General features: G+C 38.2%; 1 protein-coding gene across 4 annotated transcripts; it reads right to left on the bottom strand.

Moving 5' to 3' along the window:
• Window positions 1-17,330: 17,330 nt before the first annotated feature.
• Window positions 17,331-51,911, bottom strand: lmo1 (LIM domain only 1). Of its 4 annotated transcripts, none has more exons than XM_067400874.1 (4): window positions 51,787-51,911; window positions 27,759-27,972; window positions 19,320-19,445; window positions 17,331-17,436 (listed from the first exon to the last, which is right to left on the bottom strand). In XM_067400874.1, the coding sequence occupies exons 1-4, from the start codon at window positions 51,806-51,808 to the stop codon at window positions 17,331-17,333; spliced, it is 468 nt and encodes a 155-aa protein (XP_067256975.1). In that variant the 5' UTR covers window positions 51,809-51,911. The 4 variants fall into 4 exon arrangements, with proteins under 4 accessions (XP_067256975.1, XP_067256974.1, XP_067256976.1 ...); XM_067400873.1 differs by lacking the exon at window positions 51,787-51,911 and adding an exon at window positions 51,387-51,458; XM_067400875.1 differs by lacking the exon at window positions 51,787-51,911 and adding an exon at window positions 31,219-31,243.
• Between the last annotated feature and the right edge of the window lie 20,178 nt (window positions 51,912-72,089).

Raw genomic sequence — 72,089 nt, 5'->3', positions numbered from 1 at the left:
CATTTCACCCTTTTGTCAGTTTTTCACATTCTGTACAGTCTGCTAAACAACCCTCTTTCGAATATCATACAATATATTCATAGGGAACAATGTAACATGGAGTAGTTGAGCTTCAAAGTTGTGACTATAATGCAGGCTTCCTCTCAGTAGAGGAAATGAGGATAAAACAGGGCTTTTTTGGCCCATTATGTACAATGAATTACTATGTTCTTTTTTTAAGATGTCTGTTGCGGCTCTGGTGCTCTCTCAAAGAAATGTCCATACTCTGGCTGAGGTCATGATTGTAGTCTGAAGGCAAATAGAGCTATAAAAGGCAGTTTCATGCTCTCTGTGCTGGTTGGCTGACATTGGAACGTTCCACCAGTAATTTGCAATGCGAACTTAAGAATGTCTTGCCAAATGTATTGCTGGGACCAGTAAATTCCTGACTTCACCATGCCACAGTGTTCTGGCACATCCTTTGGGTTAATATTAGACCCTAGAAATGATGCCTTTAGGATGCACCAAGAATTAATTATGAGCCCACACTCTATATTAAATTGATTAAAGTATTAATTCAAACAGCTGGTATGTGTTAAATGTAATCAGTGGATGCTGGTGCAGAGATTCAGTTCTAAGGCCTTGTTAAATTAATATTCCAAATTCACTAGAATTAAGCTCAATCGATAGCATTTGTGGCATAATTTCGATTACCGCAAAATTTTGACAAAGGCACTTACAATATAAGTAAATGGGGCCAGTATTTGGAAGAAAATGTAAATCTTACAATTCTATAAAAACACATTAATTCTTCTGTTAAAACTTTATATTTATTTATTTCATTTTTATGGTTGTTTTAGGCATTGTAGCAATGAAGTGTCAACTTCATACAGAAAAGGTTAGTGAGGATTTTTTCTTTTTTTCACTAAAATTATGTTAACACACAGTTTCTGTCATGTGGCTAACCTACTTAATCTTTGAGTATTTTTAAGTCGCGGAATAGATCAATACACAGATCTTTGTGTATTGTAATGTGCCTGGTAGAGTATTTGCTCTTCTGCCAAAATAAAATTAAAAACATTCTGTGTTTGCTTTAAATCTTGAAATTATACAATCTAATTTAAATAAAAAACAACTGCTCATGCTACATGTGTGTAGCATCTTTATTTGTATCGTGATTAAAATGCAGTGGTTTCCTCTAATTTCAAATGGTTACAGATATTTTTGTTTAAGGCCAGTTATAGAGCAAATAAACAACAAATAAATTTGCTTAAGCAAAGAAAAAAAATCGTAATCGGCCATGAAATATCATGATTGGTGCATCGCTAAATGTGATCCAAACTTTATTTGGAATTGCTACACAATCGTTGCTCTGTCATTGCCTTGTAAGTATCAGGGAGGGGGAAGAAAGCAATACACTTGGATTTAGGGCTAACATTTCAATTATGGACTTCATCAAGAATGGTAGCTTATCCCTCATAATTAACATAAAATGGAATATATCATCACACAGTGATTCTATTTTAGAGCAATCAGGGCACAATTTCCATTCGATTATGAACGTGGTTTACGACTATACTGGGCGCCTATTGAAAGCTAATTAATTTGCAGTGAGGACAATTATCGTGGAGCTCATCATTTAGCACTCTACTGGAAGTTTTTTTTCCACTCCTTTATCCTAATTTCATTCACTCAATGTGGGGACTGAATGAGGATCATGTAAAGCCACTGAGTATCAGTGAACCATAGCAATGCAGAAGGAATAGAAGTGTTGGGCCAGAGCTATGCTTCCTCTTGGGGTTACTATTTCCCAAGCACAAGCCAACTTGTATGCCTGGCTGCCTTACAGCTTGAGCACTGCTGTATTGAATGGTCTACAGATTGCTCCATTATTTCAGGACAGCAGCAATGCAAGATGGACTAAAGAGCCATTATCTGAGTGAGTGAGACCATCGGAACTTATTACATATGTGACCTTTAAAAGCCTTTCCCCATTACAGATCTCAGGTGAGATTTTACTGGAATCAATTTTTTATACTCAGCCAGATGGAGGCCCCCGCACAAAAAAAAAAAGGAAATGAACGAACAAATGAGAGAGTGAGCAAGTGAACGAATGCATGAGCGAGTGAAAGAATAGCCCAGATCTTTGTGAAAAATGCTCTCATAAAAGGAATCCACCAGAGCCGATGGAGATGGGCAGGATTTTAAAGCATCTCTAATGCCTCTGTGCCCTTTCTTCACAAATTAAAGAGACTTTGAACTGGCTGAGGAAGATGCTGGAGTATTGTGCTTAATCAAGGTAGAAACACAAAGCCGGCACAGGTTCCCCAAAGGATCACATCAAAAGGTGCATCCCACTTTGTGCACTATTTAATCAGTTAAAACACAGATGGCAGCCTGCCTCGATTAATTAATCATATATGAAGCATCCGGTACCTGTGAGCGGAAAGTATGTCAATGCTACCGAGATCTAATTTGGATCTCGATGTACCTCACTATTTGTCTACAGAAAAAAGACCCGCAGTTAAAAAAAACTTCTTTCATTTGTGTGAAAAGTGCCAAGCGTAGTTAGTGCTTGGTAAACTGTATTGTAAAAGTTGCGGCAGCATGCAGCCTTTGAACCTCCTTATCCCCCTCTGACTGACAGCTTCTCATTTGACTTGGCTCTCATTGAATAACATTGCTGGTGCTTACCCTAGATGTATGGCTTGAATTTCATTTTAGGCCCGTTAGTCGTGTACCTGAGGGATATAAAAACAGAAGATATGCACATTATGTGCGCGTCGCTCTGTAAGAAAAAAAAATGAAAGGCATATCTGCTTCAAAGCAAACATTATTTTATAATTAGCCTGTAAAATTCACTGACGGCGAGAATATCAATGCAAAAGCGCCTGTCAACAGACTTTTCCGTATCTGGTTTGTTGAGCTTTTTGATGAACTGCATTTTTGAGGGAAAATAGGAAAATGTCAACTCCTTTTTAAAGATCTCACGAACCCTCCATATTAACCTTTTTTAAATCTAGAGACTTCTGGATAATGAGATGAAGTGAATCTACACTTTTCCACAGAAAATGCTTTGCATTTTAAGGGCTGCATGTGTTTTATTGCTTTGCAGACTTTGTTTTTGGTTGACTGAACTGGTTGGAAGCTGATGTGGAGGCATTGTTGCAGGTTGTCATATGGCGACAATGTTTCTACCATATTTTTGTCATCTTGCAACTCCTGTATATTGCTGTCCAGGTAATCAAACTACTTTGAAAAGTCTTGTCACCTTGTAAAAGTAATTAAATTTCCATGAAAGCACTATGAAGTATGTTTAAAGGATTATAAAAGTAAGGGTAATGAATGTGGACATGAGGCCTGGAGCAGGGAGAGAAATGGATATGTTGTAAAACAGCAGCTGTGTGGGCCTTTGAGTCTGGACTCGTTGCCCCACGCTAATGTCAGGGTGGCCCTGTCATTCCAAGCAAAGACTCCACTGGTGAAAAAAACATCTTAAAATAGGCTAAGTTGGTTTGTTGGTCTTAGTTGGTTTCCCAGCCTGGTCAGGGTGGTATATTGGCTGGTTTTAGTGGGGCTTTGGGCACTTTTCAGCTGGGAGACCAGCTAACACTAATTGGCCGAGCAACATGACCAGTTTAAACCAAACAGCTTAAGGCCCATTAAAACCAAGGACAATAACTATAATGATAAAGAAGTTTAAAAAAAATTAAAAATTGAAAAAGATAGCCAAAAATATACACAAAAACAACTATTATAATAGTAATGGCATAGAGTATCAATATCAATTGAAATCACTTTCAGAATTCTTTTTTTCCCCCAGCTGAACATTAAAGGTCCAGTCACAGTTACCATTGCTCTGTCTTTCCAATAGTTCCTCTGAGTCAGCAATGCTTCATACATCTTTACACTATTAACAATAGACAATGGACTGTTTTTTGCTCACACAATTTCACTGCAATTTCACTAATATGACACACCATAACAGCCAGTCAAAACCCACCCAACTTTAAAGCTTAAACATTTAAAGCAGCAGACATCAACACAACTGCAGTCTGTGCTTATAATAAACAGACCATTAATGTCCATCAGTATGGATGCTAATTTAATTATTATAGTTATCATGCTTTGGTGTGATTAACATTTGTGAGCAGGGTTATACAAATTTTAATTGTCAAAAAGTGTGCTCCTGTGGATAATGTGGCATGCACACAAATGCAAAAATATATTTTTTTCCCCCTAACTTTTTTCCCCCTTCACTCACACATACAGATGTAGTTTTTCCACCATTTTCTCTTTATTCAGATTGGCGATGAACTAAGTTTCTTTGTCTCATCTCCACAATTCCAGCAAAGCTCAATAAAAATAGGTTAATAGTTCAGGGCTGCCTAAGCTAAACCGTATGGAAATGACACCTATTCAACAGTAATGTATCTGATCCCTTGTAGTCATCTCCTGTGATCTATCCGCACTCTACCTTTACCCCTCCTGGAAGCAATGTGTACCCTGCAGATGGTGCTGTTTTAAAAAGGATGGTGGCGTGAAATGCAGTTCCTGTGCTCAATTCTGCTCTCTGTCTTACTGTTAGCACTTCTTAATAAGCCCTGTCTATGTCTGGCTGATACAGTTAGTCAAATGTCTACTCTTTTAGTTTGTGCCATACCAACAGGAGAGGTTTACAACTGTCGTTTTCTTATATCTTGAATATGTCCTCTTAAAGGTGCAGCTGTAGCACTTGTTCACGGTGTCTAAACATCAAAGGGAGCTTTTAGAACGTGTCAGTGGCTATTCTTTTTCATAGAAACAGATATTGACGAAAACATCAACAAACTAAAGACCCCAGAGGGTGGGAAGAGAGCAGAAGTGCTTGTGTTATTAAGGAGCTGCAGGACTGCAGTGATTGAGTACACTGTTTGTGCATTAGCAAAGTACAGCTGTGGTTAAATGAATGTTGCATTAAAGCTCACTCAATCAGCAGCAACACATGCAATTATAGCCGGCTCAGGAGCGAGGCACGCCATGACCCCAGTTCTGAGAAATAATTTACAAACAATTTACTGTAGAAAACACTAAAAATACCAGACCTGGAATCACTTTCATGAATGACAGTTTATTGACTATATATCTGTCTGTCTGTCGGTCTGTTCTTTGTTCTATATATCATCCTATCATTCATTCTTTCTGTTGTTCTATTTATCTGAAGTTGTATCTAAATTCTGTTGTTCTATCTGTAATTCTGTAGCTCTGTCATTCTATGGGGCTGTTTACACAAAACCATTTTCAACTAAAAGCTGAAAACTTTTTATGCGTTTTGGCTGTCCATTTACACGACAACAGCATTTTGGTGGCCTGAAAATGCAAACTTTAAACTTTAACTCAAACGATACCATTATCATCGCAGTGTAAACTGCAAAAGTGCAAATCTGTGAACACTGTGACATGCGTATTATGTGTTTAGTCTATCCACCTTATTTTTCACTTTGGAAATAAGGATTTTTTCTGTGAATGTGCGAGTCTTACGATGTATTATAGCCACTATAGGGAAATAACGAGAAGAATATCAAAATGCAGTAAACTGTAAAAATAAGGTGGATAGGCATGCATGTTTGGTGCGAGTGCTCTGTAAAAGAATGCGCATATGCGCAGGCACGTAGTCTTTCTTTACAAAGTGACATCGTCAACTTGTCTGGCATGTGTAATACAGTGTTTTTAGTCATTTGCACAGATCCGTGTGAACAGGGATAGTTTTGATAACACTATCTGTACAAAGATTTTTTTTTTTTTTCATTTGTAGTACATTGTTTTCGTGTAAACTTACCATTAATCTAATGTTCTCTATAAACTGATCAGTTACAACATTAAAACCATTGACAGGTGAAGTGAATAACATAGATTATATTGTTACAATGGCACCAGTTAAAGGATTAGTTCACTTTCAAATGAAAATTACCCCAAGCTTTACTCACCCTCAAGCCATCCTAGATGTATCTGACTTTCTTCTTTCTGATGAACACAATCGGAGAAATATTAATAAATATTCTGATGCATTACCAAACGAGTATGAGCTGAAGAAAGTGTCTCCACACGGCTCTGAGGGGTGAATAAAGGCCTTCTGAAGCGAAGCGAAAAAAAATCCATATTTAACAAGTTATGAAGTAAAATATCTAGCTTCCGCCAGACCGCTTTGAAAAAAGTGTAAAACTCTCACAGTTCAAAAAGCTTACGCTACGTCCTACGCCTTCCCTATTCAACTTACGGAAATAATTTAACTGACGTGATGACAGCTTACACTTTCTTCTTAACTTGAATACGGAAGGCGGTCTGGCGGAAGCTAGATATTTTAACCAGGGGTGCATATGTGAGTGAGGAGAGTTTGGGCAAGGCGGTGTCTTATTTCTTTGAGATCTTCTCTCCAGATGAGTTTTATTGCTTTATTGAAGGGTGCTTGATCTCAGCTTTTGTCTTAGCAGGAAAATCAAGTCTTACAATATAATATAATTATATTGATATTATTCTACTGTATCTACAGTATTATAAGTCTCTGTCATTTTATCGTTTCATCAGTCTGTCGTTCTGTCTATATCTATTGTTATATCATTCTGTCTATTGTTCTATCTGTCTGTGGTTCGATCTGTCATTTTATCTAGTTATATTGTTCTATATCTATTGCTCTATCATTCTACTGTTCTATCTGTCTTCTATTTTTATATCTAATGTTCTATATCTATCATATATCGTTTTATGTTTCTGTCTTTAATCGTTCTTATCTATCATTGTATCGTTGTATCTGTCATTGTATTGTTCTGTCGTATTATCTATTTTATAATTCTATCATTCTTTCAATCTATCATTCGTTCTATGTTCTTTCTATTGTTCTATCTATTATTCTATTCTTTTGTTATCTACCTATAGTTCTCTGTCCATAAGCCCACTACACCCATGGCCAAGTTAAAGTCTTTATTAAAATTAAAAACTTTCGAACAAAGCTTTGTCAAGTCAACATTCAAAGTTTGTCTCGAAAAACTTTTCCCATTAAAATTATATGCACAGTTATATAAATTTCAATTTATTCTAATTCGAATTGCAATTCGGTATCTTGTTTGCTACATCAGTTAAAATTCACATATTTAACTGGAATCTAAATGCCATTCTCGGTTCGGTTCTGGTGCACAATGCAGGCACTGACGTTAAGCGAGGAGTCTTTCGCTGGATTAGTGGATGAAATATCTGACTGTAGCTGCCCAAGCTCACATTGCACTCTGGCTCGTATCAGTACTTAGAGCAATAGAGGACCACGTCAGCCTGGAGAGAAACTTAATCAACAGTAATATATACAGTGCTCCCCAAATCCATTCTCTATATCCAACAAGGTGATTTTCTCTCTCTCTTCCTTTCTTTACGAGAAAGAGAAAATTGCACATCTAATGAAATCCAATTTTATATTTCATTCTGAGGAGCACAATAAACAGAGAACAAGCAGTAAATAAGCTTTTCAGAAAGCTGATTACCAAAGCAATTTATTGCCAAGTCCAAAACCATAGCAGAGCAGAGATGTGTTGGGGGGGTGAACAGGGGGGGTTTCTTTTCTCTCTTTTACCTTTTTGCCTGCCACGTTGTTATTGGCCAGGTGTGAGCGAGTATGCGTAGGTCTCCATGTGTAAGTATATTTATTTATCCATATGCGCTCAACTTTTCTGGGATTTCTTTGTCTTCTGATGAAAATAAAAAAGGGGTTTGTGATTGGGGTCAGCCCTTCATCCATTAGAGCAGCAAATGAAGTGGAATTCAAGGCTCCTTCATTACCGAGGCCTTCTCTTATTGTTCCCGACTGCTTTCCATACAGCAGAGTCCCTCTCTAACCCAAGGCTGATTGCAATAATGATATTTTCCCACCACAACAGTCCCAACGTTTCCCTGATTGGAATACATAGCCAGTGTGCTCCAATAAATAGGCCTCACCTGTCCCCTGCCCCCTCTGAACAAAAGGTCCTAGCCTGTGCTTTGAGACAAATTGTCTCCCAGTTACAGCTGTATCATATTATTCTGTTGAGCTCATTTACTGGAATAGAAAAATGATAATTTCATTGTATTGTTTGTGTAGTGGGTCCACTGATACGGTCCTGCTATTCATGAGCTTTTCATTATTGGATTTGGATTCTAGACGTCTGGTTGAGCAGATCTTTGTCCTACAGGATTGAAAATGTATTGTCTCTGTACAGCCTCATCAAAGCGACTATGCACCGTCTATGTCTTGACTTTAGATACATGTTCATTTTTTATTTTTTTTGCCATGCATTTTGCCTAAATGTGTCATCACCAGCATTCAAAATAGTGCCCATCCAGCTCAAATAGGAGACGGACTGAGGATGTCTGAAAGGGGGAGGGTGGCTAATGTTAGAAGAAATAAATTGAGCCGGCATATGGAGCAGGAAAAGTGCACCGTGCAGATTATTCACAGTTATATAATGTACTGGGAGAGAAACAGGCGCTTCTCATTTTGGTCACTTATCCCTCATTGTAGAGAGGCTGTATATTGCATTGCTGCTGCAGCAGCTTAGAGGATACATTTCAAAGCAGCAAATAAAAATTGGCTAAACTTCCAAAATTAGCACTTCAAAGTCAAACATGATTTGCAGCGAGGGAGAGGGGGGAGAGAGACGAGGGAATGTGACTGAAATTTCTTCTGTGTGTGTGCAGGGGCTAGAGTACAAAACACTTTGTGTAGACCCTAAAACCAATTTCTAGGCAAATTGGTTTAATTTAAGAATGAGATCATAGAATAAGCAAAATGCTGCGGGGGCAAGTGTATGTATTTCTGCATTTATTTTGGCTCTTATGCAGTCTGTCCATTTGGAAGTGTGTAACAGGAATAATTTCACCCAGGGGTGCACAAGCAGGTCAACTTGCTATACAGCGTATGTTATCAAGCTAACATATTGTACAATGAAGTACGAAGTATCAGTCTGACCACTTTTAATAACTTATGTCTTTGATGTAGAACGCCTTCCTCATTTTTTGATAACTTTGCTTAAAACTTGATATAACTGAGCATATCAGGAACTAATGTGTAGTTTGGAGGGAAATAATTCTTTATTTTATAGATATTATATGTCGATGAAGAGACAACATTTGATGCCAACACCCAAATCAATAATAGAAAATAGAATCTGTTCTATTTCTGGGTATACAGTGCACAGCATAAATAAGTACAACCCCTCTGAAACTTCTGAAAGTCAGCAATTACTCAATTTCTTAGAAGACATATTAGGGTTCTTTAGAGATATAATGTTCCAGCAAGTCTGCTTAATCAATTACCAAAGAAGCATGTCAAAATTATTCAGGAAAATAATATTTTCTTATCAAGGTGATAAAATGTTGTGTAGCAAAAATGAGTACACCCTCCTAAAAGTTACTAAATAAAAAAAATTCTGATGTAAGTTTAAGGCAATGTTTGATCAACAGGTATGTTGAACCAAAACATGTAAAGAGAAGTAATTTCTTGACAATTAAAAGTGTTATATAGCCCACTGAATCATTCTCAGACTTGATGCTGACAACAATGGAACCAGTTGGGAGAGAACAGTCAGGAGACTTATTTCTTAGCAAAAAGAGGACAGTGGTACAAGAGGATTACCAAATCATTGTTTAAAGTGTGAAGATATAGTAAAAGTAACACAGAAATTTAAAAACAATGGACAAGGACCTTCAAATAATCAGGCCTTCATTTTAAGCTTTCATTTAGTGATGAGGGATTTTTTTGCTAGACAAAGAGCAGGAGAAATACCAAGCGAGTGTCTCAGAGCCAGCAAATGCTATGAAAAGAGTGACTGTTTATCTCACAGAGTAAGATGCAGCCTGCAAAAATGACATGCATGGTTGTTGTTCTCACTAGAACTACCTACTGTAGCCAAAGCACAATAAAGTCAGTGAGCCATTTCCAAAGCCCATATTTACAAAATATAGATTCTGGGAATCAATACTCTGGTCTCATGAGAGCAAACAAAATTGGCTAATTTACTTATTTTATGGCTTTTAATGACATATATTTCTCAGCTTTTATTATGTATATGTTTAATACAAACCCGATTCCAAAAAAGTTGGGACACTGTACAAATTGTGAATAAAAAAGGAATGCAATAATTTACAAATCTCATAAACTTATATTTTATTCACAATAGAATATAGATAACATACCAAATGTTGAAAGTGAGACATTTTGAAATGTCATGCCAAATATTGGCTCCTTTTGGATTTCATGAGAGCTACACATTCCAAAAAAGTTGGGACAGGTAGCAATAAGAGGCCGGAAAAGTTAAATGTACATATAAGGGACAGCTGGAGGACCAAGTTGCAACTTATTAGGTCAATTGGCAACATGATTGGGTATAAAAAGAGCCTATCAGAGTGGAAGTGCCTCTCAGAAGTCAAGATGGGCAGAGGATCACCAATTCCCCCAATGCTGCGGTGAAAAATAGTGGAGCAAGATCAGAAAGGAGTTTCTCAGAGAAAAAATGCAAAGAGTTTGAAGTTATCATCATCTACATTGCATAATATCATCCAAAGATTCAGAGAATCTGGAACAATCTCTGTGTGTAAGGGTCAAGGCCGGAAAACCATACTGGATGCCCGTGATCTTCGGGCACTTAGATGGCACTACATCACATACAGGAATGCTGCTGTAATGGAAATCACAACATGGGCTCAGGAATACTTCCAGAAAACATTGTCAGTGAACACAATCCACCGTGCCATTCGCCGTTGCCGGCTAAAACTCTATAGGTCAAAAAAGAAGCCATATCTCTTTCAGGGAAGACCTTGCATTTTCCAGCATGACAATGCCAGACCACATAATGCATCAATTACAACATCATGGATGTGTAGAAGAAGGATCCGGGTACTGAAATGGCCAGCCTGCAGTCCAGAATTTTTACCCATAAAACATTTGGTGCATCATAAAGAGGAAGATGCGACAAAGAAGACCTAAGACAGTTGAGCAACTAGAAGCCTGTATTAGACAAGAATGGGACATTCCTATTCCTAAACTTGAGCAACTTGTCTCCTCAGTCCCCAAACATTTACAGACTCTTATAAAAAGAAGAGGGGATGCCACACAGTGGTAAACATGGCCTTGTCCCAACTTTTTTGAGATGTGTTGATGCCATGAAATTTAAAATCAACTTATTTTTCCCTTAAAATTGTATTTTTTCTCAGTTTAAACATTTGATATGTCATCTATGTTGTATTCTGAATAAAATATTGAAATTTGAAACTTCCACATCATTGCATTCGGTTTTTATTCATAATTTTTACAGTGTCCCAACTTTTTTGGAATCAGGTTTGTACATTTCAGTTTTGCCATCTTTCCATGAATTGCTTTTCATTAATTTTTTTTATTTAGTTTTTTTTTTTAAGAGTTCCTTTCACTGGAACTAAGGGTCCAAGCCCAACCCCTGAAAAACAACCCCACACCATAATCCCCCCTAAATTTACACTTGGCACAATGCAGTCAGGCAAGTTCCGTTCTCCTGGCAACCGTCAAACCCAGACTTGTCCATCGGATTGCCAGACAGAGAAGCGTGATTCGTCACTCCAGAGAACACGTCTCCACTGCTCTAGAGTCCAGTGGTGGCGTGCTTTACATCACTGCATTCGATGCTTTGCATTGTACTAGGTAATGTAAGACTTGGATGCAGCTGCTCGGCCATGGAAACCCATTCCATGAAGCTCTCTACGCACTGTTCTTGAGCTAATCTGAAGGCCAGAGGAAGTTTGGAGGTCTGTTGCTATTGACTCTGCGGAAAGTTGCGACTTCTGCGCACTGTGCGCCTCAGCATGCGCTGACCCCGCTCTGTGATTTTACGTGGCCTACCACTTCGTGGCTGAGTTGCTGTTTTTCCAGTTGCTTCCACTTTGTTATGATACCACTAACAGTTGACCGTGGAATTTATTAGTGAGAAAATTTCACGAAAGGTTGGCACCTGTGCAATAAGTCCAATCACTGTACCACGCTTGAATTCACTGAGCTCCTGAGAGCAACCCATTTTATCACAAATGTTTGTAGAAGCAGTCTGCATGCCTAGGTGCTTGATTTTATACTTCTGTGGCCATGGAAGTGATTTGAACACCTGAATTCATTCATTTGGAGGGGTGTCCCAATACTTTTGGCAATATAGTGTGTGTGTGTGTGTATATACACACACACTATATTGCCAAAAGTATATATATATATATAATATATAATATATAATATATATATATAATATATCATATATATAATATATATATATATATCCTAAAAAGTTGTATCATCATAGTTTATGGTGAAAATCTGTATTTTATTTCACAAGACAATACATGCACTTTTAAAGCATTGCTTGTAAAAAAAAATATTTTTTTCTTTATAATATATGGTGAAAAACTGTGAAAGGACATTCCCTGTAGTCCCTTTGTAGAGCATCACATTTGATTATGTTTGAATTTTTTTACTTCTTGAGTTTGTTTTATGTATGTGTTTTTTTTTTCTGTTATGTTTTGTAGTTTAATGATTTTTTTTTTATTTTTGTGTTGTCTGGAAAGGCCACTTATCTCTCTGCTCTGTTTTACAATTTTTATTATGATTGTGATTAGTATATAGATACAAAGCAGATTTTAGTAGTTGTGTATAGTTATAGTGTATAGTAGTTTCTAAAATAATATCAGATAATGATACTCAAAAATAAAAGCACCATATTTTAGTACAGTGAAATTTCTGACATCCACATCTGCCCCTTTTTTTTTACCATATATTTTACAGTATTTTTTTTTTTTTTTTTTCAAGGATATGGTTATGTGCACCATGAAAGCTTTATACTAGACCAGTATGATTTCCCTTGCTGGGTTATACTAGTTGGTTTGGACCACCATTCAAAATGCAGTCTATGTTTTTTTCCTGCCCAGGGAAATGCACTGTAGCACAGACAAGGCACCTGTAGTTTTAATTACACAAACCTCACCTTTAAATCACCAGTAAGTACATGTGCAGTCGTGTGTGTGCCTGAGCGTGTGAGGTAATGCTGCAGCTGGGGATGATACGTGTGTGTGTGTGTGTCTGTGAGGTTGTGTATGTGGTCTTTTCCCTCATTATTTTTCTAGAAAATGAGCAATCAGGCATCTTGCACAGAGCCTGATTGTCTCCCTCTGTAAATCAATCCAGGAGCTGCAATTAAAAGGTACTCTTATGTGGTGTAATTGCTGTCTCGCTAATCCTTTATTTGCACACCTGCCGGTAAGTCTGAATTTTTAATGAATTTCTAATTAATGCACATTGTATACTTGATTTATTTGTAAGCAAATGATGTAGCTGGTCTGCTTTCACTACTGGAGCAGTGTTTTCATGAAAGTCTTCCGTCATCCACAGTATGGGTACTTTCTCCACATTTTAAATGAAAATGTGCACATGAACGTCTGGCCTAAAGGTCAAAACCCATATGTTGTCCATGTGTGGTTATAAACGTCTCGCCGATACAGGTGGGGAGAAACGTTAAAAGTTTATGGTGATTTTGCAATTGTTTGGGCGTCTTTATTCCTTGACTTGATGGCCTGTTATATTCACATGCACTCAGTGTGTGTGTGCACCTGTGAAAACGAGCAGTTTTATCACTGTTACACTGATTACAGATATGAGTCTCTTTTTGTTTAGCTTGGTGTTTGTGTTTGTATAATTTTGGGCTTTGTGGTAGCATTGTTTGAAATTACCTTATGGGCTTATGGCATGTTTACACCTGGAATTATTAAGATGTGTTTTGGTCAATCGGATCACAAGTGTACGAAGGAGTAAATGAGGTCTAATATGTTTTGAACTTGTCCACTTTCAACCACATCCAGAGGTAGTCGGAAACGCATTCGACCGGATTGCTTTTGTAGTGTAGATGCTCATGTGGTCGAATGTGTTCAAACAGCCACAAAAGACCACGTACACTCCGCCTACTGACCTAATGCATAAACATTATGGGCAGTATGCTAGCCAGACGGGATTTAAACTTTGTCAGCTGAAAAGAAAAAACGTACCAAGCACTATGTTCTCTCTGTTCTAACACACACTCTCAGGGTTCAGCGTGGTCTTGCGGCTATCAGAGCAGAAACAAAAGCTGGGGCTTTCCGTATGTTTTTCCATATCTCCGGGCACAGTAAATTGCGCGAGCTTATTTTGTACATTAGATCGAAAGATATGAAAAAAAAATTGTCTACTTGTGATAAAATTGACCTAAACACATATTAATACCAGGTGAAAACAGGGCCTGTGTGGCTAAACTGTGGCCCCGTTTACACATGGTATTAAAGGGTTAGTTCACCCAAAAATGAAAATTGTCATTTATTACTCACCCGCATATCATTCTACACCCGTAAGACATTCGTTATTCTTTGGAACACAAATTAAGGTATTTTTGATGAAATCCGATGGCTCAGTGAGGCCTCTATTGCCAGCAGGATCATTTCCTTTTTCAGTGCCCAGAAAGATATTAAAGATATATTTAAAACAATTCATGCGAGTACAGTGGTTCAACCTTAATATTATCTTAATTTGTGTACCGAAGATGAACGAAGGTCTTACAGGTGTAGAACGATATGACTAATAAATGACATAATTTTCATTTTTGGGTGAACTAAACTAACACTTACAATACTAATTGGTGATCGGATCACAAGTAGACGAGGGAGACACATACCCGTTTACACCTGGTGTTTTAATCCACCTGTTTTGTCCACTTTCAACCACTTGGCCTGATTTCTTCGAGTGGAGGGTCTATGGTTGGGTAAATGTATGGATTTTTTTAAGTTTGTTCGATCTAATGGACAAAATAAGCTTGCACAATTTACACATGAACACATCCAGAGAGCAGCAGCTTTCGTTTCTGCTCTGATAGCCGCAAGACCTCACCAAACGTGGTGAGTGCGAGTTAGAAATCAGGAATGGTGAGAGAACAATGTTCTTGGTAAGTTTTTTTTTTTTTTTTCATCTTCCAACCAAACTTGGGTATTCAGCCGACAAAGTTTAAATCCTATCTGGCTAGCGTGCTTCCCATAATGTTTACACAGTAGGTCAGTCGGCGAAGAGTAGCTAGTCTTTTGTGACTGTTCGAACACATCCGACCACATGAGCGTTTACACTATGAAAGCAATCCGGTCAAATGTGTTTTCGACTACCTCTGGAAGTGGTCGAAAGTGGACGAGAGAGAACTTTTTGTGCACCAAAAAAACAAAATAACGAATTTTCATCGATATCTATGAATCTTTTGTTTCGAATCAGTGATTCAGATTGCGTGTCAAAATGCCATACTGAAATCACGTGACTTTGGCGCTCCGAATGACTGATTTGAAACAAAAGATTCGAAGCAGTATTTTGAAATCAGCCATCACTAGATATCGTTGAAAAGTCATTAGTTTTCTCATCGCTTTATAATATTAAGATTGAACCATTGAACTCGCATGGACTGTTTTAAATATGTTTTGAGTACCCTTCTGGATTTTGAGAAGTTCAATGACATTGCTGTCTATAGAAGTCTCACTGAGCCATCGGATTTAATCAAAAATAACTTAATTTGTATTCCGAAGATGAACGAAGGCCTTACAGGTGTAGAACAACATGAGGGTGAATAATTAATTACATTATTTTCATTTTTGGGTGAACTAACCCTTTAATATCAGGTGTAAACAGGGCCACCAATATACACATTTTTGAAAAAGAAAAAAAATCTGTAGTTTGAGCGTGTATATGTGTGTGTGAAGCAATTAAGAATATAATAAGAAACTATATAATTAAGTCTTTGCAGGTATTATACATGCACCTTAAAAACTGACATTTTGTAGTTCACATTTTTTCCCCCCTACATTAGACAGCCTTTATAACAAACAATTTAGTTTTAAGTTCATGTTTGTACTTTTTTAATTACTTTGTGCTCTTTTAAGTCTGAAGTTTTCAAAGCACTCTGGGAAACTGGGCGAAGTAGTCCGTATGAATAGCATGAAAGGCTCCATTTAGGAAAATTATAACGGGGAGTCTGCTTTAAGTATTGAACATCTGTAAATGAAATTTCAATATGCTGTAAGACCCCAACTGATACCCTTCCCATTTCTTACCCACAATGAATGAAACTAATTGCTTTAAATGGCAGATCCTCGGTGAAGCAGCTCTCCTGTGGTTCAGAGCTCATAGAAACAAGAATTACCACCAACAGATGAAAATCAAAAGTAATGGGACAGAAGATTGTGTCACCTCAGTCGCAATCCTTTAATTGCACTTCTTTTGTTCATGAAAGCCTTTCGGAAATGCAGCGCTTTTGAGAGAGCAGTTTAACGCTCACAATGCCTCAAAAACCCACGGTGGCACGACAAATTACGTTGTATGTTTTGCGTACAAATACCATGCTGTTATATTTCTCCAGACAACAGTTCATTATGAGGCCTTGAGATATTTTGATAGAGTTGTAACATGAACTCAAAAGGTAATTTGATGAAGACTTGAGTCACCAATGCTAAGTGTAGGAATTCATTTAATAAGTGAGTGTTAGAATCAGACACTTATCATGACCAGACTTGACCGATCAGTTGTGGTACTAGAGGTTATGTTATAACGACGACGACAACAACAAGTTTTTGAATTCATTTGCTTTATTCGAAATAAGACCGTATTTAATTCATGTGAAAACAACTTGTCTTAGTCCATCAGCAATTAAAATATGCTGTTATGCCATTCTGTATATAAAATTGTCATAATTTATTTCTTTGTAGTAGTCTGATAAATGTTTTTGAAGCTTTAGCCATTTTAAGAGAGTTCAATAATTACATTTGTTGATACATGGGCCAGCCTCTTCAAACTTTGGCTTTGGGATCAGAAAACAAACTCAACTATGAACATTTAAGAATCTGTTTAATTCACACTGGTAATAAAATTGCATTACAGTTTCATAAAATAAATGTTCCAGTTTATATATACAGAAAACCGACTGTACATACCCTCAGAGAAGCATTAGAAGAACAAGAGAATGAGAAATAGAAAGAGAGAGAGAGTGAGAGAAAGAGTTGGAGACCAAAACAGAAAAACATCACAAAAACCATACAGGCATTACAGTGCTCAGCTAAGCAGGCACAACTGTACATCAAAACGTGTAACTGCTCAGTGTTGGGGACAGGAAGGGCCAAAAAGTAGTACATTTACAATAGAGTCCTCAGGGACCAATAGGGCTTTTACTGTAAAAAGTATTGCAGGCAAGCAGACAGATGCTCTTCTCTCTGAGTGCAGCAGAACATCCGTCGCACAGAAGCGCGTGTTTGTGTGTGGGGACCGAGAGCTGCTGCTGCCATCGTTTGATTGGCTATTGAACTTGTGTCTCAAAGCTCCCGTTGAGCTGCCCCTCCTCATAGTCCATCTGACACAGAATCATGTTGTTTTTTAGGAAAAACTTGTCGCCCACACAAAACCTAAAGAAAAAAATAAAACAAAAATAAGTTAACATACAGATTTATATGGCTTATTCACATCAAGTCCACAACAGATGCAGCAACAGATTTTAAAATCAACTCCTTTACACCAAGTCTGAAATACTGTACTATGATGAACTTTTGTTTTTATTCTGCAGCTAGGTTGTTCTTGTCATTTCCTTTATAACCGGGATAAAATTCACAATAAAAATTCACAAAACTATTGAGTCTGATGCTGAATCATCAATATTTCCTGAGATATCTGAATGATAATTATTCAGATATCTCAGGAAATATTGATGATTCAGCATCAGACTCAATAGTTTTGTGAATTTTTTTGGTCAGACTTGAACAGACCTCGACTCTGAAAGACTACGGTTTAGTTGGACAACATTCAGAATCAAAGAATTGTCAGGAAGTGGAATTTACTGATTTGTATTTCAAAGAAAATCAGCATTTTGGTAATAGTTTCTGGGAAATGAAGCTTAGCTTTTATTTAAATGTTAATCTTAAGTGTTTTATTTTTAATTGAACTTTATTTTTTATGCTTTTTTTTTTGGTATAGGGAATAACGCATCAGTGTAAATGAACATGCAGTGGACCATCTTTGTCAATGGCATCAAGAATGTTACGGTTTCTGTGACAGCCTCAAAGTCTCCTGTGATGTAGCAATAAGGTGCAGCTTTAACTAAATGTTTTTAAAACCAGCAGCTTTTTTCAAAGCAGGACAGGACTGGCATCCAATGAAAGTACTGCCACCATTTCTTTTCATTGGCAGGAAAAAAACAAAAAACAACAACAACCTTGCACCAGTTTCCAAGGAAACCCCACTGCTGAGCCTTGCCCACCCCCCATGTTGGGGATGCTTGCCAAAGTATAAATTGTTAGCCTCTAAAAACTTCCCATGAAATTTCATGCCAATTAAAGAGAAAATCATTCCATGTGTGCACTGCATTTTTACATTAACAAGTTTGCATATGAAAGCCATGAATGTTGTATGGACAATAGAGCGGCCATGATGACAGCGTTGCCAATGATGTTTTCTCTTATCAATCAGTGCCACACCAATGTTTTGCGATGCCAAAGGAATAGAGCAGGGGAATAGAACTGTGATCCTTGTATGCCATACTTCAGCGTTGAGGCTTCACTCACCAAACTTTACTACACACCTGGTTCTCACCAAATATGCCACTTGCCTTTTTATTCCTTATTCCTACTAGATGCTTTATTTTGTTTAAAGCATTCAACATCTAGATCTTTTAGAGGAGGCATAGTCAGTTACAACTGAAAAATATTGTATATGTGTCATCAGTTCTGAAATTAAGTTTGAGCTTGTTTGTATTTACTGTAGTATTTAACGAGTGCAGCTTTTGGGAATGACACAAAAGTCTTTTTTAAAAGTAGGTCACACACTAGAGCATTTAAGACACTGTCACACTCCTTTGCTCCCCAGGAATGTTTGGAGGGATGATCCTTGAAAAGTTCATTCGTCCGGCTGCTTAATTCCCTCGGCGAGACACATAGTGGTGACGTGCTCAGCTTGGCTGTGTATTGAGTAAGAGCTTTCTTTCTGACTGTGTTCAATAAGGCGTTCACAGTTTGATCAGGCTTGGTATTGGTCTGCCAACGGTATCTCCACTGAAGCGCTGGTTAATTTCACTCAACTCGAGCTTATAATCCCGCTTCTGGTCACAAATACAAACCAGGACCAAAAAAAACGTAGGTTTGAGATGAAAACGCAGGGCTACAGGCCAATTGGAGTGTGTAAAGTCACAATGCTAGAAGTCATTAAATTATTTTTGTGTGAGCTAATAGGTTCTTCTGCATTTCTAGATAGAAAGAAAGACAATCTTGCTGGCTTGTTGTGATCTTTCTCTCCTTACCTCTGGTTACAAAGCTGACAGGCAAAACAGTCCAAATGGTAAACATTATCTCTGGCCCTCATAACCATTTCAAAGGCTGGGATCAGTTTACTGCAGGCTGCACAGTTCCCCGTTGTACCAAAGAGCCTGTGAGAGAAAACACAAAAAGCAGATTTACTCACTTATACCTTTCCTTAGCCTTTACGAAATCGTGCAACAAACCAAAAAAGGCAAGAAAACAACTGAAGAAGTGGGAGAGAGGAAAAAAAACAAAAAAACATTGGACATCTAATGCGATACGTGAATACAGCTTGGCACACATTAGGTATTTTTTGTTAATGAGGGTACAAACCTAGATGTTAATTCTTAGCTAATGATCTAATTAAAATGATCACATGGTTCTAATCCCCTTCTTCAAAGAGTTTTTGCCTAGCTCACTGCAAAAGCAATGAAAACAGGTCTGAGGCAAGCAATTGAACTGCTCAGTTTTTTTTTTTTTTTTTTTTTTTCCTCTTTTAAATCCGGAGTAACTAATGAGACTTTGCTCAGACCAAAGCCAGCTGGATTTTACACAAGAGGCTAAATACTATAATGTAGTCAAAAGTTCAAAAGATTCCCCTCATAAGGATACTGCCTCTATCCTCCGTACCTCTCCTCTCATTCTCCCCATTTCTCTGTGACCTGCTAAAAAGAGATGTAGTGAGAGATGAGTGAGATGTAGAGAGAGTGTTGGTGTGGTGCGGAACCTTGGAGAGGTAAGTAGATGCTCGCTGGAGCACAGAAAGGGACACAAAACTCACATTTCTCTGCTGTTTGTTTAAGCTTATTAGATGGGATGCAAACCACCAAGGTCACAAACAGAACAAGGCATCGAGGCAGATCGCTTTCTTCCACTATATCCGCCGTTGGATTTACATTTTCATTTTCAAAGCCCTCGCTCCAATGTTTAATTTGGAGATTCGGAGTCAGAGATAGAGATGTACATTCTGCAGAACAGGGATGCTATGCACACACAAAGAACAAATGGAGAAGAACAGGGGAAGGAAAAGGGGAAAAATTAGACGGGATCAGGATGAGGCAGTATGCTAAACACTCCTCTAATGTTAAGGACTTGGTTGGAAAAGGAAGGAAACAGAACAAAGTTGCTGCGAGTCCATATTAGTCTCTCTCGACTGCTTGCCCTACGTCAGCGCTAGCATCTATCCAGCAGACCCTGCTGTTAATTAGAGCAACAGACCCGAGCAGAGAGGAGTCTTGTGGTGGGAGAGGGCATGTTGTTATATCAGATAGGCGAGGTGTTAAAAAGAGCCATTGTTAGATCGGGTTACTGCTCCAGTAAAATGTGTTTATGTGGAACTCTGACACTCTGAGGAGGCCATGCAACCCCAGCGAGGTTTTGCCTCACAAAAGAGTTCAGCTTATTAAAATAATGGTTCAACTGCAGCTCTGTTCCAAGGTCAGCGCAGAATATGTAAGAAACTAACTAATAATTGGGATGCATTAAATCAATCAAAAGTGGCAGTTAAGACATTTATAATGTTACAAAAGATTAGATTTCAGATAAACACTGTTCTTTTGAACTTTCTATTCATCAAATAATCCTGAAAAAAAAAATATTGTACACATATTTTGTGCAATTGTACACATTAAATGTTTCTTGAGCAGCAGATCAGCATATTAGAATGATTTCTGAAGACTGGAGTAATGATGCTGAAAATTCAGCTTTGCATCACAGGAATAAATTACTTTGTGAAATAATATTCAAATAGAAAACAGTTATTTTAAATTGTAATAATATTTCACAATATTACTGTTTTTACTGTATTTTTAAATAAAATAAAAAGCCTTGGTGAGCAGACGAAACTTTTTAAAAACATTAAAAATCTTAGTGGTTCCAAACTTTTGGACTGTACTGTAATATATATATATATATATATATATATATATATATATATATATATATATATATATATGTGCAAGAAGCGAGCAATTGTTTATAAAGATAAATGCCATGTCACAATATTTAAAATAATTCCATTTTAAACCATGAAGGTGAGCAAGTGGATATCACCCAAGCATGTTCAATCTTTGCGTGACAGTTATGCCGGTGAAGAAGTCTCAAACGCTAGTTAATTATTCACTACAAAAACTGAAAGTAAAAACGGGCCGAGCTTTCGGCATCTGATGTTGTATACACGGGCCTTAAATGCTCCAAATGGTAGCGGAGCTGATGGAACACATCGGGAAACTCCATAACTCCAATAAATAGTAGTGCCCCATGTCGCCCATGCCAGTCATGCTGTACTTTTTTGATTCAGTGAAAGAACTGGCTCATTAGAGTAATTTGTTCATGAATTAGGCTATATGAATTGAACTACACTGGTCATGTTGCATGTTTGTTTTTGTGTGCAGCCAATAAGGACATCTCAATAGAAAGTCTTTCCTTGCACATGAACGCACATTACTCAGCTGAAATATTTCTTTTGCTGTGGTGCTGAAGATTCATTATTAAAAATTAAGAATGTGATTAATTGGAAATTGAAAATATCACCTTTTTGACAAAGATAGAGCTGTCCAAGAACTGCCTTTTCATGAGGGCCTTTGGCAGCATATTAAAGAGACTATGCCAAATCATTTGCCACAACATTTGACAGGACAACCCTTAATGGTGAGAATGCCAGATGTAGTTGGCTGACATCTACCACTCATTCTTCAATCTTGGCAAGTTCTCAGATGGTGGGCCACATAATCCTAATGTTTGCAGACACACATACATGGTCAGAGGCAGAGGGAAGGATTAAGGTATCTGTCTGAAGGGCCGTGTTCTCTAAAAGGGAATAGAACACAGATTGTGGTCGAACACATTTCAAATGTCACACCTTAATGCTGGAGCAAGTAACTGGAGTTGGGAGTTCAATGTTGTGTTATCCTGGCTTGGTACTGAAAAGGTGGTCCCTGAGGACCCTAAACAATTTCTTATGGCTAATGTCCATCATGTTGCACAGTAGAGAGGGTGTTACAGATCACATCACAAGACCCATTTTCCCTTCTTTTCTAAATCAGGTCACAGAAAGCACATGGATGCCAGTTTGAGAGGGTTGTCACTGACTTGTGAAAATTCAGGGACCTCTTGATGGTTTAAGAGCACAGCAGTCTTCTTAAAAGAGAAGGGACTCCTCTCTCTCTCTCTCTCTCTCTCCCTCTTACACACACACACACACACACACACACACACACACACACACACACACACACACACACACACACACACACACACACACACACACACACACACACACACACACACACACACACACACACACACACACACACACACACACACACACACACACACAGAGTGACAGATAACCAGGGTTCTGCAAAGAAATCTGCGGTGGTTTAATTGCAGGTTTTTGCAGCACTATGATGGCCCGGCTCAAAATGGAGACTTTACTGGTGGTTAATTTAAGTGGATTAGGAGGTTACAGAAACTCATTTGGAAGGTCACCAGCAAACTTTGAATACAATGGCTTGGATTTTCAGGCAATATAATTCAAGATAAAGTGAAACCATTTTATCAGCAAGGCCATTTAATCTGTTATTCCAAGCAAAATGTACTCAAGAACTTCCAGGCCTAAAACGTCCATTATGCATAATGTTTGCTATATGAATTGCCATTTGTAACCAAACTTTTTAATTGTTTCTTCGAAAACAAAGCAGTCAATTCAATAACAGATAGTGGCGATAAGATTAAGGAGCACTTAACTCAATGTAGCATTTCTTTAATGTAATCATAGCCTCAAAAAACTATGAATCTTACAGTCCCCAGCATGCCAAATCCACTGAATAGGGGGAAAAATTCATAAGACAATAAAGGAAAGGAGAACAGAGCTTTTCTCTTTATAATCTTGTTTGTGTTTAACTAAACTTTAGTATTAAAGCTGAAAGCCTTTGCTCATTGTTCTCTTATGATTCCCTGTGGCTCTGTGTAGACAGGTGTTTCTTTTCTGGTGTTTCTTCATAACTCTTCTGAAGCCGGCATCAGCTTCCTTCCCTTTAATGTCTCTCTGTGATTAGACTTAATCTGTTCTAGTCCTTTACTTGCATTCAAGGAGACTGTGGTTCAATACTGTACGTGCACAAGTATTTGCACAAGTTCTGAATACAGTGGGGTTCAAAAGTGTGAGACCACAATAAAGATCTAAGAATTTTCACTTTATAAAAAATCTGAATCTATATACACAAATATACAGACAAAAGCATTTTTATATAAAAGAATGACAAATAACTGAAATTGTTTATATTACAGTAACCATTCTCTTAAATTGTAATGCTGATAATTAGGGATGTCCAGATCCGATTCCGATTTCCGATCACGGTTCTGATCGGGTGTTGATACAGGTGAGACCTGAACAGCACACGTTGCTGTCTGTGTTTAAACTATCTTATTTAAGCCTTGCTGATTTAAACCTTCAAGAACAAGACGCGAAAGAGAGCTCACGGGCTGTGAGAAGATTTGTGTGCGCTCATCCGAAGCGCGCACACGTTTATTTCAGTCAGCACGCAAATACTGAGTTCTCTTTCAAGTCTTGCGCTTCAGCGGACAAATTCATAAAAAAATTGTCAACATGCCCGTCTTAGCGAGTATCCTAGCAAACATAGTCGGTTATGTCTTAAGTGAACGTATATTAGTCAAGAAAGACAGCGCATGTGTAAGAGTATATGTACTGGATCGTGCATGTCTTATAGGGAAAAAAAAATATTCCTGCTGCCTGTTTTTAATGTTAAATCAAACAACAAATAACAAAGAAATCACTCACTGCTCTTGACTGAATAGTTTTTGTAACTATATAATTTTGTAACTAACTAAATAATGATTAATCTTTATTTATTTTATACAGTAAAGATAATATGAAGTGATATTTTATATTTGATTACTTTATCCATTTTCTGTACGTGAAAACGACTGTTAGATACCTGAAAAACCTGAAAAGCACTGTTCCTGGATTCTGGATCTGTTTTTTCGCTCTTCTTTATTCTTTTTCATGTATTATACAAGTATCGGATCGGGACTCTGTATCGGTAGATGCTCAAAATCAAATGACTCTGACTCGGACTAGAGGGCAAAAAAATGTGATCGGGACATCCCTACTGATAATATCATTTGTGATTGAAACCGATGCATTTTCACTACTGATATCAGACTTTTGGACCCCACTGTAGGTTTTTTTTCCACAGACAGGGGTCTTTAAAGTGAGATATGGTTGACATCGGGATTGTGTTTCCACTCAAACAATAAGACCGATGTTTCTTTTTACCTCTGGAATAGCCGTGCTTGCTCAGTAGACTATTTTAACATCAAAATGCACTGAATGATTGCTGAGACTTATCTCTGCCCTTTAATCATACTCTCATGCTGTGCCATCATTAGGAGGGGGTGTAATCTACTTTATATTTCAATTAAAAGCACCCTTCTTTGATTAGTAAATGACTGATGTGTCCCCTGTAATATAATGCAATAGTTCAGATATAAAAATAATTTCAGGTCTGGGGGTGAGCACAGTCAAACACAGAGGCACTCTTGCTCTCTGGTCATGAGGTCAGAGGATTCTTGACCCAAGCAAAATAGATTAATCTATTTCTGTGCGCTGTAATGAAAGAGTATGGCCTGAAAGCTTAAAAATCTCACATTTCCTTCATGTGTAAGTAGACAGTCAAATGCAATACAGTAGCTTGAGCTACTTTGTGCAGTGGTGGGGCTGTGTGTTTTCATAGGGTGGGGGTTCATTATGGCTCTACAGTACTCCTGAAGGACAAAACGCAGAAGGAGCACAGCTCATAATTAATGTGCGCATGGCACGGCTCCAAAAAACCCAACCGAAAATAAAAGAAATGCGTTTGATCTATCCGCCTGTCTTTAATGAAGTGCCTCCCTGTATGGGAGGCTAATTCTGGGTGAGATTTCAGCTTCATTACTGAAGGCAAGCGGGCTGATTCTCCAGCAGTGCACTGGAGGTGAAGTTTAGGTGGGACGCCCTGTGTGGAGTCTGAATCACTCGCATTCAAAGCGAATGTACCACTGCTGCCTCACTCTGTCTGCACGGAGAGGGATACTACTTAATTTGTTCCTTAATAGAATTCATATCCAGCATCTCCAGGCATTAAGTAGCACACATTTGTCAGAGGCTGAAGAGCAGATGAGTGGGCTAGATTTCATTAGGACATCAGAGCCAGTACAGTGGCAAAAGGAAGCTTGTTTTTGCACTTTCTCCCTCCTCTACAAACTTTTTTCCTCTGGTGGAAAAAAAAAAAAAAATCTAATTTTATGGAAAATTAATTATTTTTTCCACAGTATTTTTCAGTAATTTTAAATTATGCTTAAAACTACGTAAAATTACAAACAATATCTGTAAATTTAAAACAATGACTTATTTTACGGATTATATCATTAATGACAAATTAATTCTAATGTTTTAATATGGTAAAATTACTGTATTTATACAGTATTTTTTCTGTTTGGTTTTTTTAAATTACATACAAATTCATGTAAAAATTGCATGAATAATCTTAAACATGTAGCTCACTTTATTAATGGGGGATATCCATACTAACAATTTAGCGTTCTTTGTCATTTAAAAGTAAATCTTATTGGTTTTAGATTTAGCTGTATTTTTAAACTCTGTATAGCAAACTAAATATCAAACAATGCATAGTCTGTTTTTAAAGTGTACAAAGCTGCACTGCTCTCTAGGTTTAAACTTTCAGACCTTTGCCCACAAACAAGTTGATCCAAATTATGTATAGAGGTGAGAAAAGCATACTTTTATTCTACCAAACAAAAGCATAATTGCCAAAATTTTGGTATTTAGATTTTTATACCATTCATTTCATTACCTCACATGCTCAAGTGTACCTATTGGGTACTTTGTCAGGCTGCTCTTACAGTATTGTAACAGTTGTGACTGGATGTGAAAATTGAGTAATGGCCAATGTTGTTTTTTTTTTTGTTTTTGTTTTTTTTTTTTTTTTACACGTTTTTTTGTTTTATTCATAGTTTTTGTACTTTGATTAAAATTTCTTTCAAACTTAGTCAATATTTTGTCTTATTTCATTTACTTGACAAAATACATTGCATTTAGTTTTCACTTTGATTGCATTTAGTTTCTAATTTTAGTCTAAAATAATATTTTAGTTGACGAGTGAAATATGAATCCAAATATTCAAAGATTTTATACATTATATTCAATTAAAGGTCATTTAACAAAATCGTGTTTGTGAAGTAACATACATACAGTATGTGTACAATATTGTGAATTTGTTTATGCTTCATTTATTGTCCGTTTTATGTGTTTTTGACATTTTTCTGGTGCATTACAGAAAAGCATTCACAAAACAAGTTACATGCTGGTCAGAATTTGTAAGTTATACAAATTCACTTATAAAATTCACTTGTGTATTCATTACATTTTGTGCATTTTGAGTATATCTGATTAATATGTACATGTGTTTGGGTACCAGCATTCATTCACTGTTCAGCTTCAGCTCACGCTGCTCAAGTGGCTCAATCATTATTCTACATTAGTCTTTCTAAATTTTCTGTTTAAAAAAATATTGTTAGTGGATTTTTTCATGCTTTGATTGGTTTGACACTGTTGACGTTCTTTGAAAGGCAAAATATCTTTTGTATTCAACAAAACGGTTTGGAACTACATGAGTGTGTGTAAATGATTAAATTTTAAAATTCTTGGATGAACTATTCCTTTAACACTGGTAATGACGACAATGCTGAACTGCATGTCTTAGTAAGAAGGGCCCAACCAGTGGGGGCTCTTTGGGGAGAGCAGCTTGGGGATAAATGACTAGATCTGGTAGGGAGACCCCAGGGACTGGGATTTAACGCCCAGGAAATAATCATGTTTAATTTAGCAAGCAGATGGCTCAGAGATAGGAGGCAAAACAGATCCTTAGACCTGCGGTTATGCCACTCAGCTGCCTGGGGTGAGCTGAAAGTCCATACATGCACTCATATGCAGCAGTTTATCACTTAACTTAGAAAATGGACGACACATCACATTCATGTAAACATGCAAAACCTCACCCAGCTAAACAAACAGTTGCTACAAGATGCCACTCTAAGCTATTTGCTCACTTGCACAACTGGGATTTAATTGGAACACACAGAGTCTGGGTCGGTACACTGCGATGAAGAAAGAAGCACTTAATCTTCTGTAACAGGCTCAAAGAAAACATAATTTACAAGCTAAAAAAAATATCTTCTAACCCCACAAGTTAGCAGATAAATGCAACAGGAGAGAGAGAGAGGACAGGGCCAGAAATGAGACAGGCAGGGTGGCAATCATCGGCTGTTAGATGAGGGTGTACTTTTCTGAATGTCATGTAGCCTGAGGTGTAACAAGCCCTTTCTGCTTTGGCAGCACTTTGACTGGAGCGTGTTCTTACCTCAGGTAGTCCCTGCGACAGAGGATGAGATTGGCTTTGGTGTAGAGGGTGGAGCCCACCTCCCCCAGGCGGCAGTCGCAGCAGGCACATTTCAGGCAGTCTTCGTGCCAGTATTTGTCCAGTGCCTTGAGCAGGTAGCGGTCTTTAATCTTGCGGTTGCAGCCGGCGCATCCCTTCTGTTTTCCTTTGGGCTGGACGGAGAGCATAGGCACACCTGTGGCGATAGGGAGACAAACACAGAGTGTGTTGTGATTTACTGTCTGGCTAAACCGGTGACTTTTCATGTTCCGCGCTCTTTGATAAGGGTGGCGACACCACTGAAGCTCGGACCGATGTTTTATATGCATTAGACAAGGATTGCTCTTCTGTGCAGGTAGGCGCATGGGTCACTTTGGACTGCATTCATCCGTCACTGCCCCCGCTCAAAAGAACAGATGTTATTTTTGGCAAGTGACATACACCATTTAATTGGGGCTTGAATGCTTCTCTATGTTGGGATGCCCCAGGACCATCTCTATTTAGATAGCTGACAGAGGTATTTATGTTGTTTGGAAGATTAGCTGTGGCCCTATTTCATCAGTATGAGAACTGTTGGCCATGCTAAAAGCCTCCCGTGGGCTTTGTTTGGTATAGATCAACATTAACCTTTTAGAGCACTGTTGACCGCAAGAAGGCTGCTCTCAGCTTCCAGTGAGAGATGGTATGGCCTAAGTGCCTTCCAATCACGCGCACACACACGCGCAACAGCCCAATCTCCTTTTACACTCACGACCAGTGAAGAGTAACCAAACAGGCTAAATCGCCCCGCTGTCATGTAGCCTCCTCCTTTAAGCATGCCTTTTAGCCTCCTAAAGGACAAATAAAGTCCATTTAATAACTGCACTAAACACTAATAGTCTATCTGCGGTCTGACATTTGTGTGTGGACTAAAAGCCGCCCCCGGGCCAGAGCTGGTAACACTGGCACTCGGCACCCCTCTGCCAGCACTAACAGGTCTGCCACAGCTGAAAGCGCAGGACAACAGCTCTTAAGACACTCTCTCCCACACTGAGCTATTGATCCGTCTAATAGAACGCACAGCTAAACCGGCACTCTCCCTCTCTCTATACCTCTCTTTTGCTCTCTGCTTTCAAAACACATTTCTCTCAGAAAGCCCTGTGTGATGCCCTCTTTGACACCCCCACCCCACCCCACACACACACACACCTTCACATCTCCTCCGCTGTCATTTGACAGTGTATTGGGCCCCGGTTGGTCAAACCATTAGAAGCCCCCAATCATGTACGGAGACGGACCCATCAAAATTCTGTCATTTACTCACCCTCATGTCGTTTCAAGCCTGTATGACTGTTTCTTCTGTGGCACACAAAAGATATTTTGACAAATGTGTTTTTTTGGCCATATCATAAAAAGTCAGTGTTGTTTTGGTCCCATTTTATTTTAATTGCTATAGACAACAACTTTTGCGTTCCACAGAAAATGAGCGTAAATGACAGAATTGATTTTGTTGTTGTTTGGACTATCCCTTTAAATTAATATTTTCCAAGTATCACCATGTTTATATAATGCTTGTGCTTAGCTGATTGTTAGTACATTGTAGATATCCGTTAAGAGTATCCTGATGGCAGAGGTCACAGGCTGCAGCTTTTGTTCAGCTTTAATGTCCAGTAATGGCTCTACTGTACATGATCAACAAATGTACGCCAGTGGGCATGGACTCCATTATCCGTTACCCCGCATTCAACTATCAGCATATTAATGTTTTTTTTTTTGTTTTGGTGTATCCTCCTCTAACTGGACTAACCTTGCACTGTACTTTCAAGGGAGGTTTAGATTAGTACACTGCAGGGTTGGACAAATTTCTGAATCTTTCCAAACTTTCAGACAAGGCTTTGTAAAGCCAAAGTTTTTTTTTTTTTTTTTTTGTCTTGTAATTCTAGTTAAAAATTACACATTCATTTGATTGTACTTTACATTTAAATTTGCATTGCAATTATGCACCCTGTTTGGTACCTCAATTCAAATTCAGGGACTAAATTGGAATTTAAACTGCATTCTTAATTCAATTCTGAAAAGCCACAACTCTAGTACCTGCTCATTCTCACACTTTCCTTCTGTGATGCACATGTTCATTTATTGGATTCAGATTTGTTCAATGATTCTGGACTGTCCACACATCAGTGGTGCTATGAATATAATATAATTAGCATTTCCTTGGTTATAAAATGAGGTAAAAATGTGAGAGCACTCAGCAAAGACTGAAAGGGAGAGAGGGCAGGAGAGCGAGGGCTTGTTAGTTAAATTTATGACTTGGATGTGAATAAGAGCTCTGGTGGTATTCAACCATCTTATTTCTTTATCAGAACTGGAAAAAGAGGGAAGCTAATTGGTCTAGCACCACTGATGGGAGCCATCAATTAGCGATGTGCTTCTCCCTCCAGCTTCCTCCCCCATCCCTCCTCCGGCCCCAATACGGGCCCCTTGAAGCCGCCGCATTAGGATCACAAAACTCGCTATAAATACCAATGTTCAGTATAAATGAAGGTAAAAAGCCTTTAAATTGAAGCCACACTAGCTGAGGGCGGTCGTTTTCTACCTGCATTTCATGGCTTGTTAGAGGTGCACTCTGCAGGTATGCCAACAGTGCTCTCCTGTCAGCCTTCTACGGAACTAGAAACAGTCTTAATGAGGAGAGAGAGAGCTCGTCTGTGAGGAAAAAGTGTGTCTGTGTTTGTACGCGAGTGTGCGTACGAGACAGAAACGAGCTTGGGAATCAGGCTCCTTCAGTTCCCCAAGGGATGGCACAAAAATCTTTAATTTGCCTTTTATGACAGCTAATTAGTTATTCTATTCAAAATCTTTGCTTTAAATAAGAGAACTAATTATACACAAAGGTCGTTTCCCCCACCTCAGGAGAACCACACATAATTGGTTTTGGCCACCCCCCCCCCCCCCCCCCCCCCCCTCCCACTTTCCACCCACCTTTTAACAACACACACGTTGGTTGAGGAAAAAGTTACCGTAAAGAGCTTAACCCTTTCTGTAGTAAACCAAATACGAGAAACCTTGGAGCATTCCCGTTCTGTAATTACTTGGATGAATTCAGGTTTGTGAGTGACTGAATGACACGTCACATTGTGACAGGTTTCCTAACCCAGATTTAAGCCGGCTAACGCTTCCTGTCTCACCAGGCTAGAGCAATCTCCAGGATGAGTTAGTTGATGTGAGGAGCGCTGTGTTTTGTCTGAGCTAATCATCTTGTTTCTGCCATCTCTGAGAAACCTCTGTTGTTTTCCAAAAAAAAAAAAAAAAAGAGCCAGCTGAGACATGCTTTTAGAAGCCCTATATAGCCTCAGCACATTTTAAACCTGAAATGACAGTAAATGTCTGAATAAAAGTACATAATGTTGACTCTGACATCAGCAAACTGGTATTTTGGGGTTTATACAGTAGAGTGCACCTATCATCATTCTTTGAACAGCTTGGAATCTCAGTAGTAGCCCCTTCCCCCATTTCTGTCCTGCAGAACAAAAAAGGGGAACATTATAAATGGAGACAAACTGAGGCAAACTGAGGAGGCAGCTCCCACTTAATCCAATCCATTTAACAGATACAAGTGTTTCTGACCTTCCTGTGTCATTCCATGTCACAAAAAAGCATATCCTGCTATCTGCCACTTGATTCATATCCTAACCGTAGATGCATTTTTTTTCTTCAAGAGGCAGCGTTTGCCTTGTCAAACATTTCTCCCAAACAAATAAAAGGGAGGGAAGAAAATCATTCACTATTAGTAATTGGTGTGCGCCCTGTCATCTGCCTCTCTTCCACTCATCCACCCTTTAAAGACCTTATCTCGGTAGAGTCTGTACGGATGCGTTTTTGCATTTGAAACTGTCAGACCATGTACTTTCCATTATAAAGATACGATCCGGTTTCTATGTAGGCCTTCATTTCAAGTTCCATTTTTGTGAATTATATATATATATATATATATATATATATATAAAAAAAAAATCAAATCAGTGTGGTACCCTTTTGATGTATTTAAGGTTTAGAGCAAAAGGGAAAAAAGTCAAGGAATCATTTTAAAGCATTACATCACAACTTAGGAGAAAAGGATTTGTTTGTCTTTGTAGTCTTTTTCCTTTATTGTGTCTTCTAATGAGCACACAGTGGAAGCCAGTAATGATATAAAGTTTACTGTATGCAGGGCCACTGTTAATAGATCTGATCAATTAGTTGGACACCTCAGTGTGAGGCCGTGCTTTTCAGATCTGTATTGCCTTTCTAAAAGGCATGCTTTAATATACTCTTAAAGAGATATTTCACCAAAAAAAAAAAAAAGTCATCATTTACTCGCTATAAACTTATGAAGACACTTCAAACATTGTTTTCCGTGCACTTATAGATGGGGACTGAAACTTTCAAGCTTCAAAGCGGACAAAAAAAGAGCCATAAGTATCATGAAGATGGTCCATATGACTTCTGAAGACATGTTTTATGTGAGGAACAGATTTAAGATTAAGGGCAAGATTTACTAAAAGGTTGCGTCAGCGCAAACCCTCTTTTGGTGTTAAAAAAAAACTACTGTCAGGATTTACTAAAGAAGCATTGCAAAATTAGCAAGATTTAGTAGAGAGTATTTAAGTGAACTTCTAATATATATATATATATATATATATATATATATATATATATATATATATATATTACACACACACACACACACACACACACACACACACACCAGTTCTGTCTGGTTCTCGAATCTGATTGGCTGATAGCTGTGCGATATTTCAGTGATACCTTTTCACCGTTTGTATCACTCCGCTTGAAGTAACCATCATGGCGGACGAGCAAATCCACCGTAACTTTTGAGAATACTACTTGTTGTACCACGAACTGAGACGAGAATGTAGTTGTTTAGACCTGAAATATGTGATTCATATTTAATAATAGCGCCTATTTTACAATTTGTTTTGACGTTTTTCAGAGATGCGAGCTCCAGGCCGTCAGCGGCCGTTCAGGGGTCATGTACGCGCCGAGAACTGCTTAATCTCGGCCAGTGCTTCGGGGATTTACCGCTGGCACTTATAGTGGTTAAACATGAGACATAATTCAATTTGAGTACATAAAAACGGGCAATCTTTGGTCTTATTAATCTATTATTTGTTCCAGAGCAAGTCTAATTGTGCTATGTTAAATTTGATAATAATTAATGTTACCTTACATCCTTATATATCCAATGGAGTTACGAGGTTTTGTCACAATCTCTTTAAAGTCCTCTTCATTCGTTAAATACTTGTAAAAACCCACATACAAGCGTAAAGGGTGACCTATAGTTTTTTTTTTTTTTTTTTATAAATAACTAGTGCTTTATGCTTGACTGAACTGTACAATTGTGTTTATTTGTTGTTCAATAAATATTTAATATAAATATGTTCATTAGTGCGTAATATGGATTGAGTGAAAGAGTTATAGATGGTGGCAACACTTTACAGGAGAATGAGTCTGCCAGTCACTAGAGACTTTTAAATTGAAAGGAACCTTTGCAAAGGAAGTTGTTTTTGCGCTGTGGTGTTATGGATGTTTTGGAAAATTCTGATAGCTGTAAAAAAAAAAAAAAAAAAAAAAAAAGGACAAATACAAGATCGCTTTCCTCAGCGGACATTCAAACGGACTTTTATAATGGATATAATATTATGGAGACCGACTTGAAGAATTAATGTAATGCAATATATCAGACAGGTAATACTCTCTCAGGCGATCTCTCTCTCTCTCTCACATATACTGTACAAAATTCAATGAGTTTCAACAAAGTCCCTTTAAGACAAGTCATTTCACTCGGCGGCCATCTTTGAAACACCTCTCGGGCATCCTGCAGCTCCTATCTCTTTGAATGGGGAAACATCAGATTCTCCAAAACGGTTTGTCAACCTTACGATTAAATTTGATATTTGAAATCACCAATGAAATCTAACAACAACAACAACTGACTCATAAATTTAGTTTCTAAATGCTCGAATCATGACAAAAAAAATTCAGGCTGGATCAAGCTAATGCACATGCGCAGACCTAAATGCGCCTCTCTTTGGAGGCGCGCATCTGACTGTTTCTATAGAAACCGGTGATTCTAACGGCCGCTGAAGTGACGCGATGACTTTACCAGTCGGTGATTGGCTCTTGGCTTTAGAAGGCGGGACTTATTCCGCCATATTGCGCATTACACTTTCTCCCATTCAAAACAATACGAGTGACACGTCTTGTGTTATTCTATAGTCTTTGGTTTCAATGAAGCGACTGAACATTCCTTCGTTACTAGTTCTAAAGTGATGTTTTAGAATTAGTAACGGAGGCTTGGTCCAACTGTCAACTTGAGATTTGAATCCGTGGCGGAAGGAAGTAGTACTGCAATTTAAAAGAGGGTTTTAAAGACACTCCGTTGTTGTTTTTATTTGTTTACACACTCGTGCTGTCGAACTGTTGTATAAACGCAATATCACACGAGTAGCCGTGCGATATGGTTGTATATCAGCATGCTGTGATATATATAATATATCGGTATAAATGTTAACGATGCGATGCATCGATTTAAAAAAATTGTGCATCGGATACAAGTTGGCATTTGTATCGCGATGCATCGGTTCTAACATATTTGTATCGGTAAAAAAACTATTAATATATAATTATTAGTAGATGCACAATACTTTTTATTTAGAAAGTTACCAATAATTTGTGACAATTATTTTTAAATATAGATTGATTTGTTCTCTCTAAACTGTTTTCCAAGTGCGTTCTCATCACTACTACTGCTATGTGAATATGATATAATCGCAACACTACGGAGACCGAGGCGTGTCAAGAGTCATAGAATATAACGTTAGATTAATATGGCAATTCAGAAGGCATTAAGTTAATTTATGATTTGCTGTGTCTGAACCAAAGAAATAAAAGCGATCTGTACCCATATTCAGAGCCCTATGATTTCCGCGATGCAGAAAACATGGATGGAATTGCGGAATCCATTCATATAAACAGAGTTTACTGAACGACGCAGAATGTAATGGAATTTGTCAAATTTTGGATTAATAAATCAAAAGTAGGGGGGTACACTTACATCAAATTGCGATATGGACTAGTTTCTGTGAATATTAAACCGCAAGACGACAAAATTAATATGCAATCCTGCATGTTCTGCGTGTCTCTGGCACAGACCGGTGAATAGGCCTAAGTTTACTATACATCCTAAAGAAGCACGCGTGACACACGCTGTGTTTTTTCCAGCATCTGTCATCTTACTATATGACAACATCGACATGAACACAAACTTCACCTCCAGAACTGCTCTGAGAGTCAATTTGTGAGCATTTTACCATTTAATTTGAGAAAAAACTATTGTCATATCACATACACACAGAATCGTAGGGCCCTATTAATGTAAATGAATTAATAAAGTTGCTTTTTATTAATTCAATTAATTAGATCAGTTTTAATGATTTAATCAAAAACATAATTTAAACAGAAAACAGAATTTGGTAAAAAAAAAAAAAAAAAAAGTATTTCATAGAGTCCTACATTGAATCGCATAGCATCATATTTTTTTCCTTTGCATCGTATTGCATTGCATTGAATCGAGTCTAAATCAGACCGCATCGTAATAGGGGTGAATCATATCACATCGCATCGGTAGCTGCTTCACATGTATCTTTAATGTACCGTAGGCTATGCATCGGCCTCAATTATGGAGATGCACATATATATAGATAGGTGTGTGTGTTTGTCAGATTACATGTAACAACACCTGTGTCGACCCGCACCTGATGTGCATCAGCTCTGCTTATTTGCGACCCAACGCTAATTTTCACTGCTCTTTGTAGATTGTGTTGGTCATTATGTAAATGATTTGACTGCGTCTGTGTTCTTTAATTTGTGCATCAGCAGTAGATCACACGCAAAACTTACCACTCCCAACTGCGCATTTGTGGAATTGCGCTCACATTAATTTCCCCCGTTTAGCCCTTAGAGGTGAAATATGTAAGGTTTTCTGTCCGCTAGAGTTCGCCAGAGGCCCATTTGAAAGGTGTAGCTTGATGACAAGTTTGAGCATAGAATCTTGGGACATGTGTCACCTCACAGCCTGTGGAAAATAACTGGAAGAAATCATGTTCATGGATACGATTATTAACGTTACTGTAGTATGAAGCAGAGCAGGACCAAGTGTTGTGGGAGCTGAACGAGGCTGCTGGAGCGATTGCGCAACACGCCTCATGAGCAGCAGAACTTTTATTATGACACAGTTGCCGGCGCCGCTTCCGCTTTTCCGGTCATGAGTATGAGGTAACGGCTCTGTTTAACATATTAAGATACATTTGAGTGCATGTTGAAAATTATGTTATAACGTTACTCTGTGCGTTTGCTCAGCGGCTGCTGTGAGACTCTTGTTGCACACTGCAGTAAGCTAGATTGATTTTAGAATATATTAAATGCTGGATGGCTTGTGTTGACAAATGGCATGCAATTAATTTTAAAACGTATTGTATGATGGAGAAAATGCTGTATTACTGTTACTAAAAACAAAACTGCATTTGATTATGCTGTTAGCTACTTCACAAAATAGTGTTTTTCTCGGAGGCATGGTAAAACCATGGTACTCGTAAAAAAAAAAAAAAAAAAAATCAAGAAAATTATTTAAACAAGACTAAGGCTACAGCCACACGAAGCCAGAGCTTACTTTTTCCCCCCCCTTGTCTCAAGGCATATCTATGTACACACAAAACCACTGAAACGAATAAAAAACAATGTAGTATACATGCCAGATCAGTATGTGGCGCTGTAATTCTGCAATAGAAATACACTAAAAACAAAGAATAAGACTTGGAGCATGCGCATAAACCTTGCGCACTGTATACAAACTTTAGTAAAGGTTCGAAATAAAGCTTTATTTTAATAAAGCTTTAGGCTCAGTAGCTTCTGCAGCACAAACACAAGCATGTAGTATGCTATTACTGTTGTTGCTGGGGTTTTTTTTTTATTGTTGCCATGCTGTTAGCGGTGTCTGAGTAGGGTTGACACGTGGGGTTTCGTTTCACAAAATATACGGATGGGCTGTACACACGAAAACGCATAGGGCGTCATTTTCAGATTTATCCACTCTAGGACCCGGTTTCAAAATAGTGGTTTCACCTTCTGAAAACGCCAGATCAATCTGGATGAAACGCCTATATGATACAAAATTTTTGCGTTTGCGGCTAAACTTGTCTCCGTGTGGATGGGGCCTAAACGTGTTGAGCTATAGAACAATAATTCATTTTCGGTCTATAAATATGTAAACAGTTGTTCCCTTTTCTATTAAAACATGTAATATAGTCTTTAGTGTTTCCATGGTTTCTATAAAATAAAACTGGAAACCGAGGGTAACGCGGGTATGACAAGCGACGACTCACACGGATATTGTAAGTACTCAAGTGAACAAAATAAATAACATTGGCCTAGTGGTTTTTGGATATTTTACTGCAAAATTCTTCAGTCACAAGTCACTTTTTATTAGATTTTCTTAATTCTGATTATGAATTATACAGGTTTGGAATGACATTGGCAAATAATGAATTTCTTAATTTTTGGGAAGATGTCCATTGCCACATCAAACTCAGTCACACCAATAATTATAATATGTATGAATTTCAGATAAAAGCCACGCTTACTAAAATATGAACATGGCTTTGTGCTTTATGAGGGTCTGCATATGGATCCCACAATGCCCTTAAATGAACCTCAACGGCATAAACCATGGCCATGACCTCAAAACATCTGAGAAAGGGACCAATTTAGAGGGACAAAGTGCTGGAGACTTGAACTACAGATGTATGAGGGATTAGAGGCAGTCATCTGTCGCAAAGCTGTTGGCATGATTTTTCATGTATGACAGCAGTAATGCATGTATGGAGCAGAAGGGTTCTCCAAAATATTAAACACTAGAAGTGAATGAAAAGTGTCTGGACTGTTTTCAATGACAGGAGAGTTTGCTGGAACAGTACAAAGAGTTTTAATTAAAAGATGCAACAAATTGTTTAATTATGCAGCTCTAATTTAAACTAATCATTAAAAGATTGCAATCTTGATTCAAACACACACACACACACACACAATCTTATTACTAAATTACAACGATTCTCATATGTCTATTAACCCTTTGACAAAATCACACCGGAACATTCAGGTCTGCGTTAGCGCTGCCGCTGAGCCAGAGGGAGTAGTTGTCAGGTACAAGTATGAAACAGCTTCACAAACAGCTTTTCAACCACACAGTATTACAGTATGTGTTACAAATATTCAAAATACCATAGAAGTACTGGGATAAAAGTTTATTGTTCAGATATAAACACAGACACAGAAGCTATCAAAATAGAGTAAATCACCATTTGAAAGAAACTTGCGCTTCAAATAAAGACTGAATCAAAAAAAAAAAAAAGTAGTGATTTCCAATTTCATCCAGAATCATGGCACTCTAGTTTAAATACAGGTCTGATTCCAAAAGCGACGTAAGATTAGAGATGCTCATAAATTTAAGGTAGTACTCTGAAAAGAGACAGGAGAGCATGTTGGAGAGAAATGTACGGTGGTTGAGACAGATTGGACCAGAAGGCCACAGTGTGACAAATGAAAGCTGATCAAGCCATGGGAGGTTGTGGTCTTTGATTGAGCTGAACCATTTGCCAGAAGGGAGTCTTGGTGGTGACAGGGATGGGAGAGGTCTGTGATGATATTAACTGCATGTCTCCAAGGCATGTGATGAAGATGATCTCTGTGGACTTGATAAGCACTTGCAGCTTACCCGAGAGTGGGCAGATGCAGTCCTGAATTATACGTTTCTTATTGAGTGGATGGTGTTGATATTTTGGTTGAGGTTTTGGGAATGAAATGGTACCCAGTAGGGATGGGCAAAAATACTTTTAGGCAATGGCTTACTTACTAACTATTTAAATATTATATTTGGACCTCTTATTTAAAGGTGGATGCATTTTAAATGTCATTGTTCTAAAATTCGTGAAAAGTATTCAAAGTTAACAAACTACATAAAAACTACTAGCAACTGAGTCAGACTTTATCGTAAACCAAAGCTTTGTGCTAGCTCCAAGAGCTGGTTCTGTCAGCGTGTACGCTCTGTAAATGCTGCAGCCATGGCAATGTGTACTAGAATTTGTCAGCCAGCCACCGTGGAGGTTAATGGGGAACTAAGGCAGATGTCCTGCCATTGTCTGTGTGAATAAGTTCTTTTCAATCAGTCCACATCATTACTGTAATTGAGCCTGTAGACACTCATTCTCCTTCACTGCCAAGACAAAATACATCTGGTAATAATGTCAGGTAGAATATGCCAGCTGAAACACAGACAAATGAATAAAGAGCTTGATACTAGTTGATAAGCCCAGAATGATCTGGAACATATTGATTCATGTATTGGTTGACTTGATGCAGCACATAATAGAATAGAATATGCTCAGTTGTAGCTTGTGAGCAAATTAAGGTAAAGTAGTTGAGGATCCAATTACATCTTTTTAAGACAGCTCTGTGCATGAAATCATTTGTTTGCTATGATTATGATATAATTAACACCAGAAAAGTTTGGATAGGGAGAAAATTTTACAAAGAAAGACGAAGGAAGAAAGAAGAAAAAAGCGAGAGATCAGGGCTGGCACGATCAGTGCGGTTGGACGAGAGTACAATTTGTTAATATGATGCACTTTTGCAAACTTTAGCAGCATACTGCCGCTAATAAGCCCCGGTGAAACGGAGCAGCGCTGCTCCCTCGCAGTGACCCTGGCACTGCCCGGGATAAGGGAGGGTTTTGTCTCCGGGAATAATTGCTCTTTTCACATGTTACAAGTGTCCTGACCCCTGTGGTCGGCAGCCACTTTCCCCGAGCATAATTACTTCTGATCCGGCCCAAATGAGGCAGCCGCATTAGGCCTGCAATAACACTGGCCTGGCTTTAAGCACAGCAGCATGGGGAGTCTTGGTAGAGCAGGGCCGGGAAACAGGGGGTTTCTTTTCTCCAAGCCCTGGCGGTCATTTCCATCACGTCAGAGGTGCATTTATTACTCTTACAGCTCTCTCTCTCTCTCTCTCTCTCTCTCTCTCTCTCTCTCTCTCTCTCTCTCTCTCTTTCTTTTTCTCTTTTTCTCTAGGATGAGGAGATTGAGAGGCTTACTAAACACATTGTTAGCTCCTGGTGCCCTGCTAAAGCTTTGGCTAACAGATGCGATTCCAATTAACGGATAACTTCATTAGCTTGTGTGTGTGTGTTATTTATTTTTTGCTCTACACTTTTCTTTCTCCTATTAATTTTAATTTATTCACATGGGGTTAATTAAAAGAAATGTATCAGAGAGATATGCAACAGCTATCTAATTAAATTCATTACTGCTTATTTTGGAGACGTGCGAAAACTGGCAGTGTTATTGCAAGAGGCAAGTCGTTCCAACACTTTGGTGCTCGCTTGCTAGCATGGTGAGAAAACGGCACTGGAAGGTGAGTTGTCGACAGACCAGAATCTGAAAAGCCTGTGCAAAAGGAGAGGGAGAACACATCCAACTCAGGGTTTAGAAGAGTTTCAGAGGAACAATCAGACGCTTGATAGAGAAAGAATAGGGAGGTGTGTGACCTCACATTTAGCCAATCAAGCGTCACCCGTCTGGAAGTTGTTCTCTGCAGTAGGCCTGGAGTGTGCGTTTGTTTTGGGTCTTCATTTAGACGGAGCTCGGAGATGGCAGCCTACCCATTTACTCCACCAGAAGGCATAAACTGTCAATATCCCCCGCTGATGAATGACTCTTCATATATATATGAACTCAATTCATTTTTTCCCCCTCTTTTTCCACAGATTGCATTTGCATCTGAATAAAAGAATAAATCCATCTATTCTCCCTCCAGATCTTTTCAGTCTTTGAGGAAAAAAAAAAAAAAAGAGGACAATCTTATCTGCTACTTCATGACTGCTGGCAAGAATGTAACCATTAGCACCATCGAAGCTTCTTTCCGCCATCCATTGCACAATGATGCCCCAACATTTTTTAGCCAACATGAAAAATGCATTTGGCTAGGCATAAATGTAGGCCTTCTTAAGTTTGTCACTCCCAAGGTTAGGGAGTGATATATGAAATTCCCCTTTCCCGGCAATTACTACACATTTAGCGTTTCAAAAGATATGCCAGGAGACAGGTGTGCCATTCAGAACCATGCTGCAAGGTTGAAAATGGAGGAAACTGCATGCAGCACAACTCCATTTGGGCCCCGTTTAGAGCTGAATAATGCAAATCCACCACGGGGGGTATTTGCTTTGTGTGTGGGGCCTCTGTCACTCACACACGGTCTCAGATGCCCATTTCCTTATGGGGTAAATAATGAAGGAGGGTTTTGATTGCAACAGTTACATTTATTTTTTGCAGGCCTTTTGCAAAATTACATTGGGGACCAGCCTTTACTGTACAGGCTGTATAGGCTTAATCAGGTGAACATTAACGTCAAGTATTATATTAGCGGCCATTTTATGATGTTATTTTACTGTCAGATGTTGAGAGAGCATTGTGACGCAAGAGCACATCAATGTAATGTGTGCGCGCAAATCTCTCTGCCCGCAAACGGATTTCCTTTGCTCTCGCACAAAACTGGACGCGTGCTCTTAAATATACAGTGCTCTTATGAACTGCCTCTCCTCTTTATCAGATATTGCGTGTGCGTGCTCAAACTGTGTCCTGTGTGCTCGCGAATCTCTCCATGCTCTTGCAGAAATTTTGCTTCTGGATTAAACGCTGTCAAAAGTTATCAACCAATCAGAAGAGACGACTGATCCATGAAAATGCTATGTGGAATCTTATTGGCTGAGAGTGAACTGCGCCTGGAATTCTTTCGAAGAAGATGGATATTAAATTTCTTTACAATTTAATAATATTAATCAAATATAACCTAGTCTAACTGCATCACATTACAGGTCAAACCCCAATTTATCTAAACAAACAAAGTTTCTTAAAGTTGTTGAAATTTATATAAAAAATAGGTAACATTTTAAAATAATGTTTTATTTGTTAACATTAATGTATTATCTAATATGAACTAACAATGTGCAATACATTACTGTAATTATTCATTTTTGTTAACGTTAAAAATACAGCTGTTTGTTGGTTGTTTACTTCACAGTGCATTTACTAATGTTAACAAATACAACTTTTGATGTAAAGTGTTACCAAAAAAACGTTTTCTGATTTAAGACAGAACAAAATCAGGGTCAAATCATCATTCCCTAAATACATAAAATGTGGAGATCAAATATACCACCCATAGTGAATTTCTTTTGAGGTCTGGTACAAATATGACATACAAAAGTAGCTATAAGCCCATATGTATGCATGATTAATCAGAAGAACGCGACCTTATTCCTAAATGACAATGATTCGGTTATGTCTATTAAACCTTTGAAATTACAATCATACCGGAATATTTAAACCTGGTTTTGCATTGCCGCTGAAAGCAGTGGTCATGTAAGCTATATGTTTTAAACAGTGTCACAAAGTGTTTTCAACAACACACTATTGCTACTTCTGTTGCAAACATTAAATAACGCAAGTATTGCAATAATTTATAATCCGAATATACACCGATTTCAGCAATAAAAATGAGTAAATGAACTTTGAAACTAATGTTATTACACTATTCTGCCAGTAGGTGGTGACCAGTGGCTGTTAAAATGTATTTGATGTATCAGAATCATTATTTCAAGAGATTCGTTCAAAAACACTGGACGAAACAGGTCTTCATTAATTTCAAACGATATTGTAATGAATTCATTTAAATTAATACATATTTTTTAATAGGCTAATTTATAACATTTTACACATTTCTAAATAGACTGATTTTTAACATTAAATTAGTTGTTTAATCTTTTGTTTTAAAATAATGTTTAATTTAATGTTTTGGTCCATGATATTGGCTAATATGATGATTTTTGATAAATCGTTCAGTGGGGTTTGACCTGTAATGAGATGCAGTTAGACAAACAAGCTTATTAATATAGAAAACATCCAAGCACCCCATTCCGAGCCATTTCTAAGATATGTCCTACATTTGATTAATATTATTAAATATTATTAAATTGTAAAGAAATTAAATATCCATTTTTGTTGAAAGAATTCCAGGCGCAGTTCACTCTCAGCCAAGGTTCCACGTAACATTTTCATGGATCAGTCGTCTCTTCTGATTGGTTGATAACTTTTGACAGCCTTTAATCCAGAAGCAAATTAATTTCTGCAAGAGCACGGAGAGATTTGCGAGCACACAGGACATAGTTTGAGCGTGCACATGCAGTATCTGAGCAAGAAGAGAGGCAGTTCATGAGCGAGCACTGTATATTTGAGAGCGCGCTTCCAGTTTTGTGCGAGAGCAAAGGAAATCCACGCGCGAGCGGAGAGATTTGCGCTCGCGCATTACATTGATGTGCTCTTGCGTCACAGTAATGTGCTCTTGACATTTGACAGTAAAATAACTCCATACCATTCGACAAGTTGTAGTTGCTACAGTTTCCCAGTCATCGGTGAACGTAAATTTCAGAACTTCATGTCTTAATTAACAAATGTTCAGATACTTGTTTTTTTTTATTCTTATCAGTACACATTTACAGTATTTCAAGCCTTTGAGTTTGTGGTTTTACTTGGGTAAACTTTGTTAGGCATCATTCATAATGTTTATTGATGTCAATATTGACAGTTATTTGCAATATTTTAAAATGTATCTGTATAAGACGATATTGGATATTTATAGTCCGAAATTGAATTTCTGCATATTTTAAGATCTAGAATAGATTTAAGATCTAGATTAACTGGTGATAGTTTATGGCATAGATCTGTGTACGCGGAGGCTCTTTGCGGACATCGGCATGCCTCTTATTTTTTTGTGACCATGCGGACAAGTATGCACGGTCACTAGACTACAAAAGCACAAACTACACATGCGCTGGAAAAACAACAAACGTCGAATTTGAAATGAGGCTGTGTGAAGAAATGTTGATATCTGCACCTCAATCCGTTGTTAAAACAATATAAAGACAGCCAGATGTGTAATAATAATAATGATGTCCAATAATCTGTTTGTTTACAGTTCAAGCCGATCTACTGCGCATGTGTGGAACACGTCTGCTGAGCGGACCCCAGCATACACTTTCAGTAGTAAAAATACAAGTAGTCCGCATCCATGCTGTCCATGTACCCATCCAAATTGGAGTATAATAGAGGCTTAAGAGTGCATGTCAGAGCTTATGTAACGTTTGCAGAGCTGCATGTTGTGCATAAATGTGCACAATTGTGCATACATCTTTCATACTGCACAGTATGCAAAAATGTACTTGTATCATACAAGCTATTTAGTGTTGTGCATTTTATTTTTATTTTTTTAAATGTCTAATATCAGGTGTTTATTGGCCAGAACATGAAAATAATTAGCTTGCTGTTACCAGCAAGAATTTAAATCTCTCTCTCTCTCTCCCTAGATAGGTATAAGGTTTGTGTCTAAACAATTAGCTTTAAATAATGTTATTTATATTTATATTATTTTCTCATTTAGAAGAAATGTTTAGATGATGGGTGTGTATTCTAACCTTCTAAGCATTGAGAGCACTATGATTAAATGGCCACACCATACAAGATTATTGATGTTGCTGGAGAATTCAAGAATTAAATCAAATGGCCACTCCATTATAAGCTCCAACCGTGCACGGGAGACAGTCACGTTTAAATGTGTCAAGAAAGGGTAAAATCAGTGGCCGGCAGAAAAGGGGGCTGGACAGCATTATTTAGCCTGTGCTCAGTTTCCAATTTCAATTAAAGCTGAGCAGAGTGGCCAAGTGCTTTGGACCACAGCTGCCACTCTAATGGATCAGAACCCTCACGCTGAGCATTGATTAAATCAACCTCACCAATACTGTGTCCTTCCCTTTTAAGGAACAATACAAACTAACCTGCAATCACTGCCTTTAATTAGGTATTCAAGATTTGATTTATCGAAGGTCGGCCAATGAGTTGTGGAAGTTAGTATCTCATTAAGTGGACTGAGTTTCCATTTGCCAGCCTCCCTCCAGCACTTTCTCTAACAGCGTCGTCCCTTATATGTTGTGGCTTTTTTATTAAAAAAAAAAAAGGAATAGATTTTAATATCCATGTAATATTTGGATGGAATGTGTTTACACAGGCTATATTGGATTTCTCTCTCCAAACTATTTTCTTAAGTACTTTACATGAGGTTTGTTATTATCGGTTTGTGGCATATATATGGAAAGTTTATTGAGCTGGGGGGAGTTTTCATTATGTTGTCCCAATAGAAAAGAAAAACCCTCTGGCCTACATGTTTCCTATATTTATAACAGTGACCTAGTCAGCATTTCAAATACTGATGAATTGAATCCCTAGATTTAAAAAATAAATTAAAAAAAAGATGTACAAAAGGTATTATGATAAATGGTTCCGTTTCTCTTTTACAAGCAAAAATACAAACTTTGACAGTGTTAGGTTATTATAATGAATAATATGACCGCATTGAATTAACACATGTATCCTTAGCTATCTAAAATGCATACAATATACTACCATTGAAAAGTTTGGGGTCAGTAAGTATTTTTTACATCTAAAAAAAAATGGCAGTAAAGACTTTAACCAAATTTTTGTTAAAAGAAAAGAAAAAAAAAGTACTTCTTAAAGAATCGTAAAAAGAAAAATATCACCGTTTCCACAAAAACATTAAGCAGCACAAACATGAATCAATGTTTAAAACATTGATTAAAAAAAAAAGTTTGAGCACAAAATCTGCATATCAGAATGATTTCTGAAAGACAAAGACTGGAGTAATGGTTACTACAATTCAGCTATCACAAGAATAAATTGAGATTTAAAATTTACAATATATAATATTTCACAATGATTTTTTTTTTTGAGCAAATAAATGCTGCCTTGAGACTTTTCAAAAACAAATATACATACTAATATATTATATTATACACACATATGCGGACAGAGAGTGTGTTATGAGGTGAGTCAAGAGACTACAATCTCCAAAAACATTAAAGCACTAGTTTGACTATCTTCCTCACTCCAGGAATGACAAATTGAATCATACATTGAACATTGTATCATTACTCATTTCAGAATACTTCTCGCTGCACTCTGCCATTCAGTAATCTTCAACAGCTCCATTGCAATACACAGATGCACATCAGCTATAATGAGGACTAGAACTTCAACGGCACCCTGAGACATGCTGCATCCGTGCATTCAAACATGTTATAAACATACACAGTAAATACGTTCTGCACACACCACAAAACAATTGCGCGCACACGTATACATACACGCTAATGCACACGGTAAACATGTACCCACACAGGTGTGCACACATGCCTACATACCCCTGTACCTACAAGAAAACACACCATCCTAAAAACAACAACTGTTATCAGTGTGTGCATGCAGTTCTCCAGTAAATACTCTCTTGCCAATATGTATCTAGGGAACATTTCAGGAGGGATTAAAAAAGGCCTTCCAACTAATAGGCATAATGGAAGATCAATGTATAACAAGATGGAAACTCTCATGCATAAATAGACCCCGTTACAATTATGCCACAAGATTCTATTTCTACATTAATCATTCATAACTGCATAGTGCACCCTCATAAACATTCACAATGCTTTCTCTTTCTGGGTCTAAATACATTTCACAACTCATGTCTGCCATCTTTCCTTGTTTCATCATATGGGAGTCTGTTGATATTTACAGGATAAAGACAGCAAGGGGAGGTGTGCAGAATCATGATGATATATATAGTATATAAAAAGGCAACACTAATGATCGGCTATGATACCTCAAGCTGCACTTCTAACTTCATTAGAGCCAAACGTGGATATCAGTGTAGGTATCATTAGAAAAGCTTTTATCAAGTTACAAAATGTGATAAGGTTAATGAGGAGTTTATAAAAGTGTCTCTGGCGGATGGAAAGAGCTGGCAGGGAGGATGAGACCTTAAGCAAAGTATGCTAGTCATTTATTTCATTAGCATGGCCACCTGTACTTTTTTTGAAAGGCTGAATCTTTTAAAACAAGAAGGTCACGCCAAAAAGTAAAACTCAAAAGTGCAGCAGCAGAACTTGGTTGTGAAAATTGCGTGCATGTGTCGAGCTGTAGGTCGCTGCGTCGTTCTTTACCTAGTGCTATAGGTCGCAGTCAGTGGTAAAGTAACATTTCTAGAGCTTCACAGGACAACCGGCGCAAAAGATGAGAGGAAGGGGGGGAAATAAACAAATAAATACAGGAATGGAAGAGGGACTGATGAAATGGAGCCAAGTGTGACGACCTGCTGCAAGAGAAGCAGAGTGTGTGTGAGGGGAAAGAGAAAGTGATCGCACACAAATGCAATAGACGAAGCAACTCACCCTTGCAACGAGATGTGCTAGCGAGATGTGCTGCGACAAGGTGACACAAGGGAATAACATGTGGTCTAAAGACCAAAGGAAAGTAAATTAAAAACCACCTAGTGTAAAATCATCAATATGTAGCTGTATATCCCTTTTTCAGCAGAGCATATGTACTATTACTTGGAGCATGTCCACTGGGGGAAGCTACTATTGTAGAGAATTCCAGAGCAGAAAGAAAAGAAAAAAAAAAAAGGCATATATTTGTACAGACATTTTAGCTAAAATATAACATTTATATAGTGTTTTTTTTTTTTTTTGAGTAAACATCATACCATATGATGTACACAACACTTTGATATTTGACTTTGTTTTCTGCACCTCTCTTGCTCATGTTCCTTTTTTTTTACTGAACACTGCACCTGTCTGCATTCGTCTCAGGACTCAAGGTGAAAGATAAGGTTGCTCCGAGACATTTTAAAAGGTAGCCTAAAAATGACGATTCATCTCGCTGGCAGCATGTCTGAGGATGTTATAAAAGGTTTTCTGTGTTCCCAGTGCTTCAGTGATGGACTGTACGTCCTTGGAGCTTTTCAAAAATCCCATGTTTATTGAAATTATTTAAAAACTTGCCAATAACTACATCTTTACACAGGAAAATATTGTAGAAGCAAGACTGGGAAGGTTTCATAGAAACACTCTGTCGTGACAGTCCGTATGGATGCAACATGAGCCTTAGCATGCTTCCTTGATGTCTGACTGAGTGTTTAGAAATGTAAACATCCTGGGGTGTAAAGTTTAATAAAAATATTTGCATGTAACACAGGAAGGGAAACTGATTGAGCTAGTAAGCGGTTCTGATGAACGCAACCATTTGCATCATAGACAGGTGCATCGTAACTTTAACTCTCCCTCTCTCTCTAGAACCTTCGTCTTTATTCTGGTCCCCTTTGAGTTGTGGCGAAATGATGGGAAATGATATATATCTGTAGTCACTGATGTGAGAAAGCACAAGTTTGATAGTGATCAAGTGCCTTGGGACAGAGACAGAAATGAGTTTGGTGAACTGTACGCATAAGATCTGGTTTCTTTCCATTTTGCTCAGTTTAATTCTCGACAATTGGGTTTGAATGTTGTCCCGGGTCCTCCAACTCATAAAATGTGGTCCTGTGTCCCCAGGATTTATGCGACGACCCTGCATGCAATTATAATAAAATTGTACAACCAGCTATCCCAGTTTTGTTCTATTGAAAAGGATGAATCACCTTGTAATGTTTACATTTCAACTTCATCAAAATGTGTCAGACCATCATGCATTCAAAACCATCGTCCCAAAAAAAAATTAAAAAAAAATGCCAATTTAAGACCACACAGCAATGGCGGATCTCTATGTTGAGAACACATCAGTCGCAGATATATTGAACTGTAATTGCATCAGGAGGAAATGTTTATAAAGTAGGAATTTCTTCAGGCTGAAGCAATATAAGTGGCAGGAACACAAGCATTAGGCCCCGAATCCAGGCGCAATATTGCGAGAGACCCAGGGCGAGAGAAACATTGATGTAATTTCAATATTTGAAATTGGCAAGTTTAATTTAGAGTAAGAACAAGCCAATAAGCTGAGAAAATAGCAAATACAAGAGAGAAAATTACCTTGCAGGATGAAAAAAGTGAAAAGACTTAAGGAATGTATAAAAGTAATCTCCAAGTGGAAATTAGAAATCAACCCACAGAAAGGCGAATGACAGAAAAGAAATATTACTGTCCACTCTCTAAATCAATATAAAATTGCTATGAGACAGAATTACCATGGTAACTCAAGTAAAGAATGAGGCAATTCTTATTTTTTCAAAATAAAACCAGGTGCCTAAAGCCCCGAGTTTTATTACAGCGGCAGACAGATCAGGGGTCTAGTATTCATTTGAAACATTGCATTCAAATACACACATTACGAATGAACAGATTTCATTGGTCAGTCGGCATGCATGGCTCGTAAATTAAATGGCGAACGGTAACCAAGAATTTATCATCAGGATGAAGAATAGAATGGTGTTCTTTTCTCTTCACCAGGTTCTTAGGAAGCCCAGCGATGCGAATGATCAATCCTGAACAAGTCCACAATGAGGACCCAATTATTCCTCCCAATCCAGATAGTTTTAAATACCTTGAAGGGAAAGAAAATGGCTGAACAGTGAATTTCTCCAGAGAGAATTAAAAGTCAACCGAGAGCTTCTTTTATTTAAAGGTAGTCATGAAAAGGAGTTGTGCTTGTTCTGTACCTTAAAACATTTCCCCACTTCCTCCTCCAAGTCATGGTAAGAAAGTTCAAGAGCAAGTACTGTATGGTATTGTGTCTTGGCCTGAAAGCAGTTCGGCTTTTTGCAAGGATCAAATACAGTGCAAGGACAAGGCCTGCGATGCTAAAATGTGAAAGTGTTGCTCATTTGGGAAGGCAGTGTAATAGTAGTACAACAGCAGCGAGCGTGTGCAAAAATCCCTCACAAGCCCCACATCACTCTACTTTTAACCTCCTGCTCTTAATACATCATCGCATACACAGAACAGAGATATGACCCAAAATTTCACATAGAAAAACGTACATATTTTGAAACTTCTTAATAAAGCCTCCTAATAGCAAAGGGTGAATTATAGGTCAGAAAACTAAAACAAGCTTAGAGTGTATAGTAAAAATAGTAAAAACTAAAATAGTAAATAAAATAAAAATAGTAAAAATCCTACTTTTCTGAGGATGTCGGGAAGAAGGTAACAGGATAATTTTTCTATTGCTGGACTTAGTTATTTCATACTGAGACTCTTTGAAAGTTCAGTTATGGAAACCAAATAGGCTATAGAGTTGAGACTGGCATCTGTAATTTTCAGAATTGTTACAAAACCGCATTATAAAATGTTTTGTTTGAAGAACATATTTTCTAAATCTGAAATATCACAATGTACAAGCAAGTTCATAATTACAGAGGATCTGGTGACTTATACAGAGGCGTATGGGTGACGTGAGTGAACATGAGGGTTGCGCATATGGTTATTTTTTCCACAAGGCTCAGTTCAATTAATCTTATTCATTAGCTTCCCTCACTTTGAATTCAGTACAAGATGTACTGAACTATGAGGATACTATACCTCAACTGATATATTTAGAGTCAGACTATAGCCTTTTATTAGACTCAGACTTATCTGAACATAGCCTGTTCCCGTCTTAGTTAAAAGTGTGTGTGTGTGTGAAAGAGAGAGAGAGAGAGAAAGAGGGAGAGAGAGAGAGCAGATCCAAGCTGCCTCCCCATCCCTGCCAAAATGCCAGCGCAGTTGGTCGGCACCAGCAAGCAAAGGGTGAAGCTTTTAGGCAATGAGCAGCAGGTGATCTAAGCTTTTCTGTAAGTCCTAATGCTCCTAAAAGCCACTCTCCCTGCTTCTGTAATTGGGCATCAGTAGTTAATGTAGTATTGACTGCATTACATGCTCCTGTGCATCCTCTCCTACTAATGCCATTTGCATCACCTTGTACATTTACCATATTGCTTAGCCAATAGCTGTTAAAAGCAATCTCAATCATGAATCATATGGGGAACTTTTAGCAGGACAGACATCCAAAGGAGACAATTTACAGTTGAGTTAATCTGGGTACATTAGCGCAACATGGATTGAGCGAGACAGACCAATTTATGTTTCTACGGCAATCCCTTTATTGGTTTTTAGATGGGTTAGTGAAAGGATGGTTGGCTCAAAGAGATATGAAATATCCATTTTCAAACATAAATATGGGCCTGAAATGCAAGCCATTACTTTAGAGGGGAAAGGGCCCCTGGCTAAAACTAAATGTGTGTGTGATGACAATATTCCATGAAAGATGACAAGAAAGGCATTTTTAGGTCAAAGACGCTTTGTAGGGATTTTTTTCCTCTCTCAACCCTGTTAAAGAAACATATCAAAATACAAAAACGGATTCAGCTTCACCAAAAAACTTGTCAGCACCACAAGCTCCAAAAGAAAAGTTTATAAACGGTTTCCATAGGAACCAGAGTGCAGCGTATATACAGAGACGTGCATTGTCCACATATGCCTGTAAAAACGCGAAAACCCTTAAAAACTGAATACACTGATATCAATTTGGTGATAAAATAGTTCTCGATTAGACTTATCAGTAAGGGTTAAGGTTCAAATGCTCTCACCTGTGAGCGAGGGCAGCCGCTGCGAATAAAACATCTCCGTAACTTCACAGATTTGCACGAGCGCTAACTGATACTGCGGTGAATAGCGACGTTGGTTCAGCTCTATCTACGTCTTTTAAACAGATAACATCATATTTCATACACGGGGACAGTAGAGAAGTACACCGCATTCTGCATGTCTCTCCCGACTCGAAGTCTTTTAGAGTAGCTACCTTACGCGCTTTCCCCCTCATGTGATCCTGACGAACGAACGTGTCCGTTTGATATGACAAACGAACTGGAGCATGAAAGTGCCTTTCGGAGAGAAAATGGACGCTAAATGCTGCATTTCCTTACTGTCCCGCGTTCTTCATAGTCGTAGAGAGCAAATGAATGCACTAATAATCATCCGTGCACTTACCCTCTTCCTTGTCTAACACCATCGTCCTGAGGAGCGAGGTGTCCGGCTCCAGGCGATCCGTTCTCGGCTCCAGCACACTTCTGCGCGCGCCGCTCGCGTCTCTGAGAAGAAATTGCTTTGCAACAACAAAATAATGATCGTCCGCGTTCCTGCCACAAGCTTTAATTATACAAGCTCGTCTGTGTGGTTTTCCGCTGTTCAGAGACGGAAAGCCATGTAGAGAGAAGCATATGTGTGTCTGTTATTCTATTGTTTAATGTATTTCGGAGATTACATGCAGCGATGTCCCCCCAGTTGTGTTCGCGTGCGCAGCGCGTCAGTAATATCCACGCTTGCAATTAACGATGTCTAAAACTAAAAGTGAGACGCCACGGTGCATTCCATGCGAAAATGAAACGACTACACTAACTCAAATCTAATTTAAACACCCGTTTAAATTGAGCTGCCGCGAAGAAGCTATTCTCGGAGTAGATACGTGTTCCTCCCAGTTCTCATTTGCTCCGAAACTGTAACTATATTCAAAAAATCCAATTCTGAGGCTGACAACTCCTAACAGCATGCTCACGCTGCCTTTCTCACCCAATTTATGCGCTCCGCGCGCTCCTGCTACTGAATAAATGCGCGCGCTTCCCAGAGAGCCACGGATTCCCCTGTTAATTAAATCAATTCATTATGCTCAGATCTGATTAGCAGCCCTTCCCCCCTCTTTGAATCAATTATTCAATACACAAACATAATTGCTTGTGCCAGAGGTGTCTAAGTATTAGCTTATTTAACTCCAAGGACACTAATTACCCCTAGGGCAAGGGAACTTTTCTCATTAATTCTGACAAAACACAAAAGCACAGCTAAGGGAAAGTGTGTGTGTGTGTGTGTGAGTATTTATGTGAAGTGCTCACAGGGGGATGTGTGTGTATGTGTGTTATAAACAGAGAAAAGAGGGTTTGAGCTTTTAAAAACATTTTGAACAATGCTCATGATCTAATTTGTTCATATTCTTCATTCTTGTCGTTATAATACTTCCACTGGATGTGTATGATCGGCTAGACGACTCACTTTCCATATTCAGATAAACAGTCATTTTGAGAGCAACAACACAACAGATGGGCTGTGTTTTGATTAGTGGTGAGATAGGAGACCGCGTTTGGCTCTGGTAATATAATTGTTAGCTGTTACTTTGCTGATAAAAGTGTTACTGTTTCATGGTGGGCAATTGGTGGGGCTTTAACCTGCCCTGCGGAGACTCTTAACCAATCAAGGCTGAGATCCACCTGAGATTAACCATTAGGGGCGATGCGGAGGTTCAAGTGCTCTGTTTGCTAGCAAGTAATCTGGCGTACTAGTTTTCCTTTACTTTTATTGTACGTCCCTGTCAAAGTAGAGATGAAAATGTGCCTCGTTTAATGTCTTTGAGATCTGGATCTCCCTGAAGGTGATGAATAGACATAAATTATGAAATCGTAATTCATATCTCCTCATAAGACATTAGGGTGCAAATCTATATGCCCCTAGACATTCATTTGTAGTTTAATTCATACTATAGGCTGTCGCAACCTTAGCAGATTGGGACATTGCCATGCCCCTAAAATCCATTGTTTGAGCCTTTGCTCTCTGCCTCTCTTGCTTGACATGTCTGACTTTTCATTTCTGCAGTGTGATAGATGGATGACTTTTGACCGCAAATGTATGTCTGCTGACCTCTTGCAGAAGTGAATGACACCCAATTAATCCAATCACAACAAACTGAGGGAACAAGGAAAGCGTGGCCCCTTGTTTTTGAATGCTGGGCTACAAAAGGCCTCCTGACAGTTAAATGGGGAAACAATAACATGGCCGGTCTTTTTAAGTGCTGTTAAGACACTTCCTACAAAAAAAAAGAGAACGATTCATCTGATTAAATATGAACACAAATGATGTTCTATATTTTAAGGGTCATTTTCTGACTGACATTATTAGGAAACATCAGGTTGTAATATTTTGGCTTCTTATGAAACCCACTAGGAATTACTTCCACCAGTGCAGTGACACGTATCATGCTTCCCTTCTGTGCTGATGGTCAGTGATCGAGCGATCCATTGTTTCTTTATTATTAGGAGGCCTGGAGTGTATCCGTGTTCTATGGCACGGTGCATACGGGGTCAGCAGTGACTGGAAACCATCCTGGAGTGTGGGCCTTGTGTTGCTGAGTTAATTAAAATTCATTTTTGATTGGGAATTAAGCAGGCCCATCTATTTACTGCTGGGGCTCACATACAGCCAGTTCAAAAACACAGCACAGTAATTAACCCTACCTAATCAGATAGCATAGAGCCGAGTTGGGTTCCCATTTATCCTGGGGCAAACAATCAGTGGATGGTGGAGTCAGGGAGAGGTTGAACACGAGCCTCTCCTATATTTCATAATGGTTAAACTGATTATAAACCAATATCAGACATGGTACTTTTCTCTAACTGCGTTCAATGGAAAGTCCTGCTTGGAGGAAAGACTCAGAGAGGCCTGTTGTGATGATATCTGGATAAATGAGATAAAAGATGCACATGATAGATGGCACTTGCTTACATTGTCTTAAATGAATTCAAATACTAGTTGAAAGTTATCCACGTTTTCTTTCATTTGATGGGCAGCACTCAAGATTTTAATTTCATGTGTGAGAATGATGCTTCATCACAGATAATTATCTTATAATTGTGATTGGTTTCCCAGGATGTCTTTTTTCCCCTTCTTCTTCTTTTTTCACTTTCTGAGCTCATCCTTTGCGTTCTGGCAGTGAATTCAGTTTAGATCTTAATTTTGTGTTGTGTAATGGATGCAGTAACTTATTTTATTATCACAATGCAATATTTTTAATGTTCCACAGGACCACATCAGGTTGAAGCAGTGGTCAATAGTTGTTTGTTTATTCTTCTGACAGTTTACGTAGCCCCTCCTAGTGGCTGTATAATGCATGTTCACTTTTAAGTGAACCAGCAAGGTTCCTTTTTCAGATCTCCTTCTTGTTACAACAACATATTCCGTAGCCTATAATCCAAGAAACTGCCTATGACCTTAGAGAGCCTTACCACTTGAATATGCTCCTCAACGTTTGATTGCACGAAACAGCAATTTGCAGTCCACCTACTCAGTCCAAATGGGACTAGTCAAAAATAGCTTAGGTGTCATTTGGGGGCAAAGAATCCTCTTCCCAAACATTTAATCCAACTTTAATCCCAGTCATTAAGAATTAGACATGCAGAGCTGTCCGGCCGTGCCTCTAAATTACAATCAAACGGTTACCAATTACACAAATTATTGATGGTAGATTCTCTTTTCAACTGCAAATTAAGGCTATTAAGAAAGGCTCCTTTTTAATGCAAAAGTGACTAATTAACCAACGGATGGGAAATCTGCAGCCCAGATATCAAAAAAGTGCTCGGCGCACATTGCAGAAACACAAGGGAACCAATTAGTTTAATTATCAAAACAGCTAATTAAAATTGCACAGTTCCTAATTAGTTCTTTGCTTTTGCCTCTAATTGACAGTATGGAGATAAATGGGCTGCCGATGAAAAAAGAGAGAGGGAGAGAGAGAGAGAAAAGGGGAGAGGAGAAAAACAGGAGAAACTTGTGCAGAATATTTATGCTGACTTTATCTCCGTCTGTGTGGCAGCCCTTGAAAGTGGAAAATTAATGACCTTAATTCCCAAACTGTTTTCCCTCTAACGGCGCTCCCCTCCATGCTCCCGGTACACTCGCCTTTGTATGGGGTTTGCCACCCTGCCAACTACTGGAATGGGGGAAAAGGAGGACTTGGGGGTGGGAAAGAGCCACCAATTCTCCTCCTAATGTGACAGCTCCCACCTAACAATAGAGAGAGATGAAAGAGTGGAGCAGATGTAACCACTGGGAGCGTTGCATCATGGGACTGCAACTTTGTCGCAATTTTTTTTAAAGGGCTTCTGCCATCTTTTCTGAGCGCTAATTTGTCCCATAAAAAGAGAAGTCTGCTGGGATGCAGATAAAAGACATTTGATGGAGGAAATGTGCTTTTATTGAATGTTCAAATGCCGGATGAATAATTGCTCTCCAAACTTTATTTATTTACAGATTCATTTTCTCATGGAGTGATCAATGTGAGCAGGATATCTGCTGCATTACTCGGTCTATATAGGAAAGTCTTCCTGCTGCGGGTACCATCTCTTAAAAATTGGGTTGAAGCTAAAAAGCAACGATGGATCCCGCTACACGGAATTGCTTCCCGGGCAATCTTGAATGACAGCCATTTGATTTTGAAGACAATGTTTAGAGTGTGCCAGATGCAGCGGTCCTGTGCTCCAGTAAGGCCCAGACCTGGCTGGCTGTAATCCTGCCTATATCCCCTCACATGTCACTGTCGCAACAACCCCCTTCACATTAGGAGATAAGCATCTACTAATCAGTTTACTCAGGGGCCTGTGTTAAAATGTAAATTACATTAATGCTCAAATTATGCATTATGGTAGTCAGTGATGCCTGGCCCATAGCCTGCATAATGTTCCCATCATTTGGATACAATCTTTTTAGGTTTGTTGTTAATGCACACTGATTTGCCCTGGTCTGGTCAGCATCAAGTGTGATACATCAGTCGGCTAGCATGTGGGACATCATAAGAGAGTCACCATTTCTGAATTAGAAAGCGAGGAGCTTTTTAGCGGAGCTGCTCTAAAAGGTTACGATAATAACATGTTGGTTTCTTTTGCCTAGCACTCGCCCATGGAGAAAGACATTTCTGCTCTTTGCATTAATATTTCGGTGCTGGCGGTTGGAAAATTGCATAGGTATTAATTTACTTGTAATCCCAGTGAGTCAAAGTGGATTGCCTGAAGAGCTTTTAGGAACAACATTCGAAATGTGATTTATCTGTCCTCTTCCTGGCCATTTCGAAATTACACCCTGAAGAGACCCTCGTGTTGCAGAAGCTCTTTTTGCCCAGAGGAACCTGCTGCCCATGACTAACAAAGACATACGTTCTTGGCTAATTGATTGTCTTCTGTTTTATTTATGGAAAGGCAGTAATTAGTGGCCAGCATAATGTATGTCCTTCATTAGCACACGGGTACCACTATGGATTTCACTGCTTTGTTTTAGATGTGCACACCATTAGGAGGAAACAAAAGATGAGAATTTATTAGCACAGGCTCTTGTAAATATCCCTGAGAAGTCTGTGTGCCTTTAAGGGAGAGCGCAAGGCCTGTAAAACTTCTGTCAGCGCTTGCTCAGTGATTCCATTCGCGAGACGGAATACGTTAAGGAAAAAGCGGTATAAATTTAATTTTAATTGTTTTGTACACACGCCAGTGAAAAGGAACTGATTGGACACAGTTCACAGACAGTATATTAATATGTTATTTTCATATGTTAATTGGTTTGCATAATCTTTCCCCGTGCCTGGTTTCAGAGTACCTGGCACCGAGAAGGGGCCTAGAGAGAGAAAAAGGATGACTCCAATTTACATAAAATCAGACTCTCCGAACATTAAATAATAATGCGTCTGCAAGACGAAGGTGTGTTCAGTTAGCAGAAAGCACATTTCTATAATTTATACGCCAGCTGTTTCGATGCTTTCGAGTCCATTTGCCTCCCTGCCTTCATTTAATGAAATCTTGTTACTGGAGAATTGACTGGGACTGAATTGAGATTTTAATCCCATTGACGTTGTGGCATGGAAATGCACACTGGTGGGAACTTTTAATGGAGGATCTTGTAATCAGAAGACACTTGTATTCAGCTCCCTTACAATAATGAATCTCATCAAATGCTCCGGGCCGGGCCGTGTGCGAGGGGCTCAAATTTCAAGGTTTTTGACCATCCCCATTTGAGACATTCCTTGGGGAGAGTGTGATTACTCAAGTTTAGCAGTTTATTGCCTCATCTTTCAATAGCCACTGAAGCACAAAATTCTCATCTAGGTTACTCCTTTTTTTTTTTCTTCTTCCTTTACTTGAAGAGCAGGCCAATATAGACTGCAGAACAGCTGGTGACATCTACCATGTGGATTGCTATTGTGATGAATACATTTGTTGTTCAACTTATATTTGCATTATCATCATCAATCAGTGTAATTTATTACACGGCTCTCCGAAATACTTGATTCTGATAGGTCAATTGTGGATTTTAGAGGTCAGATATTTATCATCATTGGCAATGCTGTATATCTCTCTTTTTTTTTTTTTTTTTTTTTTTTTTTTTTGTTATATACAGCTTTTCCTTTGACGACAACGAATAATATGTTATCATATAAGGAATATTATATATCTGGCTACTGAGCGCCACAATAGGTTGTTTGCAATCACGTGGTTTTGGTGACGCGCAAAATACCGGTGGAGGGCAAGCATTGAAAATTACACAATATATGATATAATATATAATACAATATATAATATAATAAAATCACAACATATGTTGAACGTGATCTTTATGTTATGAAGAGGAGCGACTTTTCCACTGAATTGAAAGAATTCCTGCCAACAATGTGAAGCTGCCGTCACGCCACCTTTTAGATCTAACGTTAGTCTGGGTTTGTTTACATCGCGCTGCCTTTCTGCTAGTGAAGTTAGGGCAGTATTTTTGATTTTCTGTCGCGACTGTGAAAAATATCGCCATTGTAGGTCATGCTGAATCGAGAATTGCAACAGGAGCTCACATCATTGTTCAGGGAAAAAAAACTGGACGGTGTACAATTGTTGCCTTTTATACGTGTAAAAACACAGTAACGATAAGGGAAGCAAGTTGAGGAGGTGACGGGAAGACGCGTATCAAATCTAATAATAGGGACTTTAAGCAGCAGCTGCTGATACAACGGCAACTGCATTCTGGCGTTCCATTGCGCATGCGCAAATTTAACTGCTACTTCTTGACGTTCTACTGTAACCGTCTACTACGGCAGGGTAGCCGATTTTCCGTAGTCGATAATATGTGACAGACTAGATAAGTAAATGTTATGTTCTATGGTTATGTGGTATTTTAGTATCTGTATGTCATTTAATGCCAACAGCAACCATTCTCTTGCTTTTATTTACATGTAATGTATTGTTTACTATGTCAAATGATTAAATGATCCACGCCATCCTCTTTGTTGTTGCTTAGTGATTTTTGCGTTCTTTAGCTACGGCAGTTTACTTTCGGTCGTCGTTGCCGTTCCATCAACAGCTATAGCTTAAAGTCCCTAATGTCACTGATTTAACCCACTCCCTATAACTCAATAAAATAATCACATATAGGTGAGTGTTTTTGAAAGTGTTGTCTTTGTTGTTGAATCGACTTCTGTCAGCTTGTTAAACATTTATTTATTTGGACATTTTCTACCATATGATGGCTGAAGCAGCAGCGCGTGACACTGTTCTCATGGTAACCAGATCAACATTGTGAATGGAATACTACAAAACTGAAGTGAAAACACCAAATTATCATTCAATGGGATAAAATAGCTTCTCTTCCCTGCAAACGATACCATGAAGAATGTGGAAATTTAACCAACTCAAAAACAAATAAGGTAAGCAGGTATCAATATTTATTTCAATATCAGCAGACGCAAAACGCTATTAAAGGTGACGTTTAAAGTTAAAAAACGATATAAGTTATAAAAAAACGGTATGTTATGTAAACGATATAAACACCCTCTGGGTTCTCAATTTTATCGATCTGAGCAACCATAAACGACGCAAAACATATTTTACAACAATTTTGAGTTTTTGATAGGATTCCTATATAGAAAAATCACTCCCTGCCCTCCAGACTCATTCGTGCCGCTGCTGTGACATCATGTGCAAACAACCTATTCACTCTTCGCTGGGACTTTGATTGATAGGCGACCTGACCAATCATAATGCAGAATCTGCTATTTTGTCTGACAAACAAACCAGAGTTAGTAGATTAACGTCAGTGGATTTGAACTAGAAAATATTGTGTGTATTGACATTTTTTCATGGATTAAATCACAAACCATCTGATCAGGGGAGAAATAATATATTTTGTTAATTATTATTATTTCACTCTAATGCTAAAAATCTGTAAGACATGAATTTATAAATTCATAAAATTTAAAATATTACTTGGGCAGAAATCTTGTATCTCCATTTTTATTTTATTTTTTTCAGAAATCATTACGATTGGTCAACCTTTACGTCTGTCTGTGCATTTTACAAAAATTTAACAAATGAAAGTATTTTAAAAATCTTGTGACAAAACATCATATCTCCATTGGATCCGCAAACTGCCGGCAAAACCTCATAACTCAACCCTGTCCGTATCTGAATGAAGTGCCTGACACATTTTGGACCACCTCTGCTTGTTTGCAATGCACAGGTAAATAAAGAACCGGTACAGCGCTTACTTTACTGAAGGTATATATACACATATATAAACATAGACTTTGACCTATCAGATTTTGGAAAGTGATGCTTGCATCATTATGTATCTCATTTATCTATTCATGACATGACCTCAGAAGACTTCAGTGTTAATATTGTTGCAATGTTTGCCTTGTTGCTAGGACGACTAATGTAGGCTAATATGCTGGTTAATGAACAATTAGCCAGTCATTATTGCATTATATATATTTGTATTCTGAGTGAAACAGGACTGATTTATTTTGCAATAATGACCAGCTGATTTTATTATAATCCTTTTTGTAGAGGTTGTCTCAAGTGATCACAAGCACCACATCTTTCTCACTGAACATTGCAAGGATTCCATGGATGTCATATAAAGTTCTCGCAAGACTTTTTGAGGGCGGTCCATCAGCCGTTGCTGTGTGGAGATCATGCAGGGACACGGGGGTTGTAGTAGAGGACGGATTTGTCCATGTTCCTCCTGGAGGTCTACTGCAGATCAATCACTGCAGAGCTGCTCCCACTGGGACTCTCAGTAACATCCACTGATTGCTTTCTGTGGTGGAGGCTGTTAAGTGGGAGCCGCATGATGGGCTCATGGACAACACTTAACGATCAATCAGCAAGGTCCAGACCTATTTCCAGCTGCATACAGAGGCCGTCCTACACACCACACGCATTCAGCTGGAGAACCATTCAGGTGGTCAGAAGTGTTTAAGAATCACCAGGAAGAGAGCCCCTATCAGCGGTGGAGTGGAGAGTGAGGGAGGGTTGTAGTGGACAAGGACATGCTATTCGTATTCAGTTTGGTGAATGTTTGGTCATTATTTATAATAGGGGAGATTTGAAAGTTGATATTTTGTTTTGAATGGTGTTTGAGAGCATGACCTTCAAAGAGTCAGTGTACGTTTCAGCTGGCACTTGATGAGAAGAGCTTGTCTTTGGGATTGGCAGGCATTCTGTTGTTTCCCTACCAATTTAAATACACCAGACAAACAAAGCTCTGCAAAAAAGCAAAATACATTTTCCCGAGTAGAAATACTTGATACGCTGCTTGTGCAATAGACTTTACCACAAAATGTAATGAACCGTAACATACAGTACCATGTCTTTAAGAACGTTTTTGCGTTGTGCAGTACTTCTGCAATTGCTGAGAACAGTCAAATGCAATACAATGCAATCTGTACTACAGGCCTTACTTTAAATGTATCGTATGTGCCTCCGTTGAGCAGATGAAGCTCTAATGGCGAGAGATCTACTTGAAGTTTTCCCATTGATTAGAGATTCCATTGACTTAATGAACCTTGTGCCTTCTATCAGACAAGCAGCCAATAAGTTCTAATCTCCCAAACAGATGTCAGGCACAGACTAGCTATAAATGAATTGATCTGCTCATCTTCCACAAATGGGAAAATGGCAAAGTATTGATATGACTGACTGACTCCCAGCATGGTGATGGATCAGGGATGGTGTTAAAACATGATCCATTGACCAAGAAGTGATTGGAGGAATCAGGCAGCAGTGCTAATTCGCTGGAGGCGAATCGAAGGGATGCAGATGAAGAGATGGGAAGATTTTCTTTTCTTTTTCAGCAAATATAGTTTTATTGAGTAGGGAATGTTATTCTGGAAGGGAAAAAAAAGTGATGCAGAAAATGGGCTATTGCAAGAAACATGTTTTGTATTCCCTTGATTGTAATCAGTTTCGGAAAAAATGTCTGTTATATGATGAAACAGTATCAGCAAAAAGATGTGAGTGAATCTTTTTAACATGACTGTTTCTGTGTTGCTATGAAAAGCAGCCGTGTTTTTTGAGTTATTAAGACTATAGTTATTAGACTTGGCTTGCTTGGATTCCTATGAAATCTTGGGAAGATTTATATAACCTCCCTCTGTATTTTCTCTCAGTCACGGCAAGAAGATCAAGTTTTGAATAAGAACAACTGCTTATTTAATAGAAACTGAAACAATCTCTTCCCCCGCTAATCTTTCTCGATTTGGTTGTCAGAAATGTTAATCTTTCCTGTGGCCTGCAATAATGAGCCTGCTTTATTGGTCAAAGGCCATAATCATTTGAGCTCCTGCTTTATAAACTCATTTCTGCAGACTGACATTGTGATAGAGGCACGAATAATAAATCATAAACGGGTCCTCCTAGAAGATTGTATTGTAAATGTCAAACCACACAGGAAATTGTAATTAAAGAAAGGAAATTGCCTCAAAGAACCACCTGATTTTGAAACAAGCTAAGCATGGAATTTTGTAAGCATTTAATTATGGTTCAATTTGCCAAGACTGTTATTTTTTTTTTCTCTTTGTTCATCTTTCTATTTTGGACTTATTATTCTTTCCTCTTCTTCACAGTCACTCAGCGTGAGTTGCTGAAAAGAGGATCAGGAAGAGAGCTTAATTCTCTATGCTTTCATTCACAACCAGAGTGATTATTTCATAAAATATTTTGTTCTGTCATTATCCAGTGTTTAAAAACCAAAGGGAGCACATTTAGCTGCACACCTTCAATATTTAGATGATTTTTTATTTTTTTTTGTATGCTCTTATCACATAATGTTATCTGACATTTGTATACAGAAATCATCTATATTTTTGATTGAAAGCACAGAATGAGATACAGCAATACAAAAAAAAAAAAAAAAAATCCCTTGAGTATTATATTGTTGATAAGGTAAAGGAAAAGAACCAGTCTTTATTCATCCATTATCTGTTGGTAAACTATTTATTTGTTTTTTGTAGTGACAGTGATATGTGTTCAGCATTAGCACTGATTATTACATGGCTCTCTAGAATGCTTGATTCTGATTGGTCCGTTACTGATTACATCTAGTAATCAGTTATTAACTGTCTCCATGGCAATGCTGTATATCAGACCACTCTTCCGTGTAACTGAAAGCGGCGCAACATTTGTCTCTAGTATCACACCGCAAACTCGCTCTTGCTTGTTTCATACAAATGCAACTGTCACCATTGTGCATCTCAATTATCAATTGTAGTGAAATTGGACTCAGTATTAATATTGCTGTAATATTGTTATTTGCCTTGTTGCTAGGCTAATTGTTTTATACATTTTGACAGATGGGAAAAACCATAACATAATAGGCTATATGATATAAAACTAAATTTATAATAACTCCTCAATATTTCATGTCCACATATTAATTTATATGGTGAGTAGCCATGCAATAAGTAGGATATAGTAATGTAGAGTCAGTCAAGTTGGCACTATGAAAACATTGCTTGATTTGTGCAGCACAGCAGCATTAATGGCCTTTGGGGCTAGACTATCTGTTGGTCAAAAGTTATTTGCAATTACTTTTGCAATTCCGTCTAGCGCCTCTAGTGGTGCAGACATTGCACGCTTCACCAGCTATAGACCTCAGTCATCTGACATATCAGAAGACCTCATTCGCTCATGTTGTGGTGGAGGGGTGTGACAGATAGCAGTGAGTGTGTCTGAGAGAGAAAGATCTGGTCTTGAAGTGGGTATCTACCCACACTCCTTAGCCCTGTGCAGCGATGTCAACCAGCCCCTCTGCGAGTCAGCCTGAGTGAGAGGAACAACAGAAATTTCAACTGAGAAGATCAATTATAGATAGAAGGAAATGAATGGGAAAAGTAATTTAATAAATTATTGAGTTGATGTCTTATATCATCTACAAAAGCAAATGAAAAATTAGATTGTGTATTTGGATGAAACTGGATTTTAAAAGGGCTCAGAAAACATATTTAATTAGAAAAAGAAAAAAAAAGATGGTGATTGGTATAGCCGGTTACACAAGGAGGAAAATGAATAGGTGGAAGAGAGTTAGTGAGACATGTGCCCAAGAGAGATAGAGAGGAAGACATGTCATGGACAGGAACACCAGAAAGTGAGACTGTAGTTTAGGCAAGAGTCTGCGGAGTGAATTTTTTTTTTTTTTTTTCAACTCCCCAGGCAGGACAGTGCAAATGAATTAGCAATTGCCATAAATTCTTAGATCACCATGTATTCTGTTTCAAATCTGAAATTTCAAATCAGAAGTCCAGTGGCTGTAAACTTATAAACACCAGAGAAATAGCCTCAGTTAGTGTCAACGTGACTTCATTTTTTGCATTCTACATACTCTTCCCAACCCAAACACATGTATCTAAACATAAAAGAGGACACTCTGAATTACCCATCAGCCTCAGGAAAAAGTAAACAGCAAAAGTAATTAAAAGGGAGTAACTTGAAAGTTGAATGTGGATTTCTCCTCTGTTTGAACCAGAGCATGAGTTACAGTGCAGAAGAGGGAGGAGAGGGGAAGTAAGGAAGACTAATTATGCGTTCTTCTGAGTGGCTTCTTTGGGACAAGGCGGCGTGGTGCTGAGACACTAGGAATGCAAATTGTGACTGTTTTTCTAGGTGAGGCGTGCCACAGTCACAATTCGTGTTGGGACCCACAGTGTTCTCAACAAGGCTTTGTGTTGCCATTCCCAAGAGACCAGCTCAACGAACGGTATTATCAGCAATGCCATGTTGTTTAAGCAGAAAAAAATGTCACTATTTATAAGATGAAAGGCTATCTTGAGGGAATGAAAGATTTTTTTTTCACAGTTAATTGGTGTTGTGAGATACTTTTCTTGTTGCCAGCTCCCTTGCGGTTTTGATATTTGTGTATTTACTCGATGGCACTTAGTTTCTGCAGCATTATGACTCAAGGTGATGTATTTGTCAATGTTCTGACCTCATGCTTGATGCAATGAATGCAAAGTCTCCTATTCGGGCAGAGTGGAGCATATACTGAAGATTTCACATTGATAGCATCTGTAAGTTGTACTTGATACAGTGAAAAGTACTGATGCTGCAGGACAATTTTTTAAAAGTTATTTCAACCCTTTGATCTAGGCAATCAGGATTTTTTTCTTAGAATTCAACTGCATTAGTTCCTAGAATACAGTAATCAGAGGCTTAGTAGAAATGCAAGACCAGACCGCTTCTTGGACATGAGAACAATCTTGTAATTGTGAAATGCTACTCAAGTATCAATCAATGATTAAGAAAAAAAAACAAAAACAAAAAAAAAAAACATGATGAATAAAAGCAACTCAGAGATCTTAATCAAACAAAGAAGTCGAGTTTGAATTCCAAACAGCTCTTCAAAGTGAAGCAACATTTAGATATAGATTTGCACAAGAACAATCTATAGTGCCGCTTTGTTGTTTTTTCTATCACCGACACGAAAGGTGAAGAAAATCTATTAACTTCTGATTAAAATGTACTCAGTCGCATCAGAAATACTTGTGATTCAAGTGTGAATGGATTGTCGCTGCCATTAGATATGAGTTTATGCAGGTGTTGGCCACAGTTGGTTCTTGTGTGGGTGTCTTCAGGCGGGCCTGGAGTTGAAATGGTGATAATATAAAAATGTGTGAATCCACTAATGAGACCCTCTTAATATTCTGCAAATCTAAGCATCATATTATCATAAACGTGCTCACAATTTAGTCAACTCCATCGAGCGACTGTGCTAGGAAATAAATTGTCCCCTTCTTTACTGCTAAATGTTTGAGAGCACATGGATCCCTGCCACTGCCGTCAACCTTTTAAAAGCTCGGTGATTGGCATATGAATAGAAAGTGCCTCTTTTGAGTGAACATACAAGTTCCTGCCAGTGCAGTGAATGGAGCTCTATATTTTACCGTATACCAACAAGATCTCTAATTGCATTCCCGATCAGGCTAATTGAGTTGGATTCCAGTGCAAAGTCACAGTCATAAAGGCTTTCTAAAAAAAAAAAAAAAGATGCCTGTACGGATGTACTTCAGATGGGCGAGTGAGCGGATTGATGCCAACGGCCTTTGTTCTGACATCTGTCAGTGACATCTGATGATTGGTTGGAATGCGGCATTACTGGATATATTTTTCCACAGCCAGAGCTAAAATTGAGCTGTGTTTCAGGGTCAGCACCACTATTGTGTCCGTCCATTAGAGGTCACATCTTTTGTCATCTGATTGTGTGTGTGAGTGAATAAGGATCATTACATTAGATCATAAGTTGCTGAAATACAGCCACCTTAACCTTAGAGTAGCTCTCGCTCCTTCACTGCTGTAATTGAATAACTTACCCACACACACACACACACACACACACACACAAAAAAACTCTGCTCATCCTTTTCGCCTTCTATGCAGCAACACAGAAAGGGAAAAAAGTCTGTTCTGTAACTACCTGGGAAAGCAACCCATCAACAGCTGTTAGAGCTGACTTGAAGGTTAAATATTAGGAAGGAATCCAATTTCTCTTGTCTATTCAGCTCAGCGGTGTGTTAGATTGCAGCTGGAGTGTGCTTAGCGAGTATGGGGATATGAAGTGGGCTAATCAATCCCCTCTGCCTCATTCTCAAATTCCTCTCATATCAGGTCCCTGCCCCCCAGGCAGGCCTTCTGCTTTCCGAAAGCCAATTCCACACGAAATAAGAACTGTGACCTGCAGCTAGAGGGTGAAGTTGAGTTTTCCCTTCATGATTAATCTCTTCTTGGGTGGCTTTCAGAAAAAAAAAAAAAAAAACAGGGGGAGAGAGAGGGTGGATGTTGGGGGGAATATAGCGTAAGAATAAGACAACATACAAGTTGCTTTGCAACAAGCCCATCGATTTTTTTTTTTCTTTCCCTTCATAAGAACTTTGTGTGGCTGAGCAGGCTTATCTAGTCGGGAGCTGCTTGTTTTGATAGTGCTTCATATTGACATTGAGAAAATGAAGTAACAGATGCCAAGATTAGACCTGCCACTAATATAATTGTCCCCTGAACGGTGTATCACTAATGTGCTTTTTTAACAGCTCCAATTTCTTTTTCTTTTTTTTTTTTCTTTTTTTTCCAAGGACTTCATATGGCTTGGTGTGATGAAGTAATATATATATATATATATATATATGTTATTAACTATCAAGTCTGTGGCAATCATGTAATGATGTACAAGCTGTGTTACTTAGCAACTAATAAATATATATATATATAATTATTTTGAATGTGTATATGTAAATGAATTAATTTTCAAACTATGTTTTTCACATTGATTTTTTTTTTAAGAATCTCTTTAGATTCTTTAGAATTAGTGTATGGATTATGATAGCTCACAATTACATAAAAGCAAAAAGACAAGCAGAGTGCAGAGTCTTCAGCGTAAGGCAGTATAACCTTAAAGTGCCAATGTTGCATTTTATAGCATATAATGACATCTTTCACTGAAATTGGACCTGTCAAGCACTCATCCATCCAGTTGAATTCTACCTAATGGCCGTTGGTTAGAGTTCAAAAAAAAAGAAAAAAAGAAAAAAGAAAAAAATGGTTAAAGTACCACATACCAGCCTCGAGTGTCTAGTATGGCTTCAGAAATGATGACTTTTGTTTAGTGTTGAAACTCAGAAGGATGTGTGGTGTTAAATAGTTGAAAATTTAAATGGTAGCCTGTTAGCCAAAAAATTGCTACAAATTCAATCCAGGCTCTGGATTATATCCTGGAAACATCTTCTTGTTGCGCATAAACATTTTTAAGCATCTCTAAACCTACAGCTTTGTACTTCTCTGAAAGTTCCGGCCCGTGATCTCATCCTCTCATTCTGACTGAGCTCACATCCCCCAGGGCCCTCAGATAGACCCCAAAATTTGTGCTCACTGGGACGCTAAATGGCCTCTGGAACCGTGTGCATTTTTAATGTCTTAATGATGATCCCATGCTCAATGTACAAGTGTTACACATACATCTAGTAAATTTTTTAGCATCTAAAATGCTCACTTTGAAAAACAGCCCATTTGCTCGCTACCCCCCACCAAACAAATTGGTGGAGAACAACAAAGTTCAATCTATGTTTGAATATTTCTGTGTTCCTCATCTGCGGCGGGCACTTACAGGAGTGCGTTTTTGCATCCTGGATATTGTAGAGGTCCGCAAGGGATGAGAGGAAAGTGGATTTCAGCCAGATGGGGGAATCGGCTGCATCCAGCTTTGAGCACCTCTGAGTCAGGCTAAACAGTGGGCACAGTCATCCACACACCAGGCCAAATGGAAGAGTGAAGTAGCAAACACCATGGAGCTACTTAGAGGAAGAGGACTGAAGTGCTGTAAACATGTTCCTCTCATTGGTGTGTGGTCTTAGACACTCATTAAAGATGGAGTGGGTGGACTTGTTGGGGAGCCATTTGTACATTTGCTCTCATGTAAGAGATTTGTTTATAATATGCAGCATTATGGAGTTATCGTGTTAGGTGGCCTGTGCCGACTTGATGTCATTTGTGGTCTCTGGAATTTATACAGTTATTTTCATAATAAGTGCAAGATGTACAGAAGAGCTCAAGGGCAAAGTGCCTTCCTTGGTCTATTATCTACATTACTTTTTTTTCTGCAGTGAATAACAACACTTTATTTCGATGGTCCACTTTAGACATTATACTAACTATAAGTATCTTTCTAACTACATGTTGACTAATTTTCATTATAGTATTAGTAGTAGACTGTAGGTAAGGGAAACGTGTTAGTAAAATAAATTGACATGTACTGTAGTTGCACAGTTACTTATAGTCAGAAGAATGTCTGTTGGAAGACCATCAAAATAAAGTGTTAGCAGATATTAGGCAGACAATCTACTAATACTCTAATGAGAGTTTGTTGACATGTATTTGCAATGTGTAATTCAACTGTTCTGCATTTTTTTTTTCTTTCAGTTTCAGTCAACTTTTTTTATATCGTACAGGTGACCTAGTAAGCCAACAGTTTAGCATTCTAAACATGTAGCATGCTAAATGTAATAACAATTAGCATGCATTTTCAATATGGGCCACTAGGGGCCCAATTATTATTTCTTAAAGTCTTAACATCTATTTTATAAATGCATGTTATTAATCTTATTGTGTACAATTCATCCATGCATTTGTTTAATTGTCTTTTTTTTTACCACATAATTTTTAATTTACTGTCTTCCAGTGAAACCACAGACTTCTGTCTTCTGTCAGACTTCTCCAATCATTTAGTATGATTAAACCCTGCCCCTTTCTGAAAATTGATTGGACACTTGCATTCAGATCTGCCTTCAACCAATCAACAACCGATGGATATACCAAGTCCCTGCCCTGATTATTTATTTATTTATTTTTTTGAATAGCCTAATTCATTCACTCAAATGAACATCACAATATGGAAGAAAAGATCTGTAGCTACTTCTGTTACATTGCAATTTAAAGGTTGGGTGCATAGACCACAAAAATCCACATATAGGCAAAGGGATAAGCTTGCACACTACTGTTCTACGAAAGATATGATTTCCGATGGACTATCAAGCAAAAAAAATTGACCAGAAGCATATTAAAAGTTTACAATAATCATGTTTACAGTAGAACATATTGTAACCAGTGTTGGGGGTAATGCATTACAAGTAATTTGAGTTACGTAATCAGATTACTTTTTAAGTAACTAGTAAAGTATCGCATTACTTTTTCAATTTACAACAAAATATCTAGTTGTATATATTACTTTTTCAAATAAATAACACAAGTTACTTTTTCACATTTATTTACTGACAGCTCTCCAGTATGAAGGTATATGGTGCAAAGCAACACAAAAGCATTCAATATTCCTCAAAATGACTAAAAACAGTGAAATGCAATCTCAGAATTTTATGAAAACCTGTAATAATTAGCTATATTAAATTACACAAATATACTTCATGCATTTAATGTCACTTTATTAACCAATGTCTTTTCTGCAGATTTTCAATGATCTAATTCAACCATACTAATAAACAAAAATGACTTTAGATTAGATTTCGACATAAGAGTGTTGAACTTCCTCCTCCTGTATCCTAAGCTGCGTTCCATTCAACAGGGTCCCTACGCAGTGTTCACTGCTCCCTACTCCCTGAGCACGGTATATCAGTTGAAGTGGACTACGCTGACAATAATCGTTCATTTGGAACGCCCTGCAAACATCATCAAAGAAAGTCGACAGTGTCGCGGAGATTGATGACATAAATAAATAGATATTTTAATTTACTTTCGAATTTAAAATCGACTCTTAACAGATTTGAAGCTGTAACTGTCATGCCATATGAAAATAAATTCTCATTTGGTTAACTGTATAAATGTATTCTTAATCCATGGTCTCATGCGCTTTCTTTTCCACGCGCAGCCGCATAAACACTCCTGAGGTAACATTAAATAAAATAAAATAAAATAAAATAAATGATAGAGCCTTAGCTGCTTTTCAACACTTTTACTTTGTCATGCCTATTCATACAAGAAAATATACAAATGTAACACTCATCGCTATAACCATTCATACTTTCGTTCGTATAAAATGTATGAATACTCAAAACCAGAGAGCCGTTAAACTCTTTCAACGGCTCTGCTTCGTAGCTCTGAATGGTGACGTGGTGCGCAATGACAGTTGGGTAATTTTACCTCTCTACTTCCTGTGAAGTGATGTATCGATGTTCCCTTATTCCCTATGCCGTTCGCAGTGCCCTTCAAACGGAACGTGTTCGCTCCCTTTGGAATGGAATCTCACTTAAGATGGCGAAATACCGTGTGAAGTCCACTTCGCAGTCCACTTACGCTCGAATGGAACGCACCTCTATTCTTCTTTAACCCAGAATGGCAGCACAGCTGAAAGGTTTGTTTGAGTTGCACTAGTGATGTCCAAATGAAGCAACGAATCAGTATTGAACCACTTCATCAATTGTTTTGAAAATGGGTTTATTCATTCAAAGCTTCGTTTCAGTGACATCTAGTGGCGAAATTGTAGATAGCAATATAATGTCTGTATAAGTATAACTAGGGTTTGTGTGAATGATGTAAATAAACCAGCCACAAAATAAATAAGCCAGGTGCAGTAGGATAACCAAGGTATAATAAAGCACCTTATTAGGACTGATCAGATAAAAATGTTCCCACATTGGAGAACAGGTTCTCTTCCTAGCTGGCTCCATGATGATGATCACACAATGCCGTGATAATAACAACTATGCAAACTCCTAATACAACAAACCCACATCTTGTGCATCATTTTGGGTGTCTATATAGTCCTATTACGCACCTAAAAAGCTGCTGAAGCGTGCGCGCAGCAAAGTCTCGCGTCATGAAGCCTCTCGCGATGCGAAGCAGTATCGACTGGTCTGAACCACTCACGTGATTCACTTAGAGAACTGAAGCAGTTGCTGCTTCGGACGTCATCGGTCACGTGTGTTTTTCCGCACCAAAGCAAGCTCCGAAGCAGTAGTTCAAGAAAAATGCTGCTCCGAGTTCGAAGCTTGTGTCGGAGCATCGGTGTCAGATGGTCATCACTAAGTTGCACCCTCTACTGTACAGGAGTAAGTATGCATTTCCTTCAGTCTGAGGCTTATTCATTTCACTTTAATGTGAAATGGCCTTAACATTTGACAAAAATAGAACTTTATTGTTGTTATTAAAAAACAAACAAGCAAGCCCAACCCAGGTGAGAAAAAGTAACGCATAATTAATGTAACACATTACTTTTCATAAAAAGTAATGCAATTAGTAACTTTTTTAGGGAGTAATGCAAAACTGTAATGCATTACTTTTAACTTTCCCCAACACTGATTGTAACATTGTTTTGTTGTTGTTGTTGTTTTGTTTTTGGAGCAGTGGCCTAATGATGTTCTGACTCATTGTGATATACACAAGTTTGACATTTTCTGAACACACACACCTCCTCTCCTCCCTATAATGTGTGGTTCTCTTTCTGTATCCTATCAATAAAAATAGAAAAAGGCCCACAAAAATTGTCAAAAGGCAGCCTAATCTGGGAAGCTTTATTTAGATTTAAAACATGTCATAAGACTGACCTGGGTCACTGGACCTCTAGAGACCTTGACAGACATCCATGTATGTGCAAGCATACAGGATGTGTCTGGCCTGCAACACACTGCAGCACTCACACAGACCTTATCTCTGACAGCTAGGCCCCTGGAG

Source organism: Chanodichthys erythropterus, chromosome 11, assembly GCF_024489055.1.
Source record: "Chanodichthys erythropterus isolate Z2021 chromosome 11, ASM2448905v1, whole genome shotgun sequence".
Lineage (NCBI taxonomy): Eukaryota > Metazoa > Chordata > Actinopteri > Cypriniformes > Xenocyprididae > Chanodichthys > Chanodichthys erythropterus.
Note: the sequence above shows the minus strand (reverse complement) of the source record. Positions and strands in the feature narration are given on the sequence as shown.

What these genes read in the sequence shown, in the direction of transcription:
- lmo1 (XM_067400873.1), bottom strand. Translation starts at nt 51,420, where the DNA reads ATGTTTTATTCGCAGCGGCTGCCCTCGCTCACAG. An exon ending in TGTCGCAGGGACTACCTGAG is followed by an intron (nt 19,446 to 27,758) that starts GTAAGAACACGC and finishes TTTCTCTCACAG; the next exon opens with GCTCTTTGGTACAACGGGGA. An exon ending in TGTCAGCTTTGTAACCAGAG is followed by an intron (nt 17,437 to 19,319) that starts GTAAGGAGAGAA and finishes TTTTTTCTTTAG; the next exon opens with GTTTTGTGTGGGCGACAAGT.